The following is a 72,089-nucleotide window of genomic DNA, read 5'->3' on the forward strand; positions in this document are numbered from 1 at the left end:
TGAACCAACCTTGCAGCCCAGGGATACATCCCACTTGGTCGTGGTGAATAATCCTTTTAATGTACTGTTGGATCCTATTGGCTAGTATTTTGGTGAGAATTTTTGCATCCATGTTCATCAGGGATATTGGTCTGTAATTCTCCTTTTTGATGGGGTCTTTGGTTTTGGGATCAAGGTAATGCTGGCCTCATAAAATGAGTTTGGAAGTTTTCCTTCCATTTCTATTTTTTGGAACAGTTTCAGAAGAATGGGTATTAATTCTTCTTGAAATGTTTGGTAGAATTCCCCTGGGAAGCCATCTGGCCCTGGGCTTTTGTTTTTTGGGAGATTTTTGATGACTGCTTCAATTTCCTTAGTGCTTATAGGTCTGTTCAGGTTTTCTATTTCTTTCTGGTTCAGTTTTGGTAGTTGATACATCTCTAGGAATGCATCCATTTCTCCCAGGTTATCTAATTTGCTGGCATAGAGTTGCTCATAATATGTTCTTATAATTGTTTGTATTTCTTTGGTGTTGGTTGTCATCTCTCCTCTTTCAGTCATGATTTTGTTGATTTGGGTCATTTCTCTTCTCTTTTTGATAAGTCTGGCCAGGGGTTTATCAATCTTGTTAATTCTTTCAAAGAACCAGCTCCTAGTTTCATTGATCTGTTCTACTGTTTTTTTGGTTTCTATTTCATTGATTTCTGCTCTGATCTTTATGATTTCTCTTCTCCTGCTGGGTTTAGGCTTTCTTTGCTGTTCTTTCTCCAGCTCCTTTAGGTATAGGGTTAGGTTGTGTACTTGAGACCTTTCTTGTTTCTTGAGAAAGGCTTGTATTGCTATATACTTTCCTCTTAGGACTGCCTTTGCTGCATGCCAAAGATTTTGAATAGTTGTGTTTTCATTTTCTTTGGTTTCCATGAATTTTTAAAATTCTTCCTTAATTTCCTGGTTGACCCATTCATTCTTCAGTAGGATGCTCTTTAGCCTCCTTATATTTGAGTTCTTTCCAACTCTCCTCTTGTGATTGAGTTCTAGTTTCAAAGCATTGTGGTCTGAAAATAGGCAGGGAATGATCCCAATCTTTTGGTACCAGTTGAGACCTGATTTATGACCTAGGATGTGATCTATTCTGGAGAATGTTCCATGGGCACTAGAGAAGAATGTGTATTCTATTGTTTTGGGATGGAATGTTCTGAATATGTCTGTGAAGTCCATTTGGTCCAGTGTGTCATTTAAAGTGTTTATTTCCTTGTTGATCTTTTGCTTAGATGATCTGTCCATTTCAGTGAGGGGGTTGTTAAAGTCCCCCACTATTATTGTATTGTTGTCGATGTGTTTCTTTGCTTTTGTTATTAATTGCCTTATATAACTGGCTGCTCCCATATTAGGGGCATAGATATTTACAATTGTTAGATCTTTTTGTTGGATAGATCCTTTAAGTAGAATATAGTGTCCTTCCTCATCTCTTATTACAGTCTTTGGTTTAAAATCTAATTTGTCTGATATAAGGATTGCCACCCCAGCTTTCTTTTGGTGTCCATTAGCATGGTAAATGGTTTTCCACCCCCTCACTTTCAATCTGGGGGTGTCTTTGGGTCTAAAATGAGTCTCTTGCAGACAGCATATCGATGGGTCTTGTTTTTTAATCCAATCTCATAGCCTGTGTCTTTTGATTGGGGCATTTAGCCTATTTACATTCAGGGTAACTATTGAAAGATAGGAATTTAGTGCCATTGTATTGCCTGTAAGTTGACTGTTACCGTATATTGTCTGTGTTCCTTTCTGGTCTATGTTGCTTTTAGGCTCTCTCTTTGCTTAGAGGACCCCTTTCAAGATTTCTTGTAGGGCTGGTTTTGTGTTTGCAAATTCCTTTAGTTTTTGTTTGTCCTGGAAGCTTTTTATCTCTCCTTCAATTTTCAATGACTGCCTAGCTGGATATAGTATTCTTGGCTGCATATTTTTCTCATTTAGTGCTCTGAATATATCCTGCCAGTCCTTTCTGGCCTGCCAGGTCTCTGTGGATAGGTCTGTTGCCAATCTAATGTTTCTACCATTGTAGGTTACATATCTCTTCTCCCGAGCTGCTTTCAGGCTTTTCTCGTCATCTCTGAGACTTGTAAGTTTTACTATTAGATGTCAGGGTGTTGACCTATTTGTATTGATTTTGAGAGGGGTTCTCTGTGCCTCCTGGATTTTGGTGCCTGTTTCCTTCCCCAAATTAGGGAAGTTCTCTGCTATAATTTGCTCCAATATACCTTCTGCCCCTCTCTCTCTTTCTTCTTCTTCTGGGATCCCAATTATTCTAATGTTGTTTTGTCTTATGGTATCGCTTATCTCTCGAATTCTGCCCTCGTGATCCAGGAGTTCTTTATCTCTCTTTTTCTCAGCTTCTTTATTTTCCATCATTTGGTCTTCTATATCACTGATTCTCTCTTCTGCCTCATTTATCCTAGCAGTTAGTATCCCCATATTTTATTGCACCTCATCAGTATCCTTTTTGATTTCAACTTGGTTAGATTTTAGTTCTTTTACTTCTCCAGAAAGGGTTTCTCTATAACTTCCATGCTTTTCTCAAGCCCAGCTAGTATCTTTAAAGTGATGATTCTGAACTCTAGATCTGACATTGTACTAATGTCCGTATTGAGTAGGTCCCTGGCAGTCGGTACTACCTCTTGTTCTTTTTGTTGAGGTGATTTTTTCTGTCTTGTCATTTTGTGCAGAGGAGAATAGATTAATGAGAGAACAAAATGCTAGCAGAGTAACAACGTCCCCAGAAAATATACTCTAAAGAAATCAGAAAAGACCTGAAGCAGTGGGAAAAGAAAGGGAAAGAGAGAAAAAAGAAAAAGAAAAAGATAAAGATAAAAACAAACAAAAACAGAACAAAACAAAACAACAACAACAAAAAACCAGAATGTGATCAAATATGATCAGGCTGGTATATAGCTCAGTGCCACCCACTAGATTTGGGGTTTATTTTGGTCTGTTAGAAGAAAGTGCCTCCCAAAATTTTAAAGAAAGAAAAACTTATATATGTACAAAAATAAGGGTTGATATGATGAAAGGATGGAATATGACTGTAAACATGGAAATTATAAAAAATTTTATAAAAGGAATTGATAAGAAGTTGTTTGAAAAAAGAAAGAAGAGGGTTTAAAAAAAGAAAAAAGAAAAAAAAGGGAGAGAATGTGATCAGGCAGGGGAGTAGAAAAAAACCATATACTAGAGATTTAGGGTATATTTTGATCTGTCAGAAGAAACTATCTCAAAATTTTAAAGCGAGAACAATTTATATATATATGCCAAAAATATGGGTAACTACTATGAAGGGATAGAATATGACTCTAAAAATGAAAAATAAAAATGTTTTTTAAAAAAGGGATTGATAAGATGTTGGCTGAAAAAGGGAAAAAGAAAAATTCAAAAAAAAAAAAAGAAAAAAGACAGTTAAAAAAAAAATTAACTTTGTAAGACTAAAGAATCATGGTAAAAAAGCCATGAATTCTATGTGCATTATTCCCCTAGCGCTGGAGTTCTGCCATTCTCATTGTTCAGTAAACTTGGTCTGGCTGTTCTCGCTGATCTTCTGGGGGAGGGGTCTGTTGCCCTGGTTTCCAAATGTCTTTGCCGGAGGCGGAATTGCCCCGCCCTTGCCCGATGCGGGCTAAGTAATCTGCTCCGGTTGCTCTCTGGAGCTTTCGTTCCCTGCGAGCTTTCCATACAGCTTTGGAGGCAGAGACTGAGAATGGCGGCCTCCCAGTCTCTGCCCCGGAGGAGCCGAGAACTTGGGGCCCCACTCCTCAGTGAGCCCCCAGAGAAAAGCAGTCAGTCACTTCCGGCACCCTGGTCTCCAGCCGCACTCCATGCTCACCTGGCCTGTGACCGCGCATTTCTATCTCTGGCACCCGATCCCGGGTGGAGTCTCCAAACCCAGCAGATCCCTGCGGTGCACTCCCGCACGTCTCCTCCCAGGGAAGGAAGGTGAGTCTCCCTGGATCTGCCGCTTGTTGGGTCCCTGCTGGAGGAGCAGTGGCCCGACTGTGCTGCGGATCATGGTTTATGGCAACCCCGAGGTGAGAGCCCGCACCTGGGCTCTGCCTCTGCAGCCGGCTTCCCTGCTCCATTGCCTGGGAGCTCTGCCACTCTCAGGCACCCCCGGTCTTTCTGTGACCCCGAGGGTCCTGAGACCACACTGTCCCGGGGGGTTCCACCCCCCGCTTAGCCACCAGAGTGACGTCCCTCAGCGGAGCAGACTTCTAAAAGTTCCGATTTTGTGCTCTGATGCTCTATCACTTGCCAGAAGCGGCCGATGGAGGCCCCTCCCCCGCCATCTATCCTCCCAAATATCACCTCGGATTCACTTCTCCGCATGTCCTACCTTCCAGAAAGTGGTCGCTTTTCTGATGAGAGAGTTGTTGCTATTCTTTTTTTCAATCTCTTGTTGAGTTTGTAGGTGTTCAGAATGGTTTGATCCCTATCCAGCTGAATTCCTGAGAGGAGACAAAATCCAGGTTTCCTACTCCTCCCTATTCATTTAACTTTTTAACACCTTTCCTTGTTCTCTGAATTCTCTAAAGTTCCTGAAGGTTCTTAATTACCTTTCCATTTCTCCTAGTTTTCTTACCAGAATATTCTAGATCAGGGTTACTGTGGATGCTATATCTTCCATTAATGAATAAACCAGTTCTTGCTGCATTTTGGGTTAAGATTTCTGCTTGTATCTAAGAGGTACTTCTACTTCATCTTTTAGGAGAGACAGAACATTAACTTGGCACACACTATCACAAATGTTGCAAACCCAGTTTGGAACCACAAAGTTAAAGGGAATACCACTAAAAAATTGCCAAAGAAGGATTTATTTTAGGATCTCATCCACTTGCATTTTAGAGGTCAGTTCACCCTCCCAGTCTTGTCCTCCCGTCTCCCTGTTGACCCAACTGAGCCTCAAGTACTTAGTGCAGTGGTGTGCACAGGGTGGGCACTCAGCAAATATATGGTAAATGTATTAATGGAACAAAGTGTGCATTGTCGCAAATGGTCTGAATTGATAACCTTTTGAGAAACCATAAAATAGACATTGTTCTATCCCTTATAGCTCCCATACTGATTCCTGTATGATATAAGTCACTGATCAGCTTGTCCCTTGGAGAGCCAGGTTGTAATATAACTGGATATTTGTAACATATTTATTATTATGTCAGGGAGTAGTGGGTTCGATGGCTCAAGAAAAATACTACATCACTTAATATTATTTGTATCACGATGCTGTCTGGAGAGTACTTTACCTATCCTTTTTATTCCAACCACAGATTTTGAGAAACAGCCTTCTTTTCCTCCTGCTCCTAAAATGCTTGTCAGCTAAATCTCCTGCATTGCCAGGAGTGAGTGGTATGTGTATGCTAGCCAGGTCTCCTGTCACTTTTTATCATTGCAACGTCATCAGGTTTGATGGCAAGCTGAGGCTGGAGTGGGCATAGCTTCAACTCTGGTGTTGACTAAAGTGACAGTCTATCGTGATTAGTGTTTGAGCACTGGGGATTTTTCCATATCAGAAGGGATTACAAAAAGAAATATAACTTTAAAGCTTTTTTTTTTTTTTAAGATTTATGTATTCATTTGAGAGAGCGAGAATGAGAGAGAGTACATGAGAGGGGGGAGGGTCAGAGGGAGAAGCAGGCTCCTTGCTGAGCAGGACTCGATCCCGGGACTCCGGGATCATGACCTGAGCCGAAGGCAGTTGCTTAACCAACTGAGCCACCTAGGCACCCAAGAAATATAACTTTAAAGCCGTCTCTGGGGAAAGAAACTGGATATATTCAGGGCTAGATAGGTTGACGTCCCCTCTGTGGTGGGAGAGCTAGTGTGACAATCCTAGAAACCCCAGTCTTAAGTGTTTCCCACATATAGTCACCTGGGCACTTCCATATCTCTGGGTGGGGCTGGTTGGAGTGGACAGGAGGCAGTCTGTAAGATGTGGTTGGTTTCCCTCTCTTTCCCCTTTTCCATGTCTGAGGTATACATTAGTCATTCATTCTTCATTCATTCTTCATTCACCCAGTAACCATTTCTGCACTGCCCTGCACCAGGCCCAGTGCTACTACACACTGGCACCATAGCAACTGAGAGGCACAGGGTGGTCCCTGTCCTCCTGTTGCTTATAGTCTAGACTGGAAGATTCAGAAATGGTTAGTTATAAAATAAGATGGTAAGTGCAGTGACAGAGCTTATGCTCAGTGAATTATGGGAGGCATTGAGGAAGCATGTGACACAACTTGTGGGAGATTTTCTGGGGTTGCCAAATTTTAAAAGACAAGGAGTGGAGCAGGAGAATTGGAGGAAGTTGATGGGAGGGAGGGAAAAGGAGAGGGAGTGTCTTCCAGGTGGAGGGCACAGCATGAGTAGAGGCCCAGGAAAGAGGAACATCATGGTATGCACGGAGTTACAAGCAGCATGGAGTTGCGCTACGAGGCAGAGAGTGGTTAAGGGATGAGACTAGAGAAAATAGAGGGCTTAGGCCATGGAGGCCCTTGTAGGTTATGCTTAGAAGTGTGGACTTTGTCTTAAGGGCTATGTGGAGCCCTTGAAATGGCCTTCAGCATTCTTTCCTTAACATGCCTATCTGATGGCAACAGGTATTCTTTTCTTTTCTTTCTTTTTTTTTTTTTTTTTTGGCGACTGAGCAGGGAGCCTGATGCAGGGCTTGATCCTAGGATCCCAGGATCATGACCTGAGCTGGAAGCAGATGTTTAATCAACTGAGCCACTCCATCACCCCAGTATTCTTTTGTCTTAACCCACCTGGTTCACTCCAATCTCAATGGTCTCCTCTATGGTGCTGGGCATTTTTCATTGGTTGAAGGGGCTGACATTATCTGTTGCTCAAGGATTTCAATCTTTCTGTGTTGCAGTCCTTAGACAGCCGGCTTGTGGGCTTGCTGCTTCACTTCTCATTTCAAAGCCACTTTGATCATCTGCTTGACTCATGTGGCTCCTACAGGACTGCAGGCAGAGTTCTACAGGCTCTAAGTTTCAGCTATTTTTCTAGCAAAACATGAAACTCCTCTTCCTCATCTTCTAAATTTTTCCCAGCATTGTTTATGTTAATTAAGACATGCCAAAGACTCCAGACTCCATCTGCATCTCCATCTCCTTCTTCTATAAGAAAACCTAGGAAGTTTTAACATCATTTTAGTAATGCATGAAACCTTCTAACTTATACCAACTTTCTCTGCCACTGTTATTGGGAACAAACATCAATATTTGAAAAATCATTTTGCATGCATGCCTTCATATTTTCACCACTAATGTTAATCGTCTTTCTAAGTGTAAAGTATGTCATGATATTTATGTTTTTTACTTAATAGGTATAACATGATGGGGGAGTTAAAGGAAAATAAAACCTGAGAGCAAGTTCACTTTGTCCCTGGATGGCATTGCAACGCTTTTCATGCTGAAAAATGAAATGAACACATGTTTATTGAGCACCTTTGATATGCTAGGCATTGTGCTAGGTATTTTCATATACATTATCTTATACAGTCCCTCCAGTCACACGGTAAGAAAGATTTCATTATTTCTCATTCTTATATATAATGTAACTAAACCCAAATCCATTTGCACGAGGTGCAACAAAACCAATCACTGACACATCAGGTATACAACAAGGTAAGTGTTTATTCAAGAGGCAGCCAAATGAGGAGACAGGAGGGCAAGTTTCAAATCTGCCTCCCCGAAAGGGGAGAGAACAGATTTTTTATAATCATAGCAGTTGAGATGATGTACATATTGATGAAAAAGGGGGGGCTTATGACTATTCATGAGGAACGATGGAGCATGTGCATTGAGCAAACGTATATGTAACATACATCCCATGATCACTTTGGGGTGGAGAGAACATCAGAATGAGGCAAAATTCAGGCCCTGACATCAGGAGGTTATCTTAGGACAAGGAGAGGGGGTTGTGGGCATGCTCCTAGGACTGACATACACTAGATGGGGTCTTGGGCTTGTTATCTCAGGTAAGGAATATAGGGCCTTGCTTGTTCCTAGGCTGGAATCATTCCAGTTGACCTTGAGTCCAGGCTTCTGCAGAGACAGCTAGTTGATTTGTTAGTGGGGTCTGAAAAGGAACAATAGCTGATTAGGGAGAAACAGTTCTCTGAAAAACAAGCTTTAAATTTTCTGCTAGTTCCAACTAGCAGAAAACTAGTACTACTGAAAACTAGTTTCAGTAATACAACAGAGGATCAGAAAGGTCAGGTGAGTTTTCCCAGGACCCATAGCCAAAGACTAATGAAGGTGGATTGAGCCCAGGTCAGTCTGACTTCCTGAGCAGACTGTGGGGAGAATCTGGGGTTGGGAGATATGGGGATAACTTCAAGCAGTTATTTGTAGAAAAATAAATATGGCATCTAGTATCTGAATGAACAATTGGTTTCATCTTTTTATTAACCTTGGTCAAATAGTAGTGGCCATCTGGAGAATGTGGTTGAACAGCAGTGCTGAGATTAATTAGCTAGATATGACATAGTGAAGTTAGATAGTGTCTACTCAAACGCCATATATTTGACACCCTAAGTTTATTGATAGAAAGGGTGTGATCACTGTGATACCAGGGAGGGGTATAATGGAAGGCCACTGGATTGCAGGCAGAAGACAGGGGTCAATTTTCACCTGAAGGTGAAGGGGCTAGCAGAGCTACACCAACTATTTCTCCTTTGCCTTTCGAAGTTGCACGTGCTAATTCCTCAACACCTATTGCTATACTTACTAAAGGGCAAAATGCTTACAAATTTCCCAGTGAGTATCTTCATATGGACATTTTCTAAGGAAACATCCTTTGATAACATACGTCTTTTGGTGTTCTGTGTTTGACAGAATTGGATTAGTGTTCAGCCCAGATAGACTTAATGCACAAAGCATAATAATAGCAATTCTGCACGTATAACACCCCCCGCCCCAGTCCTGTAAGTTGTCACCACTTGTGAGCCCCATTGCTCTTACCTACCAGGCTCCTTTTCTTTTCTTCTTAACCATGTGTTTGGTGGAGAGAGTTCTGCACATTTACAGGCTTGGAAAGCACAGTAAGAATGCTAATAGAGCCATCAACTCTCAGACACCACCTTCTTGAAATCTGACTGAGCAAGGTGAGCAGTGCAGCTCATACCTTGTGCCTCCTCCTACATGATTGCAATTAACATTTTATCTGCCCTGTGTCTCAAGTTAAAGCTTTGGCACCATTCCCTGGAGGGTGAGGAAGGACCTTAATTACAGAACAGGTACACTTACTGCTGCCTGCTCTATTCTGATGTCACCACCTCTGAGCTCCAGAGAGAGGTCAGGCAGATCCTAGGATATCATGTGGTTCAAATTGAATATTTTAATTTAGAGACTCAGTAAGTTGCTCCATCAATTAAAACTGGCTGTAGTTGCAGCCGACTTGCTGGGGCATAGCCAGGAGCTTTGATTCATTTCATTTCTTACTGACCCCGTCACACAGTGGAGGGACTGCCAACATTTCAATGGGCGGTGGAGAGCTGCCAGAAGCCAAAGGAAGATGAAGGATTGAGGAATACTTTAAAGGGTGGGATTGGCATTTGAAATGATAGCACATATGTCATGCTGGCTAAATGATGGTGCTTGGTGGGGGTCCAAGGAAAGAGATGTGTATTATTTTATAGTTTGTTAGCAACTAATAAATCCCCCATCTCAGTGAATTATCATAGGACAGTTTGATTTTTGCTCAGGTAAATTGCAGTGCAACTAAGTGGAAATTCTTTTCCATTTCGTTTTTCAGGGGTCCAGGCTCTTTCCATCTTATGACGCTATCAGTTCATTGTTCTAGTTCCAGGAGGGAACTAGAGTAACAGAAGAAGGTGCTGCCTTTCAGAGGATGAGGTTGGGGCCAACTCTTTCCTCCTTTGATCCTCAGTATAGGATTAATCCCAAACCTTAGGATGGGGTTGAGCCTGTAGAAAAGTGCATGTGGGGGAGGAGGGCCGAGTGAGAAGGAGGTGGTGGGGCTGAGATTGCTCCACACATGAGCACAGCTGTGGACAGTGAGGGTCAGGCACCATCAAAACCTATCTCCCTTCTTTCCCAAATCCGCAAGATATTTCTTTGGCTACTATGTGGTTAGGTTATAATGGTCTCATTCCCTGTTTGCAAAAGTAAAAACCTTGCAGTTAACGGTGTCCAGTCCATGGAGGCAGCTACAGTAGACCTGTGGGGAAAGTTCTTTCTGGCAAGGCAAGCATCCTGATAGCTTCAGAGAGAAGCTCTCAGCTTTAACGACAGGTAGGTCTTTGAAATCGATATCACACAATCAGCTCTTTTCAAAGGGGAACAGAGGCTAATGACTCATTTTTAATATTATTGGTCTCAGATGAAACATAATTTAGAATAAAGTATTGTTTTAGCAGTGACACTATCATCATTTAAAATAGATAGTGGCTATCATTTACATGTGCTGCCTGGTTATTATCTTGCTTATTTACAGAGAAAGTGGCTAGCTGTCAACCTGGCTTTCTTCCATAGTAAACCATGAATAATTTTTTGTTAAAGTTTGTACTTTGAATTTAAATATAACTGGACCACTATGGCCAGCTGCCACCATGAACACATGTATGATGGCATGTCTATATGAGCAAATCAGAGCTGCAAACAATGAAGGCTACATGGCAATACATTACTCTGCCTCTCCTCCACCATGTAGAATTAACTACTGCCAGGGAAATCGATTCATAACAAAATGTCTAATCGAAGAGTTAGGGCAGGATAATATAGAGTTGCCAAAGTGAAATTTGATGTGGAATTTAAATCTTGTCTCAGGCTTGAGACACCGTGGTTAGAAATGCAAATTGTTCCTTTCAAAACTCACTTGCATATGGAAAGAACAATTCCTGAGTTAATGGACACAATGGGAATTTTATCCTCCCACTGGCAACTTGAAGGGAATATTTATTATCAAGTTATTGGTCCCACAACTCCTCTCTTTGCTACCACTGCCATCCCCAGCAAGGAAGCTGTGTTTGGATTTTATCAAGCTCTTAAACTTGTACTTGTATTAATTTTGAATGATTCTAGTGGAGCGTATCACTAGTTGTGACAGGATTATTCATGAGCTAAATGATTTGGACTCATTTAGAAGAGCACCCAGGCTTCTAGCCCTGGTGGAAGGAAACAGAGTTGACAGGATGGCACCTCAGGGAAGCACATTGTTTGTTGTGCCTTTCTTCATGGAAGCTTTCTTCAGAGATCTGACAACGGACCCCTGCAGGGAGCTGGGCCTGAGGTGGCACTGGTTTGGCAGAGGCCCTTGCTGTAGGCATTGGTTATGTGTAGGATGAGGTGTGTGTGTGTGTGTGTGTGTGTGTTCTTTACTATTCATTTCCAAGTGACTGATTTTGATAGCACAATATATACATGCTTGGAGTCTCTACAAAGCAGAGGACCCCTCCAAAATGTTTGGAAAAATTTTAGTGTGAGAAAGAAAGCATCCAAGTAACCATTTAAGAAAACCAAGAACTCTCCTGGATGTTCTCGTGCTTCTTTTCTGGTTTAATATTTGGATTGTCACTTGACTGGGTTGAAGTGTGTACAGTAAATCTTAACAGTGCTTGAGGCCCTAAATGTCTTACTCAGATCTTGCCAATGGCCCAGCTCCATAGTGTGAACCTGGTTGGGTGATAGAGTGAGACCAGGGAGGAAGAAAGATAGGAGTGATCCCCTGATGGAGAAATTGAGTTAGAACCCAGAGGCTAAGCTGCTGTGACTCCTTATGTAACATCTACCTTAGTTTGGGTAAAATCATAACACTGTTGAAGGTAAAGGCCCCCAGACCAGGAGTTAGAGGTGCTTGGTCCGATTTCTGTCTTTGTCTGCCTTAAGACCTCAGACTACTCACTGTAGTCCTATGTAAATACTGTATCTTCCTCATTTGCAACTTGCCCTCTTTCCCTCTTTGGGTTGTGGTGAGGATGCATTGAGAGGGAAACCATGTAAGCACTTCGAGGACTAAAGAATGCTTGACAGCATAGGTGATAAACCTCAGAAGTACAAACTAGACTCTGAATCCAGATCCTCCACTGCAGTAAATATATAAGACAAACAGTTTCATTCTTAGGCATTTATTGGAAAAATATTTTAACTGTCATTATATACAAGTGGATATGACATCAGAATTGTACTGTGTCAGAGCAATTTCTTCTGAAATGATTTAGAAGATGAGGGCCGGATAGAGACTAGACTACATCTGTTCATCTGTTTTTTGTTGGATTTGTGTGTGGGGGTGGGGGATGTTGTCTCAAAGGATAATTGCAATTAATAGGGATCTGATCTCTTTCCTAATTAAACTACTGATTTGTGGAACAGGACAAGTAAAAACCTGGGCCATAACATCGTGACTAAGAGAAATAAATGGTTTCAAGCCTGTAGCATGAGAAATGGTCAGAACAAGCATGCACCCTCTGGTTATTACAACCCTTTATTATGATATATCTTTAAGGAACCCAGTGTTTTATGTAATGTAGAAGTTATTAACCCACCAGAAACAAGTCAAAATGCTGGGTCTTCCAACTTCCCTGGAAATTTAAATGGGAATCAATTAGGCAAACTTTTAAAATTATGCCTGAGTAACTTGTATCTTCCTCCTCCTTGTTATATATTGAAAACAAACTACAGAAAGAAGAAAGCTTAGAGGCAATCTAGTTCATCCCATTTGCACAGATGAAGGTACTGTGGCCACTCAGATATGGAAGTTGAAAACATGAAGAGATCTTGACCTATGCAGCTAAGTATTTCTCACATAGTAGATGCTCAATAAATGTTTGATGATAAGCCTTAGGGATGAGGAACACAAACAGGTAGGAAATAAGAGGCTTGGCCAGAGCTCACAGGGTTGCACCCCAGGTAAGGCAATATGAGTTCTATCCCTAGTTCTACCATCTATAGCTTATGCAAAGCATGTCATTTCCTGTACTCTGAGTTTTCTGTATTTTCATGGCAAATAATATTTTCTCTTCTAGCTGCCTTAAAGTAGTAATTTTGAGTAAGTGGGAAAAGAGGTATACATGCACTTTGGAAAATGTCAACTAGTCTCCTCTATAGCTTGTAAACTTGTCGTGTAGTTGAACTAGTGAGTTCAGACTGTCTTTGAGGGAAGACCCTGGAAGCAACAGGAAACAGCTAAATTCTACTGATGGTTGAAATAGGTGGCTGTTATTTATTTCTTCTCACTTCCCCTAGTGTATGAACTTGCTTTATCTAGGTCAGGGCTGTGCAGTGGAAATCAGTGTGTGCTATTTTGATCATTAGGGCATATCTCTTATGAGACTTTTAAGATACAATGATAGGCTTAGGTACAATTTCAATTTTCTAGGAGTTCAGAATCTAAGACTCTTCGAACAACACTGCCGGGAGCATAGGGCAACAATAATGAACCCACCGAAGAGAGAGAGGGATAATCCCTTGTATTTAAAAAGCTCTCAAGTTTAAAAAGTGTCCTTAAACATTTCTCTCTTTCTTCTTAGTGCTTCAGAAGTCAGAGACTAAACTGTTTGGAAGGCCAGACATAATAGAACAGTTAGTTGAGGAATGAATATTCATATTTTACCATAAAATTCAGCCAAATAACCAACTATCTTAGAGTATTTAGAAATATGAACTAATGCATTAAAATCTTATTGACTTTAACAGTTGTATACCTAACTGTCTCTGTTGTAATGGTGTAGAAGTCTCATAAAAAATAATCCATTAAATTTTCTCCCACTTGAAACTGGTCAGATAGTCATAGCTTTCCTTAAATCAATTAAAGTAAAAGTTAGATTATTGTAATGTGAACTTCACTCCAAGACAATTCCCTATAATTGATAATAGATTGAAAACACTTATTATTGTATCTTTTGTCTTTCCAGTATTAAGATATTCTCCTTGTTCCAGTTGGTCATGCCATGATCATAACAGGATTCTGTAGTTTAGAATTCAGTCCCATCTCCAAAGATAATTTCTTTATACAGAGAGGAAAATAATTCACTTGGCTACTGTATGTGTGAACACTTTCTATTAGGAATGGTTTTGCGGGGGCGCCGGGGTGGCTTATTTGTTGGGCATCTGCCTTTAGCTCAGGTCATGATCCCAGCGTCCTGGGATCAAGCCCCGCATTGGGCTCCCTGCTCAGCGGGGAGTCTGCTTCTCCCTCTCCAGCTCCCTCTGCTTGTGTTCCCTCTCTTGCTGTCTCTCTCTGTCAAATAAATGAATAGTTTTTTTGTTTTTGTTTTTTTTTTTTAAGGAATGGTTTTGTTACAAGAAGGCTTTCTGAAGACTATGATTCCTAAAGTCTCATTTACACCACCATTTTATCAGACTAAGACCTTCCATGGATAGTCACCATAACTAAGTGTAGGAGATGTCCAATTTTTCCATAAGCTTGAGGTGATCTAAATATCAGGACTTAAAATTTAATTCTTATTACATATATTATCTTTTTTAAATGAAAACAAATGCTTGTTTTTACCAGCCCCACTCCAAGTTTGGAAGAAGTGTATTCTGTCTGATACTATCTGGAGTTTCCAACTGGCATCTTTCCCAAAAGGGAAATGGTCTCCTTAGGGCAGTGTTTGTCAAACTGAGGTTTCCCTGAAGTTAAAAATGTAGATTATTGGATTCTACCTCCGACCAACTAAATTAGAACCACTGGGCTTGAGACTCAAGGACCTAAATATATAACAGACTTCCCAGGTAATTCTTATGTATGCTAATGTTTGAAAACCAGCTACTGGCTTTGATTGAGCCTCACATTACAGAGGAAATTGATCATGGGGAGGGGGAGAACATCCTCTGAGGGGCCAGAAGAGGATGCCTGAGGAGAGTCCTGTGCTTCTATATCCTTATACGGAGGACTTCTCTTCTTTCTAGAAAGTCTCTTTGGTTTGCTACTCACCTTCTGGTCACTTTAGCATTTAGGCAGCCATCATCTGATTGGATGGATTTTCCCAGTGCTGCAGGGGCCTAAAGTGTGTGTGTGTGTGTGTGTGTGTGTGTGATGAAGGACTGCTTACAGCACTCACCTTCCCTCTGGTGTCAAAGAGCATCCCGTTTGCCAAGAATTACTTTTTTCTCAACCTCATTGAGGCTTTACAATTTGAACATTCTTCTCTTGTCTGAAGAAACACATTAAATGTGAGTCTGTGCCTTCCATAGGTGGGTGAATATGGGCTGCCTAATGTGTTAAAATCCTACATTAGCTTTGTTACACTACTTTTGACTCTCACCAAACACAAATCCATCAAAACTTACTCTTTTCCATCATCACTCACCCCATGGTGAACTAGGAAAGAATTTGCCCCCCTTAGTAATGTTTTGAATTTTTCTTATTCCCAACTTAGAAAATGTGCTGCTTGGTTACTCTGGTTGCCATGGCTACAGGTCTAATTTCCCTCCAGATCTGTCTTTTGGTGTCACATGTTCCCTATAGTTTGATCTGTAAGGGAGTTTTTCAGAAATTCATCTACTGGGTGTCATGAAGAAATAATACATTAGGACATAAAAGTGGGCCATTCGTAAGCTTAGTTTCAGAGAATAATCACTAGCATTCTTGATGGTATATTTAGAAAGAAAATACTGAAAAATAGATCTTCCTAAATTCTCCCATTGGTTGTCTATACTTTCCCTCCTTCTTTGCCTGAATATTTTCAGTGTTTCCTCATAGCCTTCATGGTCAACTTTTATCTAATGAATCTTAGTGAATCTCATAAATATTTGCCAAAGGTTCTTATCTCCATTGACAGGTAAACTGGCTTCATTTTAATTTTTTCCTTTTCACTGAGGTGTTTTTTTTTTTTTTTTAAATATGAGAATTCAGATTGTCCTTGCAGTACTCCATAATGCCCACAATTAACAAAACATTAGCTGTTTTTAAACTGTCATCTTTAGTCTCTTCTTTTGGGGCAGTCAAGTGGCCTAGATTGTTCCAAGGATTCCCCAGAAATTCAGTTAGAAGCAGTGATCATTCAGTGTTCTTTTATATTTGATGCAATCTGACCCTAATATGTTGATTCAAAAACATCTCAGGTGCCTAAAAGAATTTTTGCCTTGCAGGATTCCAACCCACTCGAACAATCAAATTTAGAAGTATCAAATGAATTGACACTGCACACGTAAACCTTCCCACAGGCAAAGATTTTTCAGTAATTTAGATACCTGTTTTAAAAGACTACCACCTTTATTTTTTATCCATCTTTTTGGTGGCTTATTTTTAAGAAATCATCCACAGATTTGAAAACAAAAGACAAACTGAATGGCAAATTTATGGGTAATTGGGGCTTAACATAATGTGGAAGGAGAATTTGTTCCTATCCTGGCCAGAGTGGATATGAAATTCTGGAGTTCTTTAAGGAGACGTTTCAGCAAAAGCACAATTAGAATGATTAGTGCAGTCATTTGAAAACAACTAAGATTTTTTTTTTAGCTCACCTTTTGTCTTTACAGATTTACCTATTCATGCACATGGGTAGAGCCAGGCTGACAGACTTGTCAAACTATGAAAGGCATGTGGTGTAAGGTTTTTTAATGCTTGATGAAGCATGAATCCAAATGGAACAACATGAATAAATTCATTCTTGGGATTTGTAAATAAATGCATTAAATGTCTTGAATATTTAATTCACTTGTTCCTAATAATATTTGTTGACATGGAAGATAATAAAGCGTAATGACTCCTAACCTCCTAAATGAGAATAATCCCTAGGAGCTGTCATTAATATGGAAAATTTTAGAAGGTTGTGTTTCAATGGCTAATAATAAATGTACTGTCTGCTTGAAATTGTGTTTGATGGATGTTACAACCTTCTCTTGGAAGAAAAATTAAAAAAAAAAGAACAGCATTTGTGTACTCCTTACACACTGTATTCATTCACTTTTTGAATATCTTTTGCCCATTGTGTCCACTTTAGATTTTTTAGCATCAGAATATTAATTTTAATGACAACTATAAGGATATGATAGAGAAACTGTTTTTGAGAAAATAACTGAAAAATTCTACACACTTAAAAGTATCAAATGATGGGGCACCTGAGTGGCTCAGTGGGTTAAGCGTCTACCTTCGGCTCAGGGTATGATCTCAGGGTCCTGGGATCAAGCCCCGTTTGGGGCTCCTGACTCAGTGAGGAGCCCGCTTCTCCTTCTCCCTCTGCCTCTTTCCCCTACTCATATTCTCTCTCTCTCTGTCACATGAATAAATACAAAAAAAAAAAATTAAAAAGTATCAAATGATTTCCTCTGAATTAATTGATCCAACAACAGAACCAATTGTCTTCCAAATCTGATTTTCTAAAACCACCATTAAGAAGTTCAGCAATGGAGGGGGTGGTGCCTGGCTGGCTCAGTCAGTTAAGCATCTGCTTTCAGCTCAGGTCATGATCCCAGAGTCCTGGGATCAAACCCCACAATGGGCTCCCTGCTCGGCGGGGAGCCTGCTTCTCCCTCTCCCTCTGCTGCTCCCCGTGCTGTGCTCTCTCTCTCTCTCTCAAAATAAATAATTAAAATCTTAAAAAAAAAGAAATTCAGCAATAGGGGACACTTAGGTGTCTCAGTTGGTTAAGCATCTGCTTCTCCCTCTACCCCTCACCCCACCTGTTATCTCTCTCACTCTCTCTGTCTCTCTCTCAAATTAATTAATTAATCAATAAAGAAATTCAGCAATGGTATAAGACCTTAGCAGTCTACACGAGAAAAAAAATAACTGTCATTACAGAAATCAATAACTGGGTTTTCCCTTTGTCAATATAACTTTGTAGCCAAAGGAATTTATTATTACTGAGTTAAAACTGGGAGGGACCGAGACCTCCTTCACCCTCATTTTTTAAATAGCAACATGGAGGTCCAGTGTAGCTGACTGTAAGGTTCCTGACAGAGATTTTGCAGAAACATGATTTCAGGGGGAGAAATAAGAATAAAATAATTTGGCTTGTTGGATTTCTCTGAGTTCCTGCCATATCCTGAAGCTCTCTGAATCACAAGAGAAAGTAAATTACCTTGAATGTTATTTAATTTTATCATATTTCTTTGAAAATTGGACATCTGTACAGGTGATAAATTTCTGATTAGTCAAAACATTGCTTAACCTGAAGACCTGAGTTTAGACCATGATGGATGATAGAGAATTTCCCTTCATGCTTTGTTGTTTTGTCCAATATCTGCTTCCAGCAAGAACTTTCCTGCATTTCTCATTTACTAACATTTACAGTGTTATTCAGTTGTTTTGCTGGAGGGGTTTCTCTTTTTTCCTTTTTTCAGTGTGAGGAATTGTTGACCTTTTGAGTACACAGCATTTAATGAGGTCCCCCTCCTGCTAAATGAACTGAGACACAAATGCTGGCCATTCAGATGACTGGGAAGAGAATTGTGCAGCTAGGCTATCTGACTTAGACCCTGAACAATTGTGTCCTCTGAAGGAACTGGAATTAGTCCTATGTAACTTGCAGTGTCCTTAAATTTGAGCCTCCATTCTGCATTGTGTCAAGGTATACAGTCTCTTAATAGTCCCTGAGATGGTAGAGATGATTATATCTTAGAGCAGTTCTTCATAAGTTATTTGGGAAGGTAAAGAGAAATATATAGAGAAAAAAACCCATAATTTGTTTGTGGTCTTTGAAATCCATACCCAGGAAATAGTCTTTGGAATCTATATCATTTTATTGCAGTATCATAAATTTTGCTGAATTTCACATCGCTCTAAAAGTACAAACCTGCCATAATGGTATATGTTATCACAAGGATTCAGATATACTCCAGGTCAAGTTATGGTTGCTAAAACTACCTCCACAGAAAGTTCTTGATTATTAACTTAGAAGGAAGTTTGTTCTTTTACTTATTTTCAGAATAGAAATGGATTTCATTGTGTCTTATCCAAGGGAAAGAAGGATGTTCTCTATTTTAAAAATAGAACACTATTCACATCTTATAATATTTATCTAAGGGGTTGGTTTAGTTGTTTCAGAGCTTCATACCTTTCCTGGAAGAATGAGACTAAATTGTGTCTATCATTTCTATATATTTTGTGTAATGTTCTAGCCTGGTGGCTATCTTGGATATTAAAAGCACCAAAGACTGTTGGCAGATTAAAGGCAAATAAATCTTAATTTATTCAATAAACATACTGATTGCCAAATATCTACCAACTGCTGAACTCTATAAGCAGGATCAAAGAGGGCATAGTTCCTTTCCTTAAAGAACGTGGCGTGGAGAATAAAATCAGCCAATGGTGAAAACAAAGGGTGAGAAAAGGTATCATACTTTCTTGGTTAAGAGTTGGGAAGAAAGTGTCAGCAAAGGCTTCCTGGATGAAATGACAACTAAGTTGGATACTGAAAAGCAAACAGAAAGTAGTTAGCAAGAGAATGGGGAAGTTTCATGCAAAGGACCATCTGATAGAGAATCTATAGAAAAACAGTGTCTCAGCAAAATTGGAGGGCCAGTTGCCTTGAAGGAAACAGGAGAGGTAGGCAGGGGCTACATCTTGATGACCTTATTTCCCTTGTTAAAGAATTTGAACTGTATTTTTGGGGCAAGGGGAGACTCCTGATAAGGTTTAGGGTGGCATGATCAAATTGTATCTTAGAAAGATCACTCTGTTTAGAATGAATTGTAGGGGAGCAGGATGAGAGGCAGGGAGACTGTTGGAGATAAGAGATAATAGTGGCCTGTGTTGAAATAGGAATAGATTGGATGTGAGGGAAGAGTAAAGAAGGATGCCTAGATATTGACTAGGATATCAGGGTAAAAAGTAGGGCCAGAATCCACCCTACTGGAAAGATAGTGGTCATGAATCTGGAGTTTGAAATTTGAGTTTTGATTTTGAAACTATTGTATGGTATTATTTAAGGAGAAGGAAATAATGAAAAGACTGTTACCTGATTAGATACATTGTGTGTGTGTGTGTATGTGTGTGTGTCTTATTGTAGATGATAACCCCAGAACACACATGTTGTGGGCAGAAGATAGAGTAGCATAGACCCAAAATCTAGATGGTGAAGAAACCATCTGAGAGGAGCTGGTAGAAGTTGAAGACCAACCTTTGAAGATAAGGAGCAAAGTACATAGCTGTGAGGATTAGACTGGACCCCTGGTTATCATCATCACTCTCGGTTCCCTTGGCTGTATTTCCTAGGTAAGAAGCCAAATGGGAGGTTGGTCAGGGTCCATGATTTTAGCCTAAGCACTAAAAAGTCACGGACATATGCATCATCATTGATTGGTAATGATAACATACCCACATTAATCACTAATGTATACTAATTAGTAGGGATATAGGATCAGTAAGACTTCCTGGATGGAATGGCATCTATGTGCGGTCTTGGAAGACAAGAGCAAATGTGGTTAAAAATGGGGAAAGAGGCATTCTAGGCAGAGGAACATTTGCAAAGGACCATTTTCTTAATAATAAAAGAATTTTCCCAATGTGCCTAGAAGTTATTTAAAAACATATTTAAGGGGCACCTGGGTGGCTCAGTTGTTGATCTGCCTTCGGCTCAGGTCATGATCTCAGGGTCCTGGGATCGAACCCCGCATCAGGCTACCTGCTCAGCAGGAAGCCTGCTTCTCCCTCTCCCACTCCCCCTGCTTGTGTTCCCTCTTTTGCTGTGTCTCTCTCTGTCAAATAAATAAATATAATCTTTAAAAAAAAAACATTTAAGACATCACACACAAGATAGAGCCTTCAGAAATCAGTTCAAATGTTGTAAAAAGTTACTGGGGAAAATCAAAGTTGCTAATAAATTTGAAAGGATCGTTTACATCATGTCACTCAATGGTTACCAGGAATAGTCCAGTGCATCAATGGGGAGCATGGGCTCTGAAAATGAACTGGCTAAGTTGGGACCCCAGCTTCCCACTTCATGGCTGTATATCCTCAGGCAAGTTTTTTTTTTTTTTTTAACATTTTTTGGACCTCGATTTCCTTAGCTGTGAAAGCAAGATAACATAATACCTGACTTAAAGAGTCATGGTATAAAGTGCTCAGCAACTGCTTCATACATGTTAGACATTGTTGTTATGTTTTTATTTTTCCTATTTTTCCTGGTTGGTCTTCAACTTCCACCAGCTCCTCTCAGATGGTTTCTTCACCATCTAGATTTTGGGTCTATGCTACTCTATCTTCTGCCCACAACATGTGTGTTCTGGGGTTATCATCTACAATAAGACACACACACATACACACACACACCCACATACACACAATGTATCTAATCAGGTAACAGTCTTTTCATTATTTCCTTCTCCTTAAATAATACCATACAGTAGTTTCAAAATCAAAACTCAAATTTCAAACTCCAGATTCATGACCACTATCTTTCCAGTAGGGTGGATTCTGTCCCTACTTTTTACCCTGATATCCTAGTCAATATCTAGGCATGTATTTATCCATGTATCAGTTTGTTCAGAAACACTAGGAGAGGTTTTGGGAAAATATAATTTGCTGATTCCCCAACCCCAGGATTTTTCATTCATTAGATTAGAGGTAAAATACAGAAATAATGAACTTTCAAAAAACATGAACAATTTTGGGATCTAGTGCACATTGTGAATGAAGAAACTTGACCCAGAGAGGTTAAGTTACTTATGCAAGGTGAAACAGAAAACCAAGATGGAGGCAGATCCAGGAACCAGGTCTGCTCACAGCAAGTTCTGAAATACCCACCTCCTTGCCCACTCCAATCTACCTAAAACATTTTAAGTCAAACAAAATTATTATGTGTAGAACAGAGAGAGGCTATATTAAAGCAGCCATGGTAAGAAAGAAATCAATTTACATCCATGAGAAAAAACAAGAAGCCAGAAAGAATTTAATCCCAGGTGGTATAAACATAGGTATATCTAAGGAGAACATCTGAGAGAGAGAGGCCAGAAGACTGAAGTATGGAAAAAAAAAGTCTCACTTGAGAAAATTTTGAAGACATCAGACTAAGGGGACACATCCATATTTGGGTAGGGTATGCAAGTGATCTGTCCAGGCAGCTGAGCATGATCAGCACATCCAAGTTAGAAATATTCAAGCAGAGTTTGGATGTGCCCCACTGACATGGGACTCAAAACAGGAATGCATGCACTGTGATGAGGGTTGAATTTAATAATGCCTGAAGTCTTCTTCATAATTCTTTGGTGGAGAAATGTGGGGAATGAGTCCAAAGACACTTAGGCAAACTTTTTGGTATTAAGAATTTATTATTTTGAAAAGTTTGATGGAATCTGGCCCATGAGAGGAAAAGAAATACCTTTTGCAATTCTCTGCATATATCTACGGATAATTCTAGAAACAAGAGAAACCAAGCAAAAAATGGCCAGATTTCATCAGTTTAGCCAATTTCTAATGATTAATTACCATGGAGTGAGAAAAGTAATCTATGAGGGAAGCACCAAATTCTGATTTTTTCAGATATGGTTTTTGTTGATGTTTACAAGGTGTATGTGATATGTGTTAATTATTTTTTCTAAAGGGATAGCCTTTACCTCTGATTATGGGTTATACAAAGGTCCCAACTGAATCTGGGGAGCAGTGCTCAGCTTCATGGACAGATGAAGGCTTACTTGCAGCCCTGATTTGGTCCCACATTTGATGATGGCCCTTATGCTTGTTCGGGTGTTTCTCAGTGTGTGTGGATGGTGAAATCCTCATTCTTACCACTCCCAAGGCACCATGCCATCAGAACTGAAGCTGAAGGGCATCGTTAGTTTTTTTCCCCCCTCCTTTTGTTTTATTATGAAATATTATAAATGTTCAAAAAATTTCAGGGAATAACAAACTTCTATGTATTCACTACCCAGATTTAATATTTCATTATATTTACTTTACTCCCCCCTTTTTAATTCTTTAAACGAATAAAAAATGACAGATAATTGCTCACTTTGATGAGTACTTGCTGGCAATCAGAAATGAGAAACAAAACACAGTGAAAAGGGTAGCTTTTTATCACCGAATTCAATTTCAGTGGAGGGAAGAAAGTACACATTTAGAGTACCTCCTATGTATTTGATGCTAGGCCGAATACTTTCACATACATTCTGTGTTGTGTTGGTGAGCTGGCTCTCAGAGGAAAAAAAAGAAAAACCGAAAACCCAGTTGCAGTATTTGCTGGTTTTGTAGTGTGAAAAGACAACAATTTATGACTGGTTTTGAGCCGCCAACAGTTAACAACTGGCTTGCAACATTCCTTAATATTTAACAATCTGCTCTTGTGAGCCAGGGCAAGTGGGCTCCAGCACACACCTGCGTGTATTCAGTCATTGAACAGATACTTGTGGGGACCATTGATGTGGTGTAAATGTTCTGAAAATAGCATCCTTTCTTGTAAAACAGCCTTTCTACTGGACTTGAGTCTTGAGAGATTGAGGTATTATTATCTTCCTTTTATGGATGTGGAAACTGAGGCCCTGAGAAGTTAGGTGTATATAGAGGCTTCTTTATACAGAAAGTTCTATTGATAACATGCCCTCATCCCCTTGGCATTTACTTTATCCATACATGCAGCCTAATTTATATTTGCTCATACCCGTGACTCTATATGTAGCCCACTTGAGCTTTCTCTGCCTGTAAACAGGGCAGGTAGAGGAATCTGGGGAATTAACATCCCCTGGGACCTGCCTTCATCCAGTGACTAATGGGAATTAGCAGATAAATTCCCCATCTCCCTCACCCTTTGAATGGCATAGCCTTGAAATGCATGTATCACACTGGGTTCTCCAGCAGGATTCAATGCACAGGGTTTAGTCCTCCTCATTAGTGACTAACTTGAAACACACCCTTTTTGACTGCCTTTCCTTTCATCCCTACATCCCTACCTGGGTTTCTACTCCCAGATATATTACTTGCCCTGGAATCCCTGCTTCAGGCTCTGCTTCTGGGGGAAATCCAAACTAAGATAGGTGCTTGGTCAGTCAGACTCCAGAGTTCTGCTTGCTTTTTCCACCTACTACCCGGCTTCCTAGAGCTCATTCTTTGCCTTAATATTTCTGGTTCATGCAAAAATGCCAAGATCTCAGTGAGGGTGACAGCTCTAGGAGAGCTGTCTTCCTTCTCCCACTGGGGTTCCTAATCCATGCCCTTGGGGAAGAACCAGCTTCACCAGGACACTGTAGCTGAATACCACATTTATTCCTGGTCTAAGCATATATTCTGAGTCTGACTGTCTTAACTGCTGGACTGAGCTGACCTGGAAAACCAAGAAGCATGATTAAAAATATAATTTATTTCTCACCTGTAATTCCAGACCTTGGAGTCACCTTGAGGAGCCTGGTATGTCCCCATGCTAACCATCTTACCACCCCTTCCCACTGAGCCCTCCCAGCTCCACTCAGAAATCTAGAGCCAAAAGTGCCTTCTAAACAAAAGGGTTTCCAGCTGCATAATCCTTCCTTGAGTCTTATTATTTCAAAGTGGCTTTGTCATCTACTCTTGGATCAGCCCCTGTCTCTCCCCTATGACACTTATTGCTGTTTTAATTTCATACTATTTCTGTGCTTATTTATTATCTGTGTCCCCCACAACAGACCGAGAGTGTACCAAGGAGGATCTCTGTCTGGTTTTGTTCTCCAGGTATCTTTAACCTCTAACCTGGTATCTGGTACATTGTAAATGTTGAATCAACACTTCTGAATGAATACATAGAAGAAGGGGAAAAGTGAAGAATAACCCTGCTTGTTCTGTGTTCAGGGTGAACCTAGATGCTGACTCTACCCACGTCCTGGGTCTTCACATCTCCCTGTGACCTCCTGCATTCAAATATATTTGAATATTAAAAAACATCAGCCTAGCTTGATATATCAGAGCAGGGACTCTGGAGTTAAATGCCTTGGTTCAGGTCTTGGCTAAGTGATTGCTAAGCTGTGTGACCTTTGGCAACTTGCTGGACCTCTCTGTTCTTCAGTTTTCTCATTTGCAAAATGAGGACAAGAATACCCAGCTCTGAGAGTTGTTGTGAGGAGTAAAAGCCTTAATGTAAGTAAAGTGCTTGCAACAGTTACTGGCATATAGTAATAGCAACAGAGACAATGTCCATTCAATAGCAAGTTCTCAGTTAACTTTTAACATTATCTTTTTTTTAAAAAGTGAATTGTGCATTTTCTCTAAAGAAAACCTTTCTGTGCTTTAGAATATGTTCTCAGCTCTGATCCTGGTGACTTGATCTGCCTCTACCAGCCTCTTGCCTTCACCTACTGCTTATCTCCTCTGTGCTGTCTGAGCTCCAGGCTCCCTGGCTGCTTTCCTTTTCCTCAAATATAGCAGAATTTTTTGTGTTTCTGGGCTCTTATCCACACTGTTTTCTCTGACTAGAATGCTTTCACCTTTGCCTCTTTGAGTTGCCTCTTTCAGGAGTCACCTCTTCCATGGAGCTTTCCCTGATCTAAAGAAGCTCAGTCCCTAGCTGCTCTAGTCTGGAGCACTTATTATTGAGTGTAATTATTTAACATAGTTGTTTAATTTCTCTCTTCTACCAGAACATCAACTCTATGAGTGTGCTGACCCCTGCACCCAGGATTGAGTGTCAGTACACGTGTAGAATCAATGAACATTGAGGCACAGCATTAGGTTGCAGATTCCAAAGTCTGACCTTGGCTCCCAAGTTGCTCCCGCATGGCTACTGTGTCTCCTCTTGTTCCTGTATTGTGCCTGCCCAGCTCTGACCTCACGCCCTCAAGCAAGCATCCCACCTCATAGCACTGGCCACACGATGTGGCTACTACTCTCAATTCCTCCCAGCTTCCAGGCTCTGTTGAAATCCTGTTAGTCTCCCACTTCAAACCCTCCAGTGGCTTCTCATTGCACTTATCTTTTTTTTTAAAGATTTTATTTATTTGACAGAGAGAGAGACAGTGAGAGAGGGAACACAAGCAGGGGAAGTGGGAGAAGGAGAAGGAGGCTACCTACTGAGCAGGGAGCCCTATGTGGGGCTTGATCCCAGGACCCTGGGATCATGACCTGAGCCAAAGGCAGATGCTTAAGGACTGAGTCACCCAGGCGCCCCTCATCACACTTATCTTAACACGACAAGGTCTTTTTATTGTCTGTGTCTTTTGGTCTTCCTCTCCATCATTGTGCTCCAGCCAGACTGATCTTTTGTTTCTCAAACATGCCATGCCTGTCTCCACGACAGGCCTTTGCACTTGCTGCTCCTGCCTGCAGTGCCCGTCCCTGACCTCAGACCCTAGCAGGCTCTTAACTTATCTTTCAGCTGGGTGAAACCTTCCTTACCCCTCATGTTACATGGTGTATTAACCTATGTTGTTACCTGTTTTATTTTCTTCATAGCTCTTACCATTATTTGAAATCATCTGCAAACCTACAAGCCTTCCTGCCTATCTCTTGTACCAGAACATACACTTGTTAGGGCAGGAAACTTTACTGTTCCTCTTATTCATCACTGTATAACTTGTGCCTAGTATAGCACCTGGCACATAGTAGGTTCTTAATAAATATGTGTTGAATGAATGAATGACAGAATGAATGAACTAGTGCCCTTGTCTGTTCTTCCTTGGAGACAGAGTGGCTCTCCCCAGAATCCCAGTTTTCTGAGTGGAGTTTGAGTTCCCCTACCTGGCCCCTGATACTCCTGATAAAAACATAGCTACCATATTACTGGCTTAGGGGTCCTCATTGGGCTTTGCTGTCCTCCTTTCCTCTCCTTTCCTGGATGATGTCCTGGTTTGAGTCTCTCTCTAACCCTCTGAGACAATTTCAGAAGACAGCCAGTGTGGCTTTACATGCTGGCAAATCAGGTTTAAATCCAGCATCTTGCAGGATTTAAATCCAGGCCTTGACCAAGTCACCTTGTCTCTCTGAGCCAGAGCTTTCTTAACTATGAATAGATACTGTGGAGAGAAACAGCAAATACCATTGTTTCAGAGGGTCACTAGGAAAATTACATGAGATAATACATCAAAAGGGTTTGGCACAACAGTAAATTGTACACTAACAGTTGGACATTTTGACAGTCGGATACACTTTCGATTTGGCTTGTCTTCAAGTCCTGGCATCTTTTCTGCTCCATGAATTTTCACCCTCCTGACACCACAGCCTTGTCCCAGACAAGCCCCCATGCTTGGAATGACCAGTGAATTAATGACCATGCGTCATTTTGAGTGAAAACCTTGCAGTTCTGCAGAAATTGTGAATGTGACCCAAACAAAGAAGCAGCTAGATTGTAGGACTTAGAGCTATAGCTCTGCATGTTGCCTCATTGAAGCAGAATTCTCTAACACAGTCTCCCTGGTGGAGAGGGGGGTCAGATGCTGGCCCATCACCATCACCGATGGCTGATGCCTCATAGCACAAACCCCATCTCTGGTGATGATACATGTGGAGTTTCTGTAGAAATGTTCTGATTAGCTAATAATATTCATTTTCTAGAACCCATACAGGGAAAAATAAACTGTTCAAAACTAATGACAAGGTCAAATAGTAAGTATGAATCTATTTACTTAGCAAGCAGACCACAAAGAAGATGAGACATTTTAACACCTAGTACCAGACTTTTCTAGAACTGAATATGGAGACATAGTCACCTGGGAACTGGGTGTCACTCGCTCCTTTAGAGGATGAATACTATGTCCTAGACTCTCCCACCTTCTGGTCTTGATGTAAGTAAAGCCAGGTATTCAATAGCTCTAGGTCCTTGCCTCTCTGATATCAACTGTCATCACTCACATTTCAGCCCTCACACGGTTCAAAGTGAAATTCTCACCACTTGCTTTTCCAGCAAGACCTGCATATAAGTTAGAAAGCCCTCTCAGAAGATGAAAGCAAGTATGGGAAAACAAAATAATAAAATGCCCAGAGATAGTCATTAGGATTCGTGGAGGACAGTAAGTGGTTATTGCTTAGTGCATCTCTCTTGATTCATTAAGTTGGAATATAAACCTGTGATGTTAAGTAAGCTATTGCTAAGGAACCAACAATGACTCATCTTCCATGCAGGCTAAAATCTTTGGAGGAACTTGTGAGCATTTAGTAAAGCCATTTACCGATCATTGGCCTCTCTCTAATTCCTTGGTTATGAAGTGATGTCTTTCCAAACATCCCATGAAAAGAAATTAGAGACAATGATGCATTGTATCAATAGGAAATACATAACATGCATTCTGGAAACCCAACTTCACTGAGAATACCACTGCTCCATGCTAATTACTTTATTATGGATAAAAAGCTTTATGATTGAATATGTAAGATCGTCCTAAGTCATCATTAAATGTGAAAGTCTATTTCTCCCTTTAATGACTTAAAAAAATTCCCTAGAATGATGGAAAGCCTTGTTTGTGGCAATAACTTCAAACAAATGCATCATCTTACAAAGAAGTATATAAATTTTGTGTTTAAAAATGGATTATTGCAAATATTTCATTCTGTTTAGAGTTAATCTTGGTGGAAAGCCCTTCTCCAAAATCCTAACCTTCACAATTATGTTGATTATTTTCTTGTGGATTTCCTAAACCCTACAGATATACATATGTAAAGACGTTGCTGTATTAATTATTTGTTAGTATTTAACAAATTATCCCCAAAATCAATGACTTAAGGCAACCCACATTTATTATCTCACAACTCCTGCGGGTCAGAACTCTGGGCATGACTTAGCAGAACCCTCTTGGTTCCTAACAAGACTAATCAAGGTATTGGCTGAAATTGATGTCTTATCTTACCACTTGGCTCTGGGTGAATCTGTTTCCAAGCTCACTGACGTGATTGTCACCATGATTCCATTCTTCAAGGACTGCTAGACTGAAGGCCTTAGTTCCTCACTGGCTGTTGGACAGAAGACTCCCTTGATTTTCGGGCGCCTGGGTGGCTCAGACGGTTAAGCGTCTGCCTTTGGCTCAGGTCATGATCTCAGGGTCCTGGGATCAAGCCCCACATTGGGCTCCCTGCTCCTTAGGAGCCTGCTTCTCCCTCTGCCTCTCTTTCTCTCTCTCTGTCTCTCATGAATAAATAAATAAAATCTTAAAAAAAAAAAAAGAAGAAGACTCCCTTAATTTTCTGCCACATGGGCCTCTCCACAGGGTAGCTTGCAACATGGTAGCTTGTATCATCAGAGAGCAAGCAAGATGGCAAGACAGGGAGTATAAGCAAGATGGAAGATATAGTCTTTTGTTAACTGATCTTGTAAGTGACATCCCATCACTTTTGCTATATTCTATTTGTTAGAGGCAAGTCACTGAGTCCATCTACATACAAAAGGCAGGGGTTTTCCAAGGGCATGAACACCAGGTTCCAGGGCTCATTGATGGCCATCTTGGAGACTGCCTGCCACAAATGCCAAGGACAAAAATCTAAAATGGTTATGAATCTACAATTACTCTCTAGACACAAAGTAACAGCACTGAACCATACAGTGAAAGACCATATATTGCAGTGTTTTAATACACAGACCTAGATGACACACTGCAGTTCAAATTCTGACTCTGCAATGCCCTAATTGTAAGAATTTCGGCAAAATTTTCAATCTCTGTCTGTAAAGTGGAGATAATTCCTACCTTACAGGGTAGGACAGTATAAATTTTTCAGTATATTGCTTACTACATAGTAAATTAGTAGTAGTACTAGTTATAGTATTTTGTGTGACTTATGTAGATCAAATTTTGTTTTTGCCATTGACTTGGTAATTGTATGAACTAGGACAAGTCACTTAATCTCATTGTGTCTGTTTCCTTTGAAAGCATTTTGCTACAAGTAACAGAAAACTATAGTGGCTCAAAGAAAAAAAAATCTTAAAAAACAAGAAATCAGGGAAGACAAACTGGAGTTTATAAAGTGAACTAACAATATTTTTGGGGACTGAAGCTTTGTTCTTTTCATTTTTCCCTACTTGAAATGTTGGCCTTTGTGCTCATGCTTGTTGCTTCAGGTTGTAAGACAGCTGATCCATCTCCATTCTCATCTCCATGTTTCATCAGAAAGAAGGAAAAGGGAATTCCCAAGATAATGTTAAGGTGAAGTGTTAGAATGACAGGTATGTGGTAGTCTTAGAGAGTAACCAGTTCCAGTTTAAGGATGAGGGGAGGAAGTCTCAAAAATTTTCCCCCCAAAATTAAAACAGGCTACCTGATACGATTAGAGTATATTGAGAGGAGATGTATGCTAGAAGATGAAGCAATGACATACTAATTGAAAAATCAGAAGCTAGATGGACAACAAAAAGAAAAAAAAAGTGAAGCAATAGTTAATTCCAGAGAAAGCAAAAAGTTATATAGGGAAGAGAGGTGAAAGCATACAATGCTATAAGGTTTAACTATGAACATTGTTTACATAGCCATGCCACTGAATATTGGTTTAATATCCAAGAAGTAAAATACAACTATTCCAGAATAATAGGGGGAAAGTAACTGTGTCAGTTTGTGTGTGTGTGTTTTGTGGGGGTCATGTAAGAGATCTTCATTTTTAAAAAAATATTAAGCCAGCAAATAATAGAAACACACTGTAATATTAACAGATAAATGTGTCATATAGAAATGTGGAGGTAAATCTTGGAAGTTGCTAATGTTTTCATCTGGGGAGTGGGCTTTGGGGTAAGAAGGGTTGAGTAGAGAATATTCATTCACCGTAGCTGCATCCCTACTGTAAGGAGAAAAAAAAGTCCGTGAAGCCTGATACAAATAGAAGTGGCAAGGGTAAATAGAATTGAAAAACTAGCTATCCTTTATTTTTTGTAGTCTTGTCATGAAAGAATGAAAGCCATGTTTCCTTGCTTCCTTCTAAGGGCATCCCAGGAGAAAGTTAAATTATTTCTTTCCCTGAGAAAGGGAGGACTAAAAGAAATTCAGCCTCATTTTAAGGAGATATTTAGTGTTTCTAAGACTAGGGCAGGAAAGTAAAGGTGGCCCGTCCTGAGACTGAGGTAGCCTGGTGTCCCACCTTCATGCAGCACCCAAGGACAATGCAGGTCCTCAGAGGTGGGGACTGGCCATAAACTCTGTGGCATCAAATGTTCAGTAGTTAATTTAAACATAAAAGGTATGAATGCTGGGGGAATTTGAGAACTACAACTTTGAATGAACCAAATGGCCTTGATCAGCAAACACTTCAGTGAAGGCCAAAAGCCCTTCCCCAAATTTCTTACACTAAATTAATCTCTTTGGGATTTCTGTACCACCTAGGTGGGGGAGGGAGCCGCTCTCATTATCATTATTGGATGTCTTGTCAACCCTAGCAAATGGTGTTTCAAATTAGGTTTAGATTTTTTGAAAGTATCTTTAATGTGAAATTTCTTGTTACAGAGAAAATTCCATTTCACTCTTGGAGAAGGACATGTCAATCCAGACATAAATATGTAAGGGGAGTATAGAAACAGAACCAAATGGTGGTTATATAGGGATAGAGGTCATGTCTTTCTTGGTTGTCAGCCTTGATATATTTCTTGAATGAATGAAATACTATTTGTGACATTGAGTCCAAAAGGAGAGGACCCTTCATATAGCCAAATAAGCAATAGCTATGTTGAAAGGGTTAAAAAGACACTAAAATGTTAGTAGAATAAAATGTTGGGCAGAATTTGGTCAGTCAGTGACTGGAGGGGGTTCTGGAGGTAGGCTCAGGATTGAAGTTACTCTGTGCCCATCTTAGACATTTCTACCTTCTTCCACTGTCCTACATACAAAATAACTCCTATCTGGCATGACAAAAGATGGAAGTTGGACTTATTTCTGAAGGTTCCTTCACTCCAATCTTGTCCAGCCTCATTCCAAGCAATACAATCACTGGGCGTCTGGTGGATCATCAGTGACACACAATATAAGATCTACTACCTAGTGGTAGATGATGGGCTGCAATGTGTCTGTTTCATATTCAGTATGAAAGTTTATGTAGAATCCCATCTACTCTGGTGAAGAGTGGTGGAAGTTTGTGCAACTTTCTAGTGCATTCTGTCACTCCTCCCAGTCAACAAGGGTTATGAAAGTCAATTAGTTTATTTCTTGTGGGCAATACAGATAATATAATTATTAAGAGCAGAACCCTGGAATAAACTACATTCAGATCTGAGATGTACCACGAATGATCTGTATAGCCTTGGGCATATAATTAAAGTTTTCTGAATCTCACTTTCTACATTTGTGAAATGGAGATAAAGTGGTAACTAAAACATGTAGCATACTAAACTCACAAGCAGTATTTATACTATTAGTATTCTTTTTTTTTTTGCAGATATTAATCCAACTTTTATTTTATTTTTTTTTGTAGTTTTTAGTTTTATTATGCTAGTCACCATACAATACATCATTAGTTTTTGATGTAGTGATCCACGATCCATTGTTTTCGTATAACACCCAGTGCTCCATGAAGTACGTGCCCTCCTCAATACCCATCACTGGGCCAACCAATCCCCCCCTCCCCCTCCCCTCTAGAACCCTGTCTGTCTCTCAGGTCCATAGTCTTTCATGGTTCATCTCTCCCTCCAACCCCCCCCCCCCATTTTTCCCTTCCTTCTCCTAATTCCTCCATGTTATTCCTTATGTTCCACAAATAAGTGAAACCATATGATAATTGACTTTCTCTGCTTGACTTATTTCGCTTAGCAAAATCTCCTCCAGTCCCATCCATGTTGATGTAAAAGTTGGGTATTCATCTTTTCTGATGGCTGAGTAATATTCCATTGTATATACGGACCACATCTTCTTTATCCATTCATCTGTTGAAGGGCATCTCGGCTCTTTCCACAGTTTGGCTATTGTGGACATTGCTGCTATGAACATTGGGGTGCATATGGCCCTTCTTTTCACTACATCTGTGTCTTTGGGGTAAATACCCAGTAGTGCAATTGCTGGGTCATAGGGTAGCTCTATTTTTAAATTTTTGAGGAACCTCCACACTGTTTTCCAAAGTGGCTGTACCAACTTGCATTCCCACCAACAGTGTAAGAGGGTTCCCCTTTCTTCACAACCTCTCCAACATTTGTTGTTTCTTTGCCTGTCCATTTTGGCCATTCTAACTGGTGTAAGGTGGTATCTCAATGTGGTTTTGATTTGGATTTCCCTGATGGCTAATGATGATGAACATTTTTTCATGTGTCTGTTAGCCATTTGTATGTCTTCTTTGGAGAAGTGTCTGTTCATCTCTTCTGCCCACCTCTTGACTTGATCATTTGTTTTTTGGGTGTTGACTTTGAGAAGTTCTTTATAGATTTTGGATACCAGCCCTTTATCTGTAGTGTCATTTGCAAATATCTTCTCCCATTCTGTGGGTTGCCTCTTTGTTTTGTTGACTGTTTCCTTTGCTATGCAGAAGCTTTTTATCTTGATGAAATCCCAAAAGTTCATTTTTGCTTTTGTTTCACTAGCTTTTGGGGATATATCTTGAAAGAAGTTGCTGTGGGCGATGTCAAAGAGGTTACTGCCTATGTTCTCCTCTAGGATTTTGATGGATTCCTGTCTCACATTGAGGTCTTTCATCCACTTTGAGTTTATCTTTGTGAATGGTGTTAGAGAATGGCCAAGTTTCATTCTTCTGCATGTGGCTGTCCAATTTTCCCAGCACCATTTATTGAAGAGACTGTCTTTTTTCCATTGCATTTTTTTTCCTGCTTTGTCGAAGATTATTTGACCATAGATTTGAGGGTCCATATCTGGGCTCTCTATTCTGTTCCATTGGTCTATATGTCCGTTTTTGTGCCAGTACCATGCTGTCTTGGTGATCACTGCTTTGTAATATAGCTTGAAATCAGGCAACATGATGCCCCCAGCTTTGTTTTTCTTTTTCAACATCTCCTTGGCGATTCGGGGTCTTTTCTGATTCCATACAAATTTTAGGATTGTTTGTTCCAGCACTTTGAAAAATGTCATTGGAATTTTGATCGGGATGGCATTGAAGGTATAGATTGCTTTGGGTAGCATACACATTTTAGCAATGTTTATTCTTCTGATCCATGAGCATGGAATATTTTTCCATCTTTTTGTGTCTTCTTCAATTTCTTTCATGAGTGTTTTGTAGTTCCTAGAGTATAGATCCTTTACCTCTTTGGTTAGGTTTATTCCGAGGTATCTTATGGTTTTTGGTGCTATTGTAAATGGAATCGTTTCTTTAATTTCTCTTTCTACAGTTGCGTTGTTAGTGTATAAGAAAGCAACTGATTTCTGTGCATTGCTTTTGTATCCTGCCACATTACTGAATTGCTGGATGAGTTCTAGTAATTTGGGGGTGGAGTCTTTTGGTTTTCCACATAAAGTATCATGTCGTCTGCGAAAAGAGAGAGTTTGACTTCTTCTTTACCAATTTAAATACCTTTTATTTCTTTTTGTTGTCTGATTGCTGTTACTAGGACTTCTAGTACTATGTTGAACAACAGTGGTGAGAGTGGGCACCCTTGACGTGTTCCTGATCTTAAGGGAAAGGCTCTCAGCTTTCCCCATTGAGGATGATATTCATTGTGGGTTTTTCAAAGATGGATTTTATGAGCTTGAGGAATGTTCCCTCTATCCTTATACTCTGGAGAGTTTTAATCAGGAAAGGATGTTGTATTTTGTCAAATGCTTTTTCTGCATTAATTGAGAGGACCATATGGTTCTTCTCCCTCCTCTTATTAATGTGTTCTATCACATTGATTGATTTGTGAATGTTGAACCACCCTTGCATCCTGGGGATAAATCCCACTTGGTTGGGGTGGATGATCCTTTTAATGTATTGTTGGATCCTATTAGCTAGGATTTTGTTGAGGATTTTGGAATCCATATTCATCAGGGATATCGGTCTGAAATTCTCCTTTTTGATGGGGTCTTTGCCTGGCTTGGGGATTAAGGTAATGCTGGCCTTATAGAATGAGTTTGGAAGTTTTCCTTCTGTTTCAATTTTTTGAAACTGCTTCAGGAGAATAGGTACTATTTCTTCTTTGAATGTGTGGTAGAATTCCCCAGGGAATCCATCAGGCCCTGGACTCTTGTTTTTTTGGAGGTTTTTGATCACTGCTTCAATCTCGTTACTGGTTATTGGCCTATTCAGGTTGTCAATTTCTACCTGTTTCAGTCTTGGCAGCTTATAGGTTTCCAGTAAGGCCTCCATTTCATCCAGATTGCTCAGTTTATTGGCATATAGTTATTGATAATAATTTCTAATAATTGTTTCTATTTCCTTGGTGTTAGTCATGATCTCTCCCTTTTCATTCATAATTTTATGAATTTGGGTCCTTTCTTTCTTCTTTTGGATAAGTCTGGCCAGTGGTTTATCAATCTTATTAATTCTTTCAAAGAACCAACTTCTAGTTTTGTTGATCTGATCTACTGTGTTTCTGGTTTCTAATTCATTGATTTCTGCTCTAATTTTAATTATTTCTCTTCTAATGCGTGGCTTAGGCATCATTTCTTGCTTTTTCTCTAGTTCTTTAAGGTGTAGAGTTAGTTGGTGAATTCGGGATTTTTCTATTTTTTTGAGTGAGGCTTGGATGGCTATGTATTTCCCCCTTAGGACTGCCTTTGCAGTATCCCATAGGTTTTGGACTGATGTGTTTTTGTTCTCATTGATTTCCATGAATTGTTTAAGTTCTTCTTTGATTTCCTGGTTGACCCAAACATTCTTGAGCAGAGCAGTCTTTAGCTTCCAAGTGTTTGAATTTCTGCCAATTTTTTTCTTGTGATTGAGTTCCAGTTTTAGAGCATTGTGGTCTGAGAATATGCAGGGAATAATCTCAATCTTTTGGTATCGGTTGAGACCTGATTTGTGACCCAGTATATGGTCTATTCTGGAGAAAGTTCCATGTGCACTTGAGAAGAATGAGTATTCTGTTGTTTTAAGGTGGAATGTTCTGTAAATATCTATGAGGTCCATCTGGTCCAATGTATCATTCAAAGTTCTTGTTTCCTTGTTGATTTTCTGCTTAGATGATCTGTCCATAGCTGAGAGTGGAGTATTGAGGTCTCCTACAATTAACGTATTGTTATCAATATGACTCTTTATTTTGGTTAACCGTTGGCTTATGTAGATAGATGGCTGCTCCCATGTTGGGGGCATAGATATTTACAATTGTTAGATCTTCTTGTTGGATAGACCCTTTAAGAATGATATAGTGTCCTTCTGTGTCTCTTATTACAGACTTTAGTTTAAAATCTAATTTGTCTGATATAAGAATTGCTACCCCAGCTTTCTTTTGAGGTCCGCTGGCATGGAAGATAGATCTCCATCCCTTCACTTTCAGTCTGGATATATCTTTAGGTTCAAAATGAGTCTCTTGTAGATAGCATATGGATGGGTCCTGTCTTTTTATCCAATCTGCAACCCTGTGCCGTTTTATGGGAGCGTTTAGGCCATTCACATTGAGAGTGATTATTGAAAGATATGAATTAATTGTCATCATGTTGCCTGTGAAGACGTTGTTTTTATAGATTGTCCCTGTAAATTTCTGTTCTATATCACTCTTGGGGTCTTTCTCCTTTTATAGAACCCCCCTTAATATTTCTTGTAGGGCCGGCTTTGTGGTCACATATTCTTTCATCTTCTGCCGGTCATGGAAGCTCTGCATCTCTCCATCCATTCTAAATGAAAGCCTTGCTGGATAAAGTATTCTTGGCTGCATGTTCTTGTCATTTAGTACTCTGAATATGTCTTGCCAGGCCTTTCTGGCTTGCCAGGTCTCTGTGGATAGGTCTGATGTTATTCTGATGTTCCTCCCCCTGTACGTAAGGAATCTCTTCCCCCTAACTGCCTTTAAGATGGTTTCCTTGGTTCTAAGATTTGCAAGTTTTACTATTACATGCCGGGGTGTTGGCCTGTTTTCCTTGATCTTATAAGGGGTCCTCCTCTAGGTCCTGCCCCTAGGACTCGAATGTTTGTTTCATTCCCCAGATTAGGGACGTTCTCAGCTACAATTTGCTCAAATACATCTTCTAGCCCTCTCTCTCTCTCCACTCCTTCCGGGATCCCAATTATTCTGACATTGGAACGCCTCATGGTGTCACTTATTTCTCTCTCTTTCATGGATTTTGAGTTGTTTTTCCCTGGCCTTCTCTTTTCCCTTTTTATCTATTATACTGTCTTCCAGATCGCTTATTCTCTCTTCTGTCTCAGTTACCCTAGCTGTTAGATTATCTAGATTGGATTGGATCTCATTGATAACATTTTTAAGTTCTGCCAATTCACCTTTTATTTCTGCCCTTAGAGACTCTATGTTGCCATTAATTGATTTCTCCATTCTAGCCATTGTCTTCACAATTGCTAGCCTGAATTCCATCTCTGACATCTTGGTTATGTCTGCATCCATTTGTAAATCTGCAGCATAAGTCATAATCTCTGAGTCTTTTCTGTTTTGGGGGCTCCTCCTCCTAGTCATTCTGTTGATGGGTGTTTGAGGGAATCTGTAGAGTCCAAATTATTGACCAGAACCCAAGCAAGATGCACCTGTTTTCTTGGGACCTTAGGGTTGCTGGCCTCTTGTTTTCCCAGCCTGTCTTCTGCGGGAGGGGCCTGCCACACTGTTACTCGGGCAACCCTGTTTGGGCGGAGTTGCCCTGTGCCCCTGTGGTGGGGGATGGGCTCAGTGGGAATCAGTCTTTAGGGCTTTTGTTCTCTGGCGCCTTTCCCTGGCGGCTTTCCGCGTCTCTTCCGTGAGTCAGAGCAGAAGAGACCATTTCCAACCCTCTGCCTCAGAGCAGAGAGACCTCAGTCTGTTCTTCAGTGAGCTCTCCAGGCCACACTGTCTCCGTTTCTGTCCGTGCTGCTATAAACTGCAGCATCCTGGGTTGTGCGCCCCTCCGCAGCGCTCCCAGTCCTGCCTCCAGGTTGGGGCACGTCTCTGCCCTTTGTGCTTCTAAAACCGCCAGCCACTCCCAGTTCGTGCACGCAACTCCACTGCTCGGGGTTTCCACCCCGGGGGCTGCAGTTCTCCATCGCGACCCCGGCGCACCAGGTTTCCATCTCAGAGGCTGCAGTTCGCGTGCACGCGACTTTCGCTCTGGTTTCTGTCCGGTGGGGGGGGGGGGCTGCAGTTCACGTGCGCGCGACTGTCGCTCAGGTTTCTATCGGGCGGGGGGGGGGCTGCAGTTCGCGTGTGCTCAACTCAACCACTTGGGGTTTCCACCCCGGAGGTTGCAGTTCACCGGCAGGACCCTGGTGCACCTGGTTTCCCTCTCGGAGGCTACAGTTCGTGTGCGGGCGACCTTCCCTCCAGTTTCTGTCCACTGGGGCTGCAGTTCACGTGCGTGCGACCCCGCCGGTCTGGTTTTCCACCCTGGGGGCTGCCCTAAAGTTCTTTCCCAATGCTACTGGTCTGCGAGTCTGTGCCCTGTTCGCAGCGCGCGAGGCTGTCACTCACCGGCGGTGTAGGATCCCCACGTCCAGGCACCCTCCTGCCGCCTTTATCCTCCGATATCTGCCTGCAGAATCAGGGCTCTCTGCTTCGTACCTCAAAACCAACTGCCTGCGATATTCTGTTTGTAGAGATCCAGATCTTCTTACATCTCAGGCTGGTTTCGTGGGTGCTCAGAGTGGTCTCGTAGATATCCAGCTCAATTCTGGGGACCAGTTGAAATAGGGTTCCCTACTCCTCCGCCATCTTTCCCCTCCTCTATACTATTAGTATTCTTCATATGAACTTTTGTCTTTTGTCTCTCACCTGTCAGTGGATGGATGTTGGCTCAGCCCTTCTTTTCACTTTGTCTTTGAAACCCAATTTTTAGGAGAGGAAACGTGTACAAAAATAGAGTGGAATAAAAAGAAAAAAAACAAGTTGTAAAGCCCTAAGTTATTTGCTAAGTGAAAAAATAGAATGTTTCCAAAATCTTTCTACATCTAAATGTGATTCCATCACTGTAACACTAGGCATGTAGTTCCCTATGGCTTTTGCCCACAATTCTTGGCTGTAACGGGCTATTGACTCAAGCTTAATTTGGCTTCCAGGATATGGTTTCTGTATGTGATGTACAGTCTGCAAGAAACATAGGACCATTTTTGTTTTAGGAAATGAAGATTAATAACCAGCAGCTGGCTCATTAATAACCTTGGGTGTGTGGGACAAAAACAAAATTTTAGATAAATTTGTAATCCCATAAATACTGGTGAAGCAGTAAACTTCTGATTCTAAATTAGTTAAGTTTCTAAGGCTATAAAACTCTTTTATTGCTGACTTCCTTTTCTAAAATATCCATCTGGGATCTTCAAAGAATAATGTCTACCATCTTCTTTTAAACCAATCTTATTATTACAGTATATGTAGAGAAAGAGTTTGTATTAATACTCTTCATCTTCTTCCTTAAAGGATCAGCATAAGCTGGTAACTACTGAAGTGGCACCATTTAATATTAGCACATGTTTGTACCATGTAGTTACCCTTTTCCAAGTCTGGGTAATCTCCTGGGGTGGAATATTTTCAGGTTGCACTTTCAGTTTTTCTCTTCTGTGTTCAAATCTGGTTTTAGTTTTGGAACATTACCTTTTCTGTACTTGAGAATCAGAAATAATTGCTTTTGCCTAGTGCTTTATAGTTTTCAAATCATTTTCCTGTCTTTTGTTCTTTGACCCAAAACCACTCTTTACAATAGGTATTATTAGCCCTTGATGAGGAAAACAAGATTTAAAGGTGTTAGGTCACTTGTTAAAAATTAACACGAACAGGAAGTGGTAGAGCTATAAGATCTTGAGGTTCCAAATTTCATGTTCTGTTCATTCTGATAGAGAAGGGAAGGCTTTGGGTGACAAAGATGACCTCTGCACACTAACAGTTGTGCTGTGGGCTGTTGCTCACAGGTGGTGGCTCTCATATCCCTTCTCTCTGATCCTTGTATTCTTTCCTTGGAGCACTTGCCAGTCCTTCTTGCCCTCCTCCTGCTGCCCTCTAGAAACAATTTTTTATCAATCATTTCCTAAGTTTGAGTTCCCCCTGCCCCAAACAGACCCAGACAAAAGATTTGGGTGCAAGCTGTTTATTATATGATTCCCAGGTAGCACAGTGAGGGAATGAGGAGGCAAGACAGGAAGGAAGGAAACTCAGTAATGGCTGTTTCAGTGAGTGAGTTACTACTGTGATATTCTACTAGATACACTTTTTAAAGATTTTATTTATTTATTTGAGAGAGACAGAGCATGAGCAGGGGGAGGGAGAAGGGTAGGGGGAGAGGGAGAAGCAGACTTCCTGCTGAGCCAGGAGCCTGACTCAGGGATCCCAGGACCTTGGGATCACGACCTGAGCCAAAGGCAGATGCTTAACCAACTGAGCTACCCAGGCATCCCTGCTATATATAATTTTAAAAATATAAATCAGAATGATCCCACTGAGGGGTGGCCACTCCTCTCCTTCACTGGTTGAAGTTTGCTTCTGGGGATGTTAACTTCCCATTTTGCCATGTATGGAATAACCATGCTCCTGTGGCCAGAAAAAGTCCTCAGGCAGAAATATAGGCAATTGAGATAGGAAGCCATCAGCATGTATCATTTTTGTCCACTGAAGTTAAGAGTTTTCACCTTTGCCTTGGTGGATATATGGATATAGGGGGACACCAACTGTGTCTGCTATAGCCATTTTTTTTTTACTGTGAATTTTAGTCATATGGTAATCTTTCCTTCAAGGCATTTGTATCCTATCTCAGGTCTCTTGGTTGTAAGTGACAGAAAACTGAACCCTAACTGGCTTTACCCACAAAAGGTATTTGTTGGATCATATAAGAGGAAAGTCCAGATGAAGGTCTGTTTCAGGTGCTAAATGATGTAGGGGTTCATGCATCCAGTTGCCTTCATTTACTCTGTATGGTTGCTTTCTTTTCAAAAAGGCTCTTTCCTCAAAGTCAAAAGTGGCTGCCAGCAGCACCTGGTCTCTATTCTTCTAGGTTCAAAGCCAGTGGAAAAAGTGAACATTTTATTTAGAACGCCTGGCAAAAGTTCTAAACTTCATTCTTACTGAATGCTGTACATCACATGCCCACTCTTGAACCAATCATTATGTCCCAGGGTATGTGACACACAAGTTGTCTTAGATCTACATCATATGTCACACCACAAGTCCAGATTCTATGGACTCAATCTGGACAGAAGTAGATTCCCAAATGAAAGTTAAGGTTGTACCCTGCAGAAGGGATAACGGATGTGGAGAAGCCAGAGAATAAATATCCAGTGCAATCATGCAGGAGAATTAGATGTCAATATTTATCTCTAAATGCCATTTCTGGAAAGAGTTTTAGATGTCAAGGAGCACAAGTGGGACAGGGGTGTAATGGATAATATTCACTAAGATAGCTCATAGGATGGTGGACCTTGCTCCCTGCTTGTGTTTCTTGATTTTCTCAGCCAGTCTGTGGCTCCTAATATACATGTTCAGGAAATCTCTTATGTAGTCTGCACCTATGCAATTCAGACACAATTCAGAGAGAATTCCTTGAGCATATACTATGTGCAAGGCTTATGTTCTCTGCCAATCATTTTTCCACTAGCAAGTGGTCTATCCCTAAGTTTCTCTTCCTTCATTCTCTGTTCTTGGTGAATCATGTTATGCCCTACAGTCTTTATCAGCCCCAAGAGAACACTGGCAAAGAACGCAACATTTTTCATTTCTGTACTCATCCATCCTTTCATCAGTCCAGCTAGCCAGTCATTCATCATTGTTTGAATGCCTTCTGTGTGCCACAAAGATTTTGATGTCGAGGAGCTGAAAATCTAGAAGGGGATATGTTAAGGGAGATAAGACACAATAAATGTATAAAAATATCTGTAATGTGAGCCAGAAATTGACCACTGCCTTTAGTCATAAATAAATAAATCCCCACTCGGTTCAGAGAAAGAAATGACCCATTTTCTGAATCAAGATGGAATCTGATGAACGAGGGGGGAATAGTTAAGTTATTATTTGCATTTTGGAATACTTGAAAATACTTGGCATGATGAAAGTTCTTATTCCAGTAAGTTCACCATATCCACTTACAATGGCAAGTCTTGGGGTACCTGGTTGGCTCAGTTGTTAAGTGTCTTCCTTCAGCTCAGGTCATGACCCCAGGGTCCTGGGATAGAGCCCCACATTGGGCTCCCTGCTTCACAAGAAGCCTATTTCTCCCTCTCCCGCTCCCCCTGCTTGTGTTCCCCCTCTCACTGTGTCTCTTTCTGTCAAATAAATAAAATCTTTAAAAATAAATTTAAAAAATGGTAAGTCTTGGAATTCAGATTATTCCAAATTATGGCTAATGTTTAACCCCACCTCAAGGAATGTGATTTTTCTGTTTTACTAATGTGAAAATATCTAATTTAGTTCTTATTTTTGCCTGATATGGTCCCTGTAGGACAAATGCCAGTATTTATTCTCTAGCAAAGACTTGATGTATTGCATGTAAATGAGTCGGTGGAACAATGTAGCCCTTGGGCCTCTGCTAACGTGTCCATTCTGGAATAAATTAAACACAACATTAAGGTAAAGATAAGATTAGATTATAAGATAAGGGCTTAAGAGCCAGAAAGTTGAAAATTAAGAAAACATCAGATCAATAGACCATATACTCTTTTGTAGCAGGGACTGTGGCTTATTCCTTAATGTACCTTACCCCACTCTGGGTTCAAGGCTTGGCACATTAGTAGGTGTTCAGTAAAGGCATTTTGAGTTAATTCCTTGTCTATCTTTAGGGATTCCACCATTAATGAGGAATCATTTGTGCCACCAACAACCCCTACCCTTCTATAAACTCCTAGAAGGCAGGGACCATGTCTGCTTGCTCTATGCATCAGCACTCCTATGTGCAACTTGGCACACATAGAGGGTACAAATTATGGAATTGAAATGCCAAAGATAACTTTCAATGTTATCTAACATTCCCTAAGAACTAGAAGGTAATCTTGGTCATTTGGGCTATTAATGTTTTCAACTCTGTCTCTCAAACGAATACTCTTCAAGTGAGCCTCAGCTTTTCTGAACCATAAAATTAGAAGGTGGGTAGAAGGAAGATAATATCTATCAACTTCATAAGACAGTTGTATAGGTAGCATAAGTTACCATATAGACGTAACTAGCAGAGGGCTCGGCACATAGTGGGAGCTCAGTAGACAACAGCTGAATCTATAAACATGAGCAAATCTTATTTTCATGTTTAGCTTCTGCCTGTGATTTACATGATTCAACAATACAAAGCCAGTGACTTTTTTTTTTTTAACCACACCAAGCATTTATTGAGCCTTACATATGCAATTTCTATGCATGGTTTACTCCTTCTAATATCCCCATGAGGTGAGTATCCTTTTTTTATTTTATTTTTTATTTATTTATTATTTATTTATTTATTTATTTATTTTTACCCTTATTTTTTTTTATTCTTATGTTAATCCCCATACATTACATCATTAGTTCTAGATGAAGTGTTCCATGATTCATTGTTTGTGCATAACACCCAGTGCTCCATGCAGAATGTGCCCTCCTCAATACCCACCACCAGGCTAACCCATCCTCCCACCCCCCTCCCCTCTAGAACCCTCAGTTTGTTTTTCAGAGTCCATCGTCTCTCATGGTTCGTCCACCCCTCCGATTTCCCCCCCTTCATTCTTCGCCTCCCGCTACATTCTTCTTCTTTTTTTTTTTTTCTTAACATATATTGCATTATTTGTTTCAGAGGTACAGATCTGAGATTCAACAGTCTTGCACAATTCACAGCGCTTACCAGAGCACATACCCTCTCCAGTGTCTATCACCCAGTCACCCCATCCCTCCCACCCCACCCCCCACTCCAACAACACTCAGTTTGTTTCCTGCGATTAAGAATTCCTCATATCAGTGAGATCATATGATACATGTCTTTCTCTGTTTGACTTATTTCACTCAACATAATACCCTCCAGTTCCATCCACGTCGTTGCAAATGGCAAGCTCTCATTCCTTTTGATGGCTGCATAATATTCCATTGTATATACATACCACATCTTCTTTATCCATTCATCTGTCGATGGACATCTTGGCTCTTCCACAGTTTGGCTATTGTGGACATTGCTGCTATAAACATTGGGGTGCTTGTACCCCTTCGGATCCCTACTTTTGTATCTTTGGGGTAAATACCCAGTAGTGCAATTGCTCAAAGCCAGTGACTTTTAAACTCATTTTCAGTTTCTCTATCTTAAGCTGCTGCTGGTTTTGTAGCAACAGAGAATTGGACTAGCAGGGAATTTGTGGACGAGCAGGGAATTTGATTCTATGCAGGGAGTCAATGTGAGAAACACCTGGATCAGGTTGGATGTTTTGGGGTCAAAAAAGGTGATTATAGAAGATGCCTATGGTGCCCCAGTCCAGATGCCCTTTGCCCAGATGGGGCATCCTTCCCTCACTTCAGAAAGGGTTGGCTGCTAACAGTTCACAGCTATATCCTTTGCTGGAGAATTGCCCTTGACAGACAGAGCTGCTTCACATGGAGATGCCTGGGACATTACATCATTTCCACCTCCCCCACAGCCAGTGTCAGATGTAGGGATACAAAAGACCCTTTTGCTCAAGTGAAGATGACTCTGTGATGTTATTAACACTTCAGAGCTGCCCAGGGGATCAAGCTGGGGCTGCACTGTAGCTGAAACCTCACCTCTCCCGGCCTTCTCCTCCTGCTCTATTTTGTTTTCCTCCTTAAGAAGCATCCTGGTTTCAGACTCTTCTAGGGATGCCAACCTAAGGCAGAGATAACCTGAAGACAGAACAAAGAGATGCAAAGTTTTATGTGGGGTTTTAAATAAAATGCAATGTTCTGTTAATAATGGTAGCTGACGTACATATTTCACAGCATGCATAATGTTTTTCACATACCAACTTTCCCTCAAAATAGTTCTGTTATTAGTTTCCCTTTTTACAATGAGAAAAATAAGGCCCAGGTTGGTTAACAAGATTGAATAAGCTCATGAACGTAGGTCCTCGGGGGCCCCTTGCTTTGTATTTCTTCATACTTGTCAACCTTTCAGTCTGATTTTCTCTCCTGATGTACTTTTTCAATCGGATTCCGTGTTTTGTGGATGCAGAATCATTGACATTGCTTTGCAATTCACTTTTCACCACTGAAGCTTCTGGACCACCTTGGATTCCTTTAGACCAAAAAAAACAAATATGAAACAACCCATTGGAGATATTTGACTCCATCTAAATGTCAGAATTGTATTGCTTTAGGCACAGGCTATTACAGAACTTCCAGACCAAAGATAAAAAGTTGCACTGTGTTCTGCAGTAAAGGTTATGATATTTCCTACAAAACTGAATAAAACAAAGTCTGCATATACAAATAAACAACTTCTCGGAGTTTACTTTTCAGACAAGATAGTGCCAAGAGAAACATGCTAAGTTACCACCATTCTGTGTCAGAGAAAGAGTAGCTAATGTTTTAAAATATTAGTCAGTGTTATTTAATATTATCACCAAGAAATTTTTAGTTTGGCTCTAAATATACACTGCAGTATAGTTTGCAGGATTTGGAAATAATAGTTTCCTGAGAGAGAGGAGAAATGTAATATGTATCTGTAGAGTAGATGCCTACAAAAATAATTTTATTTATACTATTAATGATTTCTAGATAATACTGTCTCTGACAAAATCATAGTAAATTGTATCATGTCTTTTTTGTAACAGTTCTGACATGTGGTCAAATTACCGCAAAATGGAGATAAAGTATTTAGGAATATGTTTTAAATCATAACAACCTTAGAGAGCAAGCAAGCGAGTGCAAGAGGGAGAGAGATTGATTGGTCTAGGAAAGATGGTTAAAAGATTCTTTGCCAAAATGCTGTCCTTGCACTTACGTGATATTTACTTTTAGTTGTTATTTTGTCTGTAATGATTCGCCGCACCATAATAAAATATAATTAGCTCCTGCTGTAGTACATAGGTTCTGAAATGTTATCTGTTACACTCTGTGGCAGAATAATAATTTGATATGTTAGCTGGTAAGGTTTTATTCTTAGTAAATAATTTTTTAAATCCATTGCCCTGCCAGGCAATGGATTGATTCAGGACATGGCAGTTTAGGCACATCTCAGGTAACACAAAAAGTGAAATCTTGGCTTTTGAGTTTTAAAACAGACTTTTCAAATACATTGCAGATAGAGAAGTTCAGAGAAGAAAGGCTTTTCAGTTGCAAGAAGCTGACCTTTGAAACTATGTCCAGAGAACTCAGGGCATATATTTTCAAACACAAACAATTAAGCACAGAAGAAGGTATGACTGGGCAGAGCCAGTTTTCCTGCCCTCTCGGACTAGATAACGAGCCCATAAGAGACATCTGGTTTGAACACAGCAGCAGAAATTTACTCAAAGAGACAAATAAAAATTTCACCTTCAGTGGAAGGAGATGGCTGAAACCCCTCATCATGAAGTCAGTTGGTGGAAAGGCAGACCCATGAAACAGAGATGTATCAGGGATGCAATTAAGAAACTGAAGGTCTCAGGAAAAGCCTGGAAAGGATGATTCTTGAAGCCGAGCAAGCAGAGTTTGATGTGAATCAAAAAAAATTCCTTGGGAGTAGGTTTGGCAAACAAGGCCTTGGGCTGACAGATGGGGTTGTCCTGGATTTAATCTCAGTCTGAGAAATTAAGGAGGTGGGTCTAAGCAAAGAATCACACAGAGCAGCCATGTTTGTGGACAGCAGTTTGTCACTGAGGTAGTGGAAGAAAAGAGAGAATTTACAATACATACAATACTATGAACAGTCTCATAGCCCTTTTTTTTTTCATTGCTTGGAGAGATGTAAAGGCCAAGCAAACTCACATATAAACACTTGGGTAAAAGAAAAATTCCTGCTCACCTGAAACACACCCTTGATCCCTTCTCTATAGATGGTTCAAGAAAATATATCTCCTTCAAGGATGAGTAAGTAAGAAGGACCAGCAGAAAACTATAAAAAGATCCTAAGAGGGAGAAAACAGGAGGGAGGAAGAAAACAGAGCAAATGACAGTCAAAGATTGTAGATAGAGGTAGCCAGAGTAGTTCGCTAGCAAGGCTCCTGAGAATGAGCCTGTCTCTCTTCTTCCTTCCATGTCGTCTGCAAGCCCCCTCCCCATCGAGTTCTGGCAAGGGGCTGGGAATGGGAATATGAGTTTGAGGACTCCAAGCTAGAGCATCGTGGGCTAAGGTTGGTGAGGTTCCCCTGTACTAGGAATGGTGAGTGAGTTGTACTGTACATGTACAAGGCATGCTCAAGCAGAGAAGGTCACACACTCCTCATGGAGACCCTTCTGGTTCCAGAGAAACACAAGAGAACTGCCAGGTGTTCCATCCCTCCTATAGGGGCACAGAGGCACAACGGACAAACTTTTTCCTGTTACTGTCTATTTTGGGTAAGTATGACTAGAGGCCAGAGGGAACAGTGATATTTCCAAGAATTCCAAAGCAAATAGATGATGGTCAATGTTAGTCAGGGTTTTTCAGAGAAATAGAACCACTAGGATGGAGAGAAAGGGTGGGGAGAGAAAGAGATGTATTGATTGATTTTAAGGAATTGTCTCACGAGACTGTAGAAACTGGCAAGTCAAATTCTGCAGTGTAGACTGGCAGGCTGGAGATCCAGGGAGGAGTTGATGTTGCATCTTGAGTCTGAAGGCAGTCTGGAGGCAAAATCCCCTCTTCCTTTCAGGAAGTCAGTCTTTTTCCTCTAATGGCCTCCGTCCTATGGAGGGTAATCTGTTTTACTCAAAGTCTATTGATTTAAATGTTAATTTCATCTAAAAATTACCTTCACTGTGACATCTAGATTGGAATTTGATCAAATATCCAAGTACCACATCTTACCAAGTTGGGACATAAAATTAACCATCAGGATCCCAAGCCACAGAACCAGATACTTTCACTTTGCATATTGTCTTTGGAGCTTCTGCAAATCCTTGGAGTGGGAGGGAGGGGAGACCTAGATTATCTCTGACCTAGTAGATGGGGTTCCGACAGGAAAAATTAAATTCAACTATTGGGGAAATAGTCACATGTCTAGAACACCCAGGTATGTGAATTGACATCTGTCTCAACTGACTCTCTGTGCTTCGCCCAAGCTGTCTCCAGGGTCTGAAATGGCATTCTCCATCATCTCTGCTTGGCAAGGCTCCTCTTGACCATCACTTCCTCAGGACCTCTCCTGAAGCTCTGACAGACTTGGTGTCACCCTCCTCTGTGCTGCTGACTCATGCCCGCCTCTGCTACTCAGACCACCACACATTCTCCTTCCCCAGAGGCTCTCTCTCCTAGAGTTCCACAGGACTGAGTCCATTTGTCTCCAGGGATAATTTGCTTGTTAAGCCTCCTTTTTTTTTTTTTTCCTTCCGTCCCTTTCCTGTCTTATCTCCCTTTCCTCTCCTATTGATTCCTGACATCACCTCCCAAAGGAATTACATGCCCTCCAAACTGTATTTTTCAGGATCTGCTCTGAGAAAATGCAAAAACAGTGTCCCCCCTAAGAACTTTCTTCTTTCTTTAGATCACATAGTAGCTACTTGATGAACAGTCAACATGGGAGATTAAAATCAGATATTTAGAAGATTATGCAACCTCAGATTTTGAAAAAGACAGATTTTTTAAGGATTGCATATACATTTAGACCTGTTTTCTTATTGACATGGTTGACACCTGAGCTTGAAATTTGAGTGATCATCAGTCAGTTCTCTCTGCTGGTGTCAGAGACTTGCCCTCACTCTCCTGCCACAGAAGAGGTCAGGATGTAGGATTTTTACAGTGGAGCTGGGCATAATCTATCCATAGCGTATGTTTAGATTCCTTCTTGGACATCTTGGACATTCCTTCTTTTGACAAAGTCCCCAAAACTACATATATGTCCTTTTTTACTCTATTGGTTCCATATTTATTGAATGTTGAAGGAGCTGGGGATTTAATGGCAAATGAAACAAGCAAATCCTTTCCTGCATGGAAGGGCACACTAAAAAGATAATGTTTAAACAAAGAATAAAGGAGGCATAGGATAGGCATGCACAAATCTGGGAGAAAATTCCAGCAAAGGAAACAGCAAGTGCAAAGGCCCTAAATACACACACACACACACACACACACACACACACACACACTGGATGTGTTCAGAAAGGAGACCAGTGAGGGTGGATCAGGATCAAGGAGGAGAGGGATAGCAGATGGGGCCTGAGAGGTGAGGAGGGGTCAGGAAGCAGGTCATGCAGGGCCTAGTAATGATTTCAATTTACTCCCGTTGTGAGGGGAAACAATTTTGAGCAAAGCAGTGACATGATCTGTCGTCTGGTTTCAAACGATCATTCCGGCAGCTGTGGAGGGTGTGGAAAGAGTGTAAAGAAAAGAAGCTGAGATGCCTTTGGCATGACTACATGTGTGATAGTTGGTTTTTAGTCTGTGGCTTCATTTAGATAGAAAAAGAAAAAAGAAAAATAAGCCAATGGATTCTTTGGGCAGTGGAAGTAGGGATAAGCTATTTAAGTATACTATCATATAATTTCTTTCTCAACTGGAAAGGAGCTTAATTGCAGAGGCAGCTGAAGACCATTGTTAACCAAACAACAAAACAATTCCAGTGAGGAGAGAGAGAGAGAATCCCTCATCAATGAAAGGGTCACGTTCTCATGGGGAATTTCCTTGGAAGCCAGACTTGCTGCTCTGCTTTTTTTCAGAGCTATCCTATGTTGTTTTGTATGAAAGGAGAGTTTGTTTCCTACCAGCATCTGGAAATTGAAGGACTCCATGCTGCGCAGTTAGAGAGCTGGTTTCTCAGGGTGGCTCTGCTGCAACCTTATTGGGTGACCTGGAGACACATCACAGTTGCTCTGGTCTCTGGTCTGCAAGTCTATAGAATGTGGGGGTGATGTTGCTCCTCTGCTGTGTTTCACCACTGGGTCTGAGGGCCCCCTGAGATGGTGCATCTGAAAGTGTCTTACAGCTGAGAAGCAGCACTCAATGCATGGGCATCATCATTAACTTTGCCCAAATGCTAAAGGAACAATGTTTGTCTTTGGAAGGGGGATGTGACAAGCTGACAAATGGAGAAAAAAAAAGTGATAACTGTCAGATACTTGCTTTGTACAGCATTGGCAAGCACTGTTCTCTTATGAAGATTCAGAAACATCACATAATGAAATAAATCTTCATATAAAAGGCACCACGTACAAAGGCTTGGGGATCTTTGGGGCCATGTGCACAATTACATGGAGGGAGGGAGTGGCAGGGATTCTAAGTTGGACAGGTTTGTCCATCATGCCTGTGGTGGGCAGCACGAGCTGGGTGGTCAGTGGAAGGCTCTCTGGAAGAGATGTAAGCTGAGTGAGACTTGAGTGGTGAGAAGACATGATGGAGCCTGGGGGATGGGTGCTCAAGGCAGAGGGACAGCCAGTGCCAAAGTGCCCACGTCAGCTTAGAAGCATTTACATTGACAAAATGTGCAAAGCAGTTCATTGTGAGATAGTAGTGTAGCATATTAATAGAGACTAATACCAGTAAGAGAGATTTAGTGTAGCAGGTGCTGATACTTGGCCCACTTCTGAGTTACCTGCAGGGAAGGTGGACAGTTCTCCCTAACCATATGAAAGCTTCTCACTTCAGCTGCCTGCATCTGTCTGCTTCTCTGCCTTCAGGCATTGCTCTTCATCAGCAGGAAAACCTGCTCTTTCACAGGGCAATCAGCAATGCTCCTGGGAACAGCCCTCAGCCAGGGCAAATGCCCCAGCCCCTCCATTCTCTGGTGGCACAATTTTGAGGTTTGTTCCCTGTTGGTTTCTCAGAGTGTCCTCAGAGGGACTGAGCCTCAGTTGCCCACATTCATTCACACATGCAATGTTTGTTTCCTGGAGCTGCCATAAAAAGGACCTCTTATTAAGATTCAGAAACATCACATAATGAAATCTTCATATAACAGGCACCACATGCCTGGTTGGCTTAAACAGCAGGAATGTGTCTCATAGTTCTGGAGGCTGGAAGTCCAAGATCAAAGTGTCAGCAGGGTTGGTTTCTTCTGAGGTTTCCTGTTTGGCTTGCTGATGGCTACCTTCTCCCTGTGGCCTCACATGGTCTTTCTTCTGTGTGTGTGTGTCTGTGTCCTGATCTCTTCTTATAAGGTTACCAGTCATTATTGGATCAAGACCTGCCCATATGACCTTGTTTTACATTAGTTACTTCTTAAAAGACCCTCTAGCCAAATGCAGTCACTTTCTGAGGTACTGGGTGTTAGCACTCCAACTTAGGGTTTTAAGGGGGACACAGTTAATTGGTGTTGCTCTCCCCACTGTCTCAGTCTCTCCCCTGCCTTATGGCCTCCCAGATGCAACACCTGTATCCAAGTCCTTGTCCTGGATCTGTTTTGGGGGAATCAAGCTAAAACAATAGGAAGTGATAAAAAAACAAACAAACAAACAACAATAAAAATCTGTGAATAACCATAGAGTACAAATTCACCTAAAAGTACTTAAATGTTTAAATTCATTTTAGAAAAATAACAAGTAAATAAGCAAAAAGTACTGTGTGGGCCATACAAAACACTTTCACAGTCCAATCTCACCTGTCTGTGCAGTCTCTGGACCAGATACTTTCTAGATTCAGCTGTTACTTTCTATGATTCAAGTCTATGTGTTGTGGAAGAAGGCAGTCCCTTCCAAATGAAGGAAATATACGTAATTGAAAATAAAGGGGAAAATGCTATCTGTAATATAATTCTGCATTCTAAGGCTTAAGGAGGCTCTTACACCTTAATCTGGGAACATGACCCAGTGTTTCAATAACGCCAAGTTATGCCCATGCCCAAGTTTATGCATGGCGGCTGTCACACCCTGTCAGGAAGGGCTGTGAGTGACATACTCTCACTCAGCACTTTTGAGGGCATTGTACCAGCTTTTCCCACTAGAGGGCATTGCAGCTACAGAAACAAGAGAAGAGGTGTTTTTTTTGGCCTAAAACTATTGAATTAGGAAGCTTGCTGCTCAGAGGTTGTATTTCCAGTTGAGATCACAGACAACCCTCCTGTACTTTGGGGTGAATTACATCCATCATGGCCTTGTGCAGGGTGCTGGAACAGACGACCGGATTCATAACCGATCACTGCAAGAGTGGGAGTATGATTTTCAGAGACAATAGGCAGGCTATGTTAGTAATATGTCTTCTTTCCCCAGTCTCTGCCCCCAGTGAGAGCTGGCCACAATGAGATGGGGAGATCACCAGAGATCAAAGCTGAAGCTCAGGGTTTAAATTCTGGCTCTGGCCCTTTTTAGCACCTTGAATTTAAACAAGTTCTTTAAATGTGATGTTTCCCTGTTGTCTACTCTATAAAGCAGGAATAGTGAACTCAGCCCATAGACAAGTTTTGATAAATGAAAAGTGCAAGGATTTTGTAAATTTTAAAAGACTAGCAACTGTATGGGGGGCTGTTATTATCAAGGCTGACTACATTCATCTATGTGTTTTAAAAAATCCTTGATAAAGGATATACATCCTAAAATTCTACTCTTAGATATTCATCTCTTTGGATTCTCTGTGAAGGCAATAGTGGGTTCTTATTGTTCATATTTATACATTTGTTATTTGACACATGCTAAGTGTTCAATACATAAATTAATGAATATTTGAATGAATGAATGAATGAATGAATGTATGAAACCATCCTAATTTAGGGCAAGGATTTTCAAAGTATGTTCCTTGGTACATTCCCATCAGAATCATCTGATTATTTTCTATACTAATAAACACTGTGCACAAGACACTGTTCTAATTACTTTTCATAAGTTAACTCACTTAATCTTCACTCAATCCTATGAGATAGGTGCTATTATTATTATTATTCTCATTTTTCAGATAAGGAAACAAATGTTCAGAGTGCTTAAGTCACTTGCTCAAGATCACACAGCTAGTTAGTGGCAAAGATGAGATTTCAGCTGAGACACTCTAGCCCCAGAGTCAGTGCTCAAAGCCACTTCATTATGTTGCTTCCCTCTACCTAGAAAGAATGAGACACATCAGCATGTGCTGATACAAAATATAAGCCAACAACTTATATTCTTTAGTGAAAAAAACAAAAGCAAGATACTGGTCAATATCTTTAACAAGCTATCATCTGTGTCCAGAGGAAAAAGATTTAGATATTTGTGTATGCACAGACTCTCAAGAAGGAAAGAGAAGACATCAGGGCTAATGGATCAACTTGGAGAGGGGAGTTTGAGGATGGGGGTCAGAAGTGGGAAGGAGACATATATTTTGCTGCATGAGCATTTGTAGTGGTTCCAAACTTTTTAATTTACTTTAAATAATTTTTCTTCTTTTAAAAAAATTATTAATTTACTTTAGAGAGAGAGAGAGTATGTGGGGGGGGGTAAAGGGAGAGGGAGAGAGAGAATTCAAGCAGACTCCCCACTGGTGTAGAGCCTGATACGGTGCTCAATCCTATTACCCTGAGATCCTGACCTGAGATGAAATCAAGAGTCAGAGGCCCAACTTACTGAACCACCCAGGCGCCCCTAAAAATTTTTTCTTTCAATCATGTAGCTTTAATTTGTATGTTTAGTTTTAATTATATACAAGTACTCCTGCCAATTCATGTATTAAACTTTAGTAAAGTGTATTTCCCCAGTAGTAGGGCTGACATTTTCTTCCTGTAGTCCTATTGGAATGTGCTCACACCCCACTTTAGAGACTCCTTCAACAGTCATATATAGCGATTTTCCAACATCTGTCCTGCTCCACTCCTATGAGGACCCCTGAGACCCATCCCAGATCCTCTAGATTAGAACGTCCGGAGTTATTTCTGGGTAACTTGCATGGTTTACAAAGACTAGGTAATTCTTTTGTACCCCTTGTTTGAGAATCATTATGCTAGCTCTGGGCAAGAGAATTTAACTCCATTAGAAGATTTAGGTGCTTTTCAACCAGCTTTGCCCTTTACCTTTCAACTACATGAATTCTGTTTGGCAGAAAACAGAAAGATGAGCACACATTGGGTCACAGCTCTCTCCAGGGTGGTTAACCACACTGTAGACTCCATGCAGCAGGCCTCATTCCATCCCTTCCTCATTTCCCTCTTCTGCATTATCAAAAAACAAAAAACATTCTATTATTGTTACAAGCTTAACCAAGAAGCTTGGTATACAACACTTGACCCTATTCATTCATTTTGTTGTCATTCTTTGATATCATAGCTTCTCTTTCTATCATTGCATGTGCCCTTTTTAATTTGTAAACTCAACAGAGTACTACCTTTGGGCCCATGGTCATCCCTTGTTTTCCTCCTTTCGCTCATTCAGATTTTTTATGACTACACTAGAAGACTGTTATTTCTGAGGCCATCCTATTGAACTTACAATTTAGGGAGGATTTCTAGAACTGCTTGACACAACATGATGGTCAGTGGCCATACTTCCATACCTTTCAAGTCAGACCTGCCATATTTCAAGTGCTCGATAGTCACATTGAGCTACTGGTTACAATATTGGCTAGCATACATTACAGAATATTTCCTTCATCACATAAAGTTACATTAGAGAGTGCCTCTCTAAAACCTTCCTATCCACCAATCTCTGCTTTAAGCAAGTTTAAATCTGCTTTTCTATAGCCAAATGAAATAAATTTCGACCTATTTGCTTTCTTTTCAAGTTATTTGGGGCAATAAATGACATGAGTCTTCCAAAGTGTATTCAACTTTCTCTCTCTGGTCACCTCCTTCTTATAGATTATAACATAATGTAGGGCTGCAAGTGCGATCTTTACTTTTATTTCCCTTTAAGAGTGAAAATTTTCAGAGAATTTGAAGACCTGAAATTTCAAACACGAACATTTATCTGTTGCATTTCCCGGGAAGCTACTTGAAGATGTACTTCGACAAAGTGGAAGAGTATAATAATCATTAGGGTTGTTCACAAATATCCCCTTCCCCCTCTTTTCTTGCATGTGGAAGGATTGCACTGATCTGCCTGCCCCCTTGTAAAGATAGAATTAAACATGTGACCTGCTTTGGCCAGTGAAATGTATGTGGAAGTGACTTGTGTCCGTTCCAAGTGGAATTTTTTATAGCCAGTGCATGATTGGCCAAATTCTTTTTTCCTCTGCCAGCCTGGGTCTTAGAATGACGGTGATGTGGGGCAGAGCCACCACCAGCCTGTGGTGGATATGTACTCTCAGCAAGTAATGAAACTTGCAGTTCTCCACCATGGAGGTTGGGGTTGTTGTGACTTCAGCATATCCTGAGGGTTACACAGAAAGTACCAAGAAAAGGGAAGATCCAGGACACAGTGAGTCTAGCATTGTTTAAAACATTTAAAGCCAGATCTTAAAATGATAGCTGTGCAGTAAGCCTTTCAACTCGGGGCAGCAGTTGGAGGGCCCAGAAAGTCAACAGAACATATTGACATAAAGAGGATCTGAGAAGAAAACAGACATATGACAAAAGTAAGAAAGAAATGAGTAAAGATAATGAGAAACTCTAGGAAAAAAATTATTTTAAAAAATAGTAGTACACAAATTATCTCCATGGTGAATATTTTTTCCAAAGTATAAAAAAATCAACATAGATTATTGATATGTAATTTTAAGATCAATGTCTGGATACAGCAAGAAAGAAAAAATGTAAAAGTTATCTAACTTAATTGCATGAAAGTGAAAACACAAAGGACAAAAATTGGTGAAAAACAGAGGAGGAGAACCGAAGGAAAAAGGAGGGATATGTATGTCTTCATGTATCCTCGAGAGACTATTGATTGCCAATAATGCTAGGATATAATTTAAAATTAAAAAGTAACTGGTGGAGGGCGCCTGGGTGGCTCAGATGGTTAAGCGTCTGCCTTCGGCTCAGGTCATGATCTCAGGGTCCTGGGATCGAGTCCCGCATCGGGCTCCCTGCTCCTTGGGAGCCTGCTTCTCCCTCTGCCTCTCTCTCTCTGTCTCTCATGAATAAATAAATAAAATTAAAAAAAAAAGTAACTGGTGGAAAGTCTAAAAAATGATGAAATATCTAAATAGTGAAGGGGAGGTAAGAGTAGTATAAGTTAGCTGAATCCTGTCCTATCATATGGCAGGTAATACATAATGATTAAATTTGATCTTAATTATCAAGTTCAAGTCATATGAAGATGAACTATTGAGAAAGAAAACAGCTAAGAGTTGGAAATGAGTGCCTTTGCCAAATAGGACTGAGGTTGTGAAGAGTGGACCAGGAACATTACTTCCAAGGAATGTATTACTTTGATTTTAAAACTTTTTAATTAAAAAAAGAGAATCTTCACCTAGGCAAGTCACTAACTGATCTGCTGCTATTGTTTTAGTGAAATGAGATTCCCAAAGGTGTTTTCCTTTCCCACTTTCTACTCACAGACAGTATTCAGAATGCTTCATTCTTTTCCTCTCCCCCGTGGGACAAAAAGTAAAGTAATTTGATTGTAAGAAGCCTTTCACCATTCACTCAACAGATATTTAAGAGCTCAGGCTCTTGAGTCAAATTACCTGGACTTCAATCCTACCTGTTTCATTTCAGAGCTATATACCTCTGGAAAAACCACTGTACCTCTATGAGCCTTTATAACATGGGGAAAAAGTAGTGGTAATAATACCCTTATGTGTGTTAAGATGATTAAAAGAATTCATTTAAAGTGATTGGAATAGTACCTGGAAAATAAGGAGTACTCAGTAAATGCTGGCTGTCTTCATCACCATCATCATCATCCTCATCCTCATCCTCATCATCATGTGCCAAGCATTTTGCTGGGCCTTACGATTTCAAAAGTAAGTTATAGAAGTTTTGGTCTCTGTCCTTGCAGAACTTAGAATCTAGTACAAGAAAGAGAAGTGATCAAGCAGATATAAAACAGGAAGGTAAGTGTTAGTGAGGGGCAATACCCGGGGTTGCTGATGGGTGTCACCCTTTTGGTCATGCACTGAATATTCCTATCATCCTTCTACCTCAAGTTCATGGCCACATGACTTTCTCTGACATCCAGTAAAACAAAAAAGCTATTTTTTAGCAACCTCCCACCAAGTGCTTGTGACACCCGTAAGACCTTCCTATCCCTTTATGTATATAATCTCATTTCCCGAATCTCCCAGGCATTATGAATTATACAAATGATGTTCTTCCAGACATAAGCACTGTTAAAAGTATTTGGAATTTCAAAATAAAGGGCAAGCCAAGGTGTGGCCCCTGTTAGAAAAAATAATATGGGTCTTTTTGGGTCTCTCATTACATCCCATATCAGGATGAGTGTAGTCCAGTTATTTTCCAAGCCAGAAGGCTCTTGCTTTGCATTTGCTTCAAATCTATGCACTTTAAAAAATACCATGACATTTTGCCTTCAAGACAAAAGTCAAATGCCAAAAAAACCCCACCTCTACAAATGTGAGTATTGAAAACTTAATTTATAAATGCAAACAAGATCAGCTGCCAAGATGCCAACACAGTTACTAAGTTTGCAGACTTGGAAATTGTAGCAATATTCCTCATACCTGCTCAACACCTGTGTGTTTGCTGCTTTATCAGAGATTGTGAGAGCTCTTCCAGAAAAAAAAAAAAAAAGCCTCCATTGGCATCCTTTCCTGTCTGAATGCTTAAATGCAGCTGGTGGGCTTGAAGTGACAGTTCAGGAATTTATTAAGAGGGAAAACATGAAGTGAGATGGTGTATGGTACATCGATTGTTCTGTGTGCTTGAAACACTTGTATCCTTTGGAAAACTGAGCCTCCCTCATTCCATGATATCAGTCACAGTTTAAACTCTTCACCATGGCCCCATGGTGGTGAGTATCTGGTCCAGATCATTCCAGGCATAGTGACCCTTCTCCTTGGGAACAGCATAAGCACGTAAATAGTTGCTTCATAAGAAAGACTTCATCTTATTAGTTGTGGAACAGTGCTTCAAAGGTTGTAAACATTCAGCAAATACTTACAGAATGGATAAGAGTCTCAAATATTAGCCAAAAGACCATTCGTGAGTTTGCGTAAGGATGTTGGGAGAGAGAAGGGTCTTCATTCCCAAGGAGTTTCTAAGTGGGGGATACAGTTGGGAGTGTTGAAAGTCATCTTCCCCTCTTGGGAAAGACAGTCAGCAGAAAATCATGGAGGGAGACAGAAGCAAGGCAGGAGGGAGAGACCAAGCCCTATGCTGTTATAGCACCTGAACCTTATTCTTGCCCAAAAATGGCATCACACCTGCACTTCCCAGTTGTCTGACCCAATACACTTCCTTTTCATTTAAGCTATTTTTAATTACCTTGTGTTAAAAAAAATGGCTCGGCTATCCTTTTAATTCCCATCACATCCACCACCCAGAGCCTTCCAGTGATGCCGGAGGAAGGAACAGAGCCAAGAGGTGCGTGCAAATGGAGAAGGCAACCTGATAAACACACTTTTCCCCCAGTGATGCTAGTGTGAGCTCAGATGTCCACATGTGGTCCCTCACTCACAGTCCTCTGGAGTGGACACTCTGGCTCAATTTAAACATGTCTGTCTCTCCCTACCTTCCTTTTCCTTCTGATAGTAGTGTGTAGCTTTTAGCTCTTTAGCTTTTAACTTGGTTTGTTAGGACACAAATCTTGCTTATTTATGAGATGATAGTAACCATTCATAACAGAAAGCTAAACACGGGTTTGGGATTCAAGGACAGTCAGGTGATTGGGCAGTAATTCCATAGTTTCACTGTCCTCAGCACCCACTATGGTTTTAGGATTGAGCTTCCCTCCTGCCCCCAGTAGGCACTTCCCCCCTGGCTGTCAAGTCTTCATTTTCCTGGTCAGCCCTCTGGGAATGTGGGATTGCGGCTATCCTCTTAGCTGACCACCCCAGAAGAGCCTTAGATCTCAGGTAGCACTACCACCTTTTCAGATTCTGCCACCAGCAACCCAGAAATGAGAAGACCAAATCCTGCCAAAATCCCTAGTGCAGTCAGAGTGTGATGTCTGTGAAGCCTGTGTGCACACTCCAGCAGTCAGCTCAAGCCCTGGACCTCCTGTGTGTCCCAAGTTCTCCAGACCTTTGCTAGACCTTGCAGACTCATGTTCCCTGCTGGTGGTGAGCTTCTGCTCCTTCTGAGCACTTGACCTTCTCCAAATCTCTCCTCCTGTTGCCTGTTCTCCTTGACACCTACTCCTGGAACTCAGTCTCTTTACCTTGATTTTACCTCAAACCCATACACAAGGCTTGTGTACATTGCAGACTTGGCCAAGGGTTAGAGGCTCTGGAGGGTCCTTATACTAAAGCAACCACAAATACATTAAATACATTAAGTTAAATACCTAAAATGTCTGCTTTTAAAACTCTTGACTGTCATGTTGCTCACTAATGTTACTCTCTTCTTCAGTCTTCACTCTCTTCTGTCCTACCCCCACATCCTATTATTTCCTCTTAAGAGCAGTTTGTTCTCCATTCCATTTCATCAAGGCTCAGCAGCCTAAAGACAGTCTCTCTTCCAACCAAAATTCTTATGCTTGCTATTTTGATGGTCATTTCTACCACTTCACTGACATGTACTTTAATCGATATACAGATGCACATTCATCCATTCTCTTTCTCCATATATGTGTGTGTGTGAGTGTGTGTATGTATATGTGTATATATGCACATATGTGTGTTGTGTATATATCTATATGTAGATATATCCAGTGTATGTACCTTGACCTCCTTTGGTCAAAATGTCTTCTTTTGTAAAGTTAAGGATCCATTTAGCTCTAGTTATTTTTAGTATATATACTGTGTACATACATACTATAGTATATATATTAGGTGGTTAAAACAGTATTCATTTGCATGTTTGGCTTATGATTTTTTTCCATTGTTTTTAATGTTAAAATAGGGTGTCTTTGCTTTTTCAATGACTCTGAAATGTTAGAATAATTATAGAATTACCTTGATCTCTAAAACATAAAGTTTCTATTTTCATCTCAGAGTTCACCAGAAGAATTAGCTACCTGAGCTAAACTAAACTAATAGAACATTACTTGATACCTAAAGTAGAAAAGCTGACCCTCTGTGTTCAAATGTCCCATGGAGTTTAAGTGATCTTTATGTCCATCACTGACCTGCCCCCTGTGGTCAGCTAAAAATGTACCTAATTTCATGGTCAGGTGGAGCTAGGTCAGCCAGGGCTTCGTGAATAGACCCAGAGGCTCATAATGCCCCTGAATGACATCATAAAATACTATACGATATACTGTGAGATAATAAGATTTTGGATAGGACATTACCTTTTAGAGCATCTAAGTATTGTCTGAAGTTGTCTGTCTAGATGAATCTGACTTGTTTTGCAGAAAATACATTAATTCTTAATTATATGTTAGTGTTAAAAAAAAATCCAGACATGAAGAATTATTTCACAACCATGACAGAGTTGAGCAAACTGTTTTTTTAATCTGATTTGATTTTTGTGAATTCCAGTTTTTGCATTTATAAAAATTATCTTGTCAGTAGGGCAGAGGGGAAAAAAACCCTTTTAGGCTTTAATTGTAGTACTGGCTTCTTTAGCTATGTAACCTTGGAATCGCAGCTCAGTCTTTCAAAGCAACAGCTTCTCATTGCTTGCCTGAAAGGTTGGTCTTCAATCCTTGAGGATAATAATACTTACCTAGAAGGAATGATCTAAGGATTAATTAAAAATCCTAGGCATTCAAGTGGTAAACAAATGTTAGTGACTTTTATCCCTGTCCTTCTTCCCTAATCCTCCTCCTCCTACGTTATCCCATTGAAATCTAGAATGAGCATAAGCATGATTAGACTTTTCTGGGAATCCCCTAGCTCTGGCCCTGTCCTGGCAAACCTGTTGCACTCCTTTTTCCCGAAGGGCCGCTTTATCAGACAGGGGTCAGTCTAGGGAGCAGAACTTGCCAGGAATTCAGTGGCAAAAATAAAATAGAAGCAATTTATTAGAAGGCTGCTGGGAGGCTCAAAAGCCAAATGGGATGAGGCACCTCAGAGTTTAACAATTGCAGGAAGCCATTGTCACTTCGAAGCTTGAAGAACAAAGTAGGTAGTGTCCCCAGAGCCTAGGAACCAGGGCTGCCCAGTGCCAACTGCAATCTTGGTGGTGACAAAGCCTCTCCCAGAGCTACTGCCTGTGACAGAGAAGGAAGAGGACAAATACCTTGGCTTCTCCAACCAGAGCCTCCCACTGGCTGAACCTAATGGGAAGACACTTGCCAGGGAAGCTTGAGAAATGTAGTTTATAAAGTCAGCCCCAGAACAGTGGACAGAAGAGCAGGGTAAAGGAAGGAATGGATTAGAAGGCAAATGGGCAAAGACTGGAGGAGAGCCAAGTGGGGGAGTTTTCCCCTTTATTTATAGTCCTAGTTTTAGCCTCTGAGTCTGGTCAAAAAAATTCAATCAGAAAATTCTTCCCCAAGTCAACACCTTTTGTGAGACCCCTCCATAGGCACTTTCCATTACAAGTTTGTCAGTGTATGGTGCTACCTACCAGTAAGGGTACCCTAGCTAATTAACACACTTGCAGCATATCTTCTAGCACCTGTTTTCACTGAGGGGCGAAAGCTGGGACCTCAAAGGATTTGGGCTGCAGGATGGATTACTTTGATGGAGGGGATTAGGTAGGCACATGGGGATGCCACAGTCCTCGGCGCTGCAGGAAGAACACTGCATGTCTGAGGCTGAAGGAGAGGGTCCTGGGGGTGTAGTGATGGAGAGATGGTCCAGAAGCAAATATCATGCAGTTTCTTAATCAGCTGGAAATGAGTCTGGGCTGTATAGGATAGTTAAAGAGGCAGAAAGGAATGCCCATCAGTGATTTAATTCATTCATCATCCTATTTGATTTAGGTTTCTTCATCAACTATTTGTTGAAGACCTACTATATGTTCTCAAGAGCTTCACACATAGAAATCAGCAACTCCATCTTAGTTCTTGTTGCTATTAATAATTATTATATTATTAACACTGTGCAGTGAAATCATAGAGAAAGGGCATCTGCCTTCACTCTGGGTGTGTCAATAAAGGCTTCAAATGGTTTGGAGTCTAAGGAGTTGACCAGGCAACATGGAAAAAGGCCTTTCAAGCAGAGAGAACAGGAGAAAAAATGCTTGTAGATGTGGAAAAGATATAAAACCTGTCAAAACTATTCCTGCTTCCCCAAAACTTTGGGGCTCATTACTGACCCCAATTTTATGAAACCATAGTAGGATTGTCACGGCAGGTAAATATAAATACAGGGCACTCAGTTAAGTCTGCTATTCACATAAACAACAAATAACATTTTAGGGTAAGTATGACCCATGAAATATTTGGGATATGCTTATATGAAAACATTATTTTTTGTTTATCAGAAATTCAAACATAACTGGGCATGTTTTATTTTATCTGGCAACCCTAAACCATAGGGTTGATCATAGACTACCTTATGCAGACAAAATATTATAAAAGAACAAAATTATGATTCTTAGCCCCAGGTATTTTTTCAAAAATAGCCCATCCAGATGACATCTTTAGAAGAGTGACTGACAAACTTTTTATGTAAAAAGCCAGGTAGTAAATATTTTAGACTTTGCGGTCCATATGGTCTCTATAGTTGTCATTCAACTCTGCCTTCACAGTATGAAAGTAGCTGTAGACAATAAATTGACCAATGAACGTGGGCTGTGATCTGATAAGACTTTATTTACAATAGACAGAGAGCCCATTGTCAGTTTGCCAGCCTCTGTTTTAAGAAATTTTTTCCTTGTTGTGAAAAGCTGCTTAGAACTCAACAACAGAAAATAAATAACCCAGTTAGAAAAAGGACAAAAGACTTGAATAGGTATTTCTCCAAAGAAGATCTACAAATAACTAATAAAGACATGAAAAGATGTTCAACATCACTAACAATTAAGGAAATACAAACCAGAACCACAGCGAGATCCCACTTCATACCCATCATTTTAACTCTTAGCAAAAAACCCCCAAACAAACCAAAGAGCAATAATAATTGTTGTCAAGAATGTGAATAAATTAGAACTCTTGTGCACTGCTGGTGGGAATGGAGAGCCACTATGGAAAAAAATGTGGTTCCTCAAAAAAAAATTAAACACAGAATTACCATATGATTCAGAAATTTCACTTCTAGGTATTTATCCAAAAGAATTTAAAGCAAGGACTAGAACAGATATTTGTACAGCAATTTTCACAGCAGCATTATTCACAAAAACCAAAAGGTGGCCACACCCTAAACGGCCATTAATAGATGAATGGATAAACAAAATGTGGTATACACACACACACACACACACAGGAATATTATTCAGCCTTAAAAATGAATGAAATTCAAAAAAAATGAATGAAATTCTGTTACAACATAGATAAACCTTGAAAAGAATATTGTAAGTGAAATAAACCAGACACAAAAAGAGAAATATTGTGGGATTCCACTTATATGAGATGCCTAAAGTAGTCAAATTCATAGACACAGAGAGTAGAATGGTGGTTACCAGTGGTTTGGGTAGGGAATGAATGGGAAGTTATTGTTTAATGCATGCAGAATTTCAGTTTGGGATGATGAAAAAGTTCTGGAAATAAATAGTAGTGATGATTGCACAGCATTGTGAACATACCTAATGCTACTGGAGTATGCACTTAAAAATGGTTAAGGTGGTAAATTTTATGTTATGTATATTTTACCGCAATTAAAAAAAAAAAGCTACTTGCAGAGGTTTACCTGAATAATCATAAACATAAACCCTTAGACAACCAGTCAGACAGTATTTTGTTTACATTATAATATTCTAAACTAGAAGCAATGGCACAGATTATAGTTGCTTGTAAAATTCCAGTAAACCTAGATATAAATATGATGTAATGTTACAAAATGTAAAATGTTGTCTTTCCAGTACACAGACAAATTATGTATCAAAGTCTCACTGTAGAGCTTTCTCTCTCAAATGCTATGGGAGGAGATTGTGACATTGTACACTGACTATTGATGAGCCTGGACATTAAACTCCTGTCCCTGTGCTGAGGTGAGAAACAATGACGAACAAGTCATAGTGTCTGGATCAAGACCCGTGGTAGGTGCTAAGGAGAGAGAAGGTCGTAATTAAGCCTGGTCCTTGGTTTCAAGGGCTTTTGATATTGTGGAGGAAAACATACAAATGAATGCTTTTTTGAGAGGTAGAGACAAGCAGTTGCTAACTCATTATAGTGTTCTCTTACCCACTTTGCCTCTGGACCAAGCATACTTCTCCTTATCTAGCCATTGTCAATACTTAGAACATTTTTTGTTGATTTATTTTAGCCTCTGACTCTTTCCACAAGAGCATGAGAAAATGTAAATAGAAAATTGATGTCATAAAAGAGAGAAGCAGAGAGGTTCAGTGAAATAATATACCCCATCCCAAAGCAACTCATTATATGTATCTCCCAATTTCTTATTGTTTCCTTTTATTTTTATTTTTTATTTTTTTTAATTTTATTATGTTAGTCACCATACAATACATCATTGGTTTTTGATGAATGACAGCAGTGAGAAAGCTTCCTTGAGTTCTAGCAAGATTGATTTCCAGGGGTTTGAAATTATTCAGAATCACTGCTTTTGACTTTTGTCTATGGATGAAGCATTGTAGTTGGAATTTAGGGATATTACTATGTAAAAATGAACTTCATTTGTAATAACTTGTCAAAATAATATCTGCTTTTCGGATATGCTAGATGTTTAGGCCATTGACATAGTTTTATGTGGGCAGAGAAATGTTATTTTGGACTTAATGATATATTTGGCCAAAGTACTTCCTATTATGTGATAATTGATGTAGATACATATTTTGAGGACAAACACAAACAGCATGCACACGCACACACACGCACACAAGCCTTTAATGTGTGCTTCTTTTTCATGTATATGCACAGTTATGTAATGGATATTTCTCAATATATTTGTTTACTTGATTTTACCATGATCTTATAATGAAAGCTTTCCTTTCTAAGAGTAATATTCAAAATATTAATTATTTTTTTCCATTAGAAACTCAGAATTACCTTTTGCTTTGCTTACTTATTTCTTTATCCACTTTTCTTGTTTAGCTACCTTCTTTATTATCATTGCTGTGTCCTAGTGCAGGCCCCCAACTCTCTCCCCTGGATTCCTGCAGCCATTCTCCCTGCCTGCTGTTCTGCTTTCCCTCCAATGAGATTGACAATGGAGTGACCATTATACAATGCTAATCCACTCTTGCCACCCTCTGGCTCAATAATCTGTAAAGGCTCACTAATGTTTTCAGGTCAGGATCTGACTATTCTAGTTGCTCACCACATTTGCACATGTGTCTTCTATTCATGCAGAGAAATGACATTCATTTCCCAAATGTTCCATGGTCTCTTTTGCTCCATGCCTTCACTCACACTGTTCCATCTACCTGGAATACTTTTTCTATCTCTGTTCACCTAGTTAAATCCTAGAAACACAGTGCAGTAGAAAAAGATATGACTTTGGATTTGGATACAAAAGCTGAACTATTTACCTTGTTGCTTAATATTGTGCATCTCTGGTTCTTTCATCTGCAAAACAACTTACAAATACCTACCTTTTAGCCCTAAAATAAGATAATGTAATAAGATAATGTAAGAAATATTACTTTGTGACTTAGCAGTCAGCACTTTATCGGTAATTGTTCTTATTATTCATAATACTATTATTCATAATATTGACACTAACGTGATATTTATTTATTTATTTATTTATTTATTTATTTTAAAGATTTTATTTATTTATCTGAGACAGAGAGAATGAGAGAGACAGAGAGCACATGAGAGGGGGGGAGGGTCAGAGGGAGAAGCAGACTCCCCGCCGAGCAGGGAGCCCGACGCGGGACTTGATCCAGGGACTCCAGGATCATGACCTGAGCCGAAGGCAGTCGCTTAACCAACTGAGCCACCCAGGCGCCCTAACATGATTTTTATTAAATACACTACTCAAGCATCACTTTTTTTGAAAGCATCTTTTGACATCCCCAAAAAGGATTAGTTTTCCCTCTGACTCGTTCAATGACTTGAAAACCGTTTCTCTGTTTCAGCTGTCATCCAGTTGTATTGGAATTGTTCGTTCACTCTTGCCTTGGTCTTATTTACTTGTGCATATCTGGATAAGTGAGTGAGTGAATAAGAGAATTCCCCAGGTTCTCCTGGCTTTTTCATAGCATCACCCAAAATAACTAGTAGTTGCTAGTGCAGACATAATCTCTAAGCCAACAAGATGTTTAGATATTTTGAGGCCAACAGTTTAGATAGTTTTAAATCAAACCAGGGAGACCACGTACGCATCATTGAAGGAATTATTTCAAAACTGCAGAGGAAGATGGTGCCATCCTCATTTGTTGGCTCCTCATCTAGTTCATTTCCCTCCCAGATAACTCTTATCAGTGATAAATATGACACTGTCAAGCCTCTGCTTTAAGAACATCAAGGACTCAGAAGGTCATATGCCCTCTTAATATTCTCACCTCTCAATTCTCATAATTCTTCACCCAATTTTCAATATTCCAGCCACACGGAGCTTCTTCCAGTTTTTTAGAACATCTGACCTTTGCACAAAGAGCATTTCCTTGGCTGGATGTTTCCTCACCACTTTACCCTCTGTAGTCTCACCTTAAACATCAGTTCTAGAAGGAGGTATTTTCTGATGTGCTAGGCTACTTTTGGATAGTCTCCCTCTCCCTCCCCCCACACTGGCTACCCCATGAGGTCCTGTTGTACTTCCCCAATCACCACACTCATTGCAACTTATGGTACTTAATTGCGGGATGTCTGTTCTCTTGGCTAGATTGTAATATCATGAGGACTGGGATCAAGTCTGTCTGGTTCACCACTGGATCCTCTTAACTATAGTGATTTTATATATATATATATATATATATATATATATAACTGGTCGAAGCATGTCTCTGAATAAAAATAGCAACAACAACAACAACAAGAGAAACTGGTGGTTTGGAAAGCAGTTGCTGGGAAATGTGCATCCCTAAGCTTGATAAACCTTGTTTTGAGATAAAAGAGAGTCCATTTCCAAATGCAGATGGTCAGCATACCTTTTCTCTCATCACTCATATTAGGACATTGGAGGGACTCTTCATTCACTCTTACACCCACCTAGTTCCCTAGAGAATAGGGCCAAGTTTTGTGGCCAAGGTGATGAATCGGTGAGAGTTTTGGCCCAGTGTAATTGTCATGTGACTATGGGGATGGCACAACTTTCTAATTCTGGTGATACATTCTATAGTACATCTGCAGATCTTAGTTTACCTTTTTCCTTTTTGAATTTTCTGTAACCCTTTCCATATTCACATATACCTGATGGTCAGAGCAAATAAATTAAGCTAAACCACTCTTTAAATTTACTTTTTCTAGCCTTAGATGATGATGATGATGATGAGTGTATGGGAGAGAGAGATCCTGACATAACAGATTTATTTCTTTTATCACATAGTTATATAGTTTATTTATTTTTACTATTCCTTATCCCAGAAAAAATTTAAGATGATTTTATATTAACACTATCCACTCTTCCTGATTACCACAGACAACCAGAAAGTACTTCATGTGATCCTTTAGAATTATTGGGACACTCTATATGTGATAAGACTTATTTTTTCTCAATTTTCACTTTGATGTTTCTAGTTACTATTTTCTGCTAACCAATTTTCATTCATCTAAAGTATCACAATTCTTCAGAAAATCAAGGCTCTTTCTACTCAGAGGATTCTTCCCTTCAGATTATTCTACTGATGCCAGAACAATCTTCCTAATTCATAGGCTTGCAGGTGGCTCTCAATAAACCTAAGGCTTTCAAGGCCTCTCAAATTCCTGTAGAATGAAGGCCAAATACCTTAACCTGGCATTTAGAATTCTCTAGCTGGATCATCCTGCATTAATTTCAATTTTTTGCCACAAACACTGATCGAGCACCAGCTATATGTAAGGCTGTGTGCTAGGGTGCTTCACATGATACTATGACAAACATGACTATGGTTCCATATAGCTCACAAATTTTAAAGGGGTGATCAGATAAATATGATCCAAAGGAAGAAGGAGAAATTATTTCTGATTCTGTGTGTATGTGTATAGGGGATGGTGATCAGAAAATTCAGAGCTGGGCATATAATAGCTGCATACTCAGTGTAATAAGTGCATGCACGAAAGATGCTATGATGCAAGTTGTTCTGTTGGGAAGTTTATATGATAGAAGGGATCACATTGGTCCAGGCTGGAGATCATGAAATCAAATACAGTTGATCAAAGGAGACCCAGGGAGATATGAACCTTGGATGCCATGAGGGACTGTCAGTGAGAATAGGGAATAGGTAACCACAAAGGAACTAATGGAGAATCAGCTGGAATGTCTGAGGAGTAGGAGGTTAAAGATGCGAATACAGTTTCCAGTCTAGTGTTAAGGTGCTCTCAGTATCAAAGAAAGGAAGATCAGGAGGGAGTTTAAGAGAAGAGCTTTAGACTACTCGACTTTGAGGACACAGTAGGATATTCCAAGGGAGATGTCCCATGGCTGTCTCAGAGGAGAGTGCAAAAATTTGTTGGAATGGAATTTAAGTAACAAATAGGAGTCTGGTACAGAAGGTGTTTTTGAGCCATAGGTAAGATTTTTAAAAGTAGAGAGTTTGGAAAGAGAATTATTTTCTTCTCACCTTTTGGGCCTCCTGCTCCAGGCCTGCTTTTTGTGTTCCAGAGGTCACCAGGAGCAACAACCCCTGGCTTGCTTTTGCTATGCACCCAACTCTGATGTCCTCTTCTTTACTTGACTAAGTGAATCTTATGTCTGTTGAGTTCTCCAAACATTTCTTTAGCATCATCTATGTACCAGGCACTTAGCTAGAGGTTACAGGTTACATAAATGGGTCCTCTATCCTCCAGGGGTTTTCTTTAAGTTCTTTGTCCAAGCCCCAACCCACTTTAACCTTTCTCTCCTCCAAATCTCTGCAGCATATCCTGCTATATGTCTGACATTTAGCATGAGTACTGATATTTGTATTTATGCATCTAGACAATGGGTTCCTGAAGAATAGACACTGTCATACTCTGGTTTGAGCTCCTTAAAGGCCTAACACAATGTTTTGCACACAGTTATTACTGTTCAAAGGCTATGCTTTTATTTACTGGTATTCTCCCCTGCCTCTGCCACCCAGCCCTTTATATCTAGTGGCACCATTTCTTACATCTTGACATTTTAGTTTGATGACTCAAGTCTGGGTAAAAACATGACTTGTTATGACTCACAAATTATGGAGACAATTTTAATAGAGAGGCATTTCTGCTCACCTTGTCATTCAAAAGAGCTAAAGTGCTTTCTACATGCTAAATATATGAAGATGCTATCAACACCCCAGTGAAGAATGAAGTGATAATTAGTACTTAAGTAATTAATCACCCAGTTGAGTCCAAGGTGGGTAGTTTCATGCAGTTGCTGTTAAATCATTTTTCTTTTGTTAAAGTGACAACATTTTAAGAAGAATTTGGGTTAAAGATTTCCATGGTTTTGGGATCATGGAGTCATAAATTTCAGAGGTTGGAGAGCAGGATATACTTGCCTAGCAAAGGATAAATTGCTCCTTGTCAAGGGCCAACTATGAGTAACTGGTAGAAGATCCAAGGTACTGTTTCAAAAAAGGGTCTAAGGTAGAGTCTGGGATCAAAGGGAAGTGTCATGGTGGAAAGTGTTCACTACAAGGAAAGGTAGTAAAAGCACATGCTTACCTTCTTGGGCCACATCCTCATTCTACAGATGAAGAAACTGAATCTTGGAAGAGGGACATTTTCAACAGATGGGCATTTTTTGAGGGCTACTATGCACTAGGTAATTTTCCATGTAATATGAGTGTCCCCTGTACCTGGATGCTGTATTGAGGCAAAGGAGCACACTTCAAATGCTATTAGCACAGTGCATGGGTGGAAATTGCACTTATATCTCTCTATGTTTTCTGGTATACTAGAAAGAAGGAAAATACACTCATGCATTTATTTTTAGTTTACCATCTCAGCAAACAAATTGAATGTTGATTTCTTAACCTAACTTTCTAAATATAGTTACCCTTCACACCTTTTAATTTTCACAAGTCTTGCATCCCCCCCTCGGGGATAGTTTCACTTACATTTTCAAATAAGAAGTCTCTGTTCAAGATGGAAGTCCCTAAAGTAGATGACTAATACTGATTCTTTGGTATTTCAGAATAAGCAGAGTCTAATTCATGAATTTGTTCATTTTTCCTCAGCTACAAAGCATTTGGTAGACATTGTCTTCAGTTATCTCACGTATTCACACCCCCAGAGTGATTTTAGTCTGGATATTAAATAGTCTGAAGCAGATGGTAGAAGAATCCCGGCTTTAAATTTAAATTTTAGATACTTTAGTAGACATGTTTCATGTATATAGTAATTTGATTAATGGAGCATCTGGAATTATCCATTATGTCCATGGAATTTAGGTGGCTCTGTTTTGTTGGATTGATGTTCAGCTATACCAAGGGAGGGAACTCCACAGTAGGCCTATATTTGAGGCCAGACTCTGTCTTTCAGCTATTCTGTGACTTTGGGCAAGTCATATTTAACTTCTGTATCATTACTTATAAAATAAGGGCTACAGGTTTACTTTGTTTTATTGTTTTATTGTGATTCATAGATACTGTGCTTTTTACAAACTGAAGTTTTATGGCAACCCTGCGTTGAGCAAGTCTATTAGCTCATTTTCCCAACAGCATTTGCTCACTTTTTATCTATCTCTGTGTCACATTTTGGTAGTGCTTGCAGTTTTTCAAACTTTTTCATTATTATTATATTTGTTGTGGTGATCTGTGATCAGTGATTATGATTCACTGAAAGCTTAGATGATGGCTAGCATTTTTTAGCAATAAAGTATTTTTAATTAATATATGTACATTTTTTAGACACAATGCTATTGCACACTTACTAGCCTACAGTATAGTGTAAACATAATTTTATATGCATTGGGGAACCGAAAATTTGTTTGACTCGTTTATTGCAGTGGTCTAGAACTTAACATGCAATATCTCCAAGGTATACCTATTATAATGAAGCCTACCTTTTAGGGATAGTGTGAAAATTAATTAAATATTGTAATGGAGTTTTTATCTAATGGCTTCTCATCTATTTTGGTTATCTATTGTTGTGTAACAAATTAATCTCACAACTTCGTAAATTAAGACAATACCATGTTAGTATCTTCCGTGATTCTGTGGGTTGACTGGGCAGTTCCCCTACTCCCTTCTGTGTTGACTGGGGTCCTCTGGGGGCTCTGTTGGTGTGGAACATTCAAGATGGCTCCTTCATATGGCCAGAAGTTGATGTTGCTGTCAGCTGGAGGCTTTGTTGGGCTGTTGACCATACCAACTGAATTCTTGATGTGGCTTCTCCATGTGACATGGCAGTTGGGTTCTGAGAGAAAATGTTCCCAGTACTCAAAGAAGAAGGAAGCAAAGCTTCTAGTCCTTCTGAGGATTGGACTTGAAGTCCCAAAACTTTGCTTTACCTATTCTCTTGGTCAGAGCTCTCAAAAGGTCAGCCCAGATCCAAGGGCATGGGAACTAGCTTAACCTCTCAAAGAATGACACCTCATCACATAAAGGATCAAATCTAAAATCCTCACCATGACTTATTAGGGTTGGTCCTCATCTCCCACCACCTCTGCCCTCTGTTCTAGTTTCCCTCCCCTCTTGCCACACAGATCACCTTGCTCTTCTTCAAATATGCAAATCCTGTTCCCATTTTGGGGTCCCAGCCCTGCTGTTCCTTTTTCCTGGAATGTTCTTACCCTAGTTTTTATCCTAGCCTGTGGATTTCATTTAAACAACAGTTTCTCAGAGGCCCTCTTCCCTGACTGTCTTGTCAAAAAATAACACATACCTCTCTCTCCTATTATATTATTTTAGTTTTCTTTATTTTTGCTCATATTCTTTTAGTTTCCTTCAAAAAGACTCTGGGACAGGAATGTATGAGGTACTTGAAGTATTTCTTTCCTTATCATTCACTACCTGACATTCTAGTTCTTTTTGCTTACTGCCTGTTTTTCTCACTAGAAATGGGCTCTGTGAGGGCAGGGACATTGTCTTATTTGCTAAATATTTCTAGTGTCTAGAACTATGTTTAAACATAGTAGATCTGTGTGCGTGTGTATAGACATACATATACATAAACATGCAGGAATTAAATGAATGAACATGAAAGTCTTTGTAAATTGTATAGAGTTTTATTTTTATTATTGGGCATAGATGTAATTCACTCTCTTTCTCTAGTTGGGTCATTCTTATTTATGAAACCATTTACT

The sequence above is a fragment of the Mirounga angustirostris genome, unplaced genomic scaffold (genome assembly GCF_029215605.1).
Source record: "Mirounga angustirostris isolate CCGP_5_RB_7025 unplaced genomic scaffold, mMirAng1.0.hap1 SCAF_1, whole genome shotgun sequence".
NCBI lineage: Eukaryota > Metazoa > Chordata > Mammalia > Carnivora > Phocidae > Mirounga > Mirounga angustirostris.